At 55.0% G+C, this 67,820-nt stretch overlaps 3 protein-coding genes and 2 long non-coding RNA genes across 10 annotated transcripts in view; 2 read left to right on the top strand and 3 right to left on the bottom strand.

Annotated features, from left to right (window-relative positions):
• Positions 1 to 2,397, top strand: part of LOC119140042 (inhibin beta C chain-like) — a 3,069-nt gene extending 672 nt beyond the window's left edge. The window contains exon 2 of the mRNA XM_037371062.1: positions 546 to 2,397. Coding sequence (XP_037226959.1) covers positions 546 to 1,306 — 761 coding nt within the window. The 3' untranslated portion in view covers positions 1,307 to 2,397. The remainder of the gene's footprint in view (positions 1 to 545) is intronic.
• Positions 2,398 to 8,313: 5,916 nt separating this feature from the next.
• On the top strand, positions 8,314 to 30,190 carry GLI1 (GLI family zinc finger 1). Of its 2 annotated transcripts, none has more exons than XM_037370865.1 (13): positions 8,314 to 8,587; positions 19,746 to 19,841; positions 20,290 to 20,456; positions 20,631 to 20,726; positions 21,960 to 22,155; positions 22,394 to 22,559; positions 22,670 to 22,768; positions 22,895 to 23,035; positions 23,660 to 23,809; positions 24,309 to 24,473; positions 24,925 to 25,173; positions 25,354 to 25,633; positions 25,989 to 30,190. In XM_037370865.1, exons 3-13 carry the CDS (start codon positions 20,360 to 20,362, stop codon positions 28,259 to 28,261), a joined length of 3,912 nt encoding a protein of 1,303 aa, XP_037226762.1. In that variant the 5' UTR covers positions 8,314 to 8,587; positions 19,746 to 19,841; positions 20,290 to 20,359; the 3' UTR covers positions 28,262 to 30,190. The 2 variants fall into 2 exon arrangements, with proteins under 2 accessions (XP_037226762.1, XP_037226761.1); XM_037370864.1 differs by having other exon boundaries at positions 22,667 to 22,768.
• A 1,139-nt stretch (positions 30,191 to 31,329) lies between these two features.
• On the bottom strand, positions 31,330 to 39,957 carry LOC119140096. Of its 4 annotated transcripts, XR_005101555.1 has the most exons (5): positions 39,689 to 39,953; positions 37,605 to 38,069; positions 35,265 to 35,813; positions 34,202 to 34,564; positions 31,330 to 33,051 (listed from the first exon to the last, which is right to left on the bottom strand). It is a non-coding gene; the product is annotated as an uncharacterized LOC119140096 (long non-coding RNA). The 4 variants fall into 4 exon arrangements; XR_005101553.1 differs by having other exon boundaries at positions 35,265 to 38,069; positions 39,689 to 39,957; XR_005101554.1 differs by having other exon boundaries at positions 35,265 to 38,069; positions 39,770 to 39,957.
• Positions 39,958 to 40,387: 430 nt separating this feature from the next.
• On the bottom strand, positions 40,388 to 42,764 carry LOC119140099. Its single transcript, XR_005101559.1, has 2 exons — positions 42,485 to 42,764; positions 40,388 to 40,630 (listed from the first exon to the last, which is right to left on the bottom strand). It is a non-coding gene; the product is annotated as an uncharacterized LOC119140099 (long non-coding RNA).
• A 2,475-nt stretch (positions 42,765 to 45,239) lies between these two features.
• Positions 45,240 to 48,252, bottom strand: LOC119140083 (casein kinase I homolog 3-like). Of its 2 annotated transcripts, XM_037371129.1 has the most exons (5): positions 48,220 to 48,252; positions 46,915 to 46,985; positions 46,181 to 46,276; positions 45,859 to 46,007; positions 45,240 to 45,371 (listed from the first exon to the last, which is right to left on the bottom strand). In XM_037371129.1, the coding sequence occupies exons 1-5, from the start codon at positions 48,249 to 48,251 to the stop codon at positions 45,363 to 45,365; spliced, it is 357 nt and encodes a 118-aa protein (XP_037227026.1). In that variant the 5' UTR covers position 48,252; the 3' UTR covers positions 45,240 to 45,362. The 2 variants fall into 2 exon arrangements, 1 of the variants encoding a protein (XP_037227026.1); XR_005101548.1 differs by lacking the exons at positions 46,915 to 46,985; positions 48,220 to 48,252 and having other exon boundaries at positions 45,539 to 46,007; positions 46,181 to 46,274.
• Positions 48,253 to 67,820: the final 19,568 nt, after the last annotated feature.

Below are 67,820 nucleotides of genomic sequence, written 5' to 3'. Positions count from 1 at the left end.
TGCTGCACACTGGTGACCTCCGGGTGCTGCTGATGCTGGAAGGCTCAGCTCTGGAGGAGAGGTGGCCCCTCTTTCGGCATTGGCCAGTTGAGCCCCCCCACCTGAAGTGCTGCGGTGCCTGCAGGAAGGATGGGGGCAGCCCTGGGTGCCTGGGGCTCGCAGTAGCTGGACCTGGGAGCTGCAAGGGCTAGTTTGCAGGGGAGGGGGAGGCAGGGTGGGTGCAGGCTGGAAATACTCTCCAGCCTCACAGTGTGCAGCAAAGGGAAAGGGCTAGGCAAGCCAGGTGACAGCAGGTGCTCCCTGCCCTGTTCTGTGCCCGTTCCACCAGGCAGGGTGGGACAGTCCCCCGTTCCAGCTCCACCTCGCTTTGGGTAGCATTCCATGGAAGGGAGGGGGACAGACTGAGGGCTCTGTGGAGGGAGGGAAGTTTGTAGGTCTTTCCTGAGAGGAAGCTGAAAGAGATTGGGCTCCATGTGCAGGAAGGTAGTGCAGCCTCACCTTCCCTAGCATCCTGTAGCATTCATCTCATCCTTTTCTCCCCTCAGAACCCACATCTCCCTCTGGCTTGCGGCTGCAGTTCCAGTTCAGCCGTACACAAGACCAGGACGTTCATATCCTGCAGGCTCAGCTTTGGCTCTACCTTCGAGTCCCCCGAGACCTGGTAGCCAGCCTCACCCTGAGAATCTTCCTTGCTGGTGGGGAAGGCGATTTGGTGGGGGGCAATCGCACGCTGCTGAGTGAGAGGCGCCTGAGCGCTAAGGGCAGTGGCTGGCGTGCCTTCACCCTCATGCCTGCCCTGCAGAGTTTCTTTGGGGGAGAGCACAGGACCTTGCGGCTGGAACTGGAAAGCCATGGGGATGAGGGTGATATTACGGCAATAGCCAATGCCAGCTGGTCCCACCAGCCCTTCCTGGTGGCCAAGGCAAGGGTACGGGAGACAGGGCACCATGTGGCCAAGCGCAGCCTCCGCTGCAGCCAGAACTCCAACCTCTGCTGCCGCAAGGACTACTATGTGGATTTCCGTGACATTGGTTGGAACGACTGGATCATTAAGCCTGAGGGCTACCAGATAAACTACTGTGTGGGCCAGTGCCCTCTACATGTGGCAGGCAGCCCCGGGATGGCCTCTTCTTTCCACACAGCTGTCTTCAACCTTGTCAAAGCTAACAACATCCAGGCATCAGGGCACTCTTGCTGTGTGCCCACACGACGCCGGCCACTCTCTGTCCTTTACTTTGATCGCAATAGCAACATTGTCAAGACTGATATCCCTGACATGATTGTTGATGCCTGTGGCTGTAGCTAGGGTTGGGGGAGCTGTGCTGGGTGCCCCCATTCTCCAGGGCTGTTTATCTGGGGGGTCGGTGGGGGGTGGAGGGAAGAGCTGGAGAGCTCCCTTGAGCTGGAGTCAGACTGTGGTGCAACGGATCCTTCGGAAAGGGTGGGAGTGAGGGAGGGAGAGGGTGTCATCAGAGGGAGCAGGGTTTGTCTCCAGAGAAGAGCACTTGGGGCAGGCGTCGCTGAGGACACACGGGGCAGAGCCAAGGCCACATCAGACTGCCTGAATCTGAGCTGTGGGTGGTTGGTGACTCTGGGCATCCCTGCCCTGAGTGGCAGCATCCCTCTGGTCCCAAGCTGATACCACGTTTCTGGTGGTCGTGTTTCCCCTCTGTGTGGGGTGAGGCAGCCCTGCTTTGTTCACATTCAGAGTGTCTGGTGACAATTTGGGACTCGGCCTCCTTGAGAGCAGAGTGGGATGCAGGAATGGGTCCGTTTCCTCCAGCTGTGAAACTGGAGAACAAGAGCCAGTCCTGCTTTTCTCCCCTAGTGCAACAAATCTTCCTGCATCAAATCTGGACCTATTGTTGGGAACAGATGGAATGAGGCACAAATAACAGGCCTGGAAGATGTGGATGAAGGGTATGACTGTCGAGAGCCTGAAAACCGCAATGACTAGGCACAGCCCTCTGTTTCCAGGAGAGCATGGAGCTGTGGAGGATGATTTTGCTTCCTGGCCAGGTCCTGTGTATTTCCCCTTTCATTGCCCTGGGTTTTGTGCTTTTCTTCCCTGCTGCCCATCCCAGCAGTCAGCTCTCTTCCAGCCCGGTGCCTCCTTACAAGGAGGTCTGACTCAGAATTTGCCTTTAAGACCATACTAAAGGTACAGATTTTTTTGTACCTCTAACTTTGCAGCTATTACTACTCTTATGGTAGAGGTTTCTGCAGCTCTTGGGACTCCCTGGTGCTCCGTCCTGTCTACCCACCTCTCTACTGAAGATCTCACTCTGCCTCTGCCTTCCTGATACTCATGTATGCAATGCACACACATGACCTGTGTTTTTAATTTATTTTAATACTTTGGTGTGGCTTTGCCAATAAATGGGTGGAAATGCAAAATCCAGGCTCTGATTGCTTTCTCCTGGCACTGCCTGTGTGGATGGGGTGGGGGAAATGGTCCTGCTTGGGGCCAGAAGGTCCTACTCCTGGCCCAGGCCCCTCGGGCTCTGGCTGGGAGGATGCTGGGCTCTGGGGCTGGAGCAGCAAGCCATTAGCAGCTGCGGGCAGGACTGCTCTGCTGGGGGGTCGGGGAGCTGCGGTGTTTCTGGGGGTCCCTGGGTGCTGTGGGGTGTTGCACGCTGAGACCCTGTGCGAGTAGGGCTATACAGGGGGCTCTTCCCTATGGATGGGCAACCCAGGGATTGGGCTGGGAGCTGGGTACTACCTCACTGGGGGCTGGAGCGGGGTGGCCCATAATATGAGCATCAAAGAAGCTGTTTCCCAGCAGGGCAGGCATGGCTGGGGGGCATAGCTGTTCTGTGAAGATGCTGTTCTCCACCTGGATCAGTTCCCAAATGGAGCTCAAAATAGCACAGCTCTAGGGGCTCTGGCCCCAGGTGGGTGATCTCGAACAGTGAGCCAGAGCCCACCCCCAAAGGCTGTGCCCCTACTGCAAATGCCAGATTATACCCTAATCATGTCTCGCTGATCTCCCTAATCCTCTCTCATATGCTCCCCTAAACACCACCTGATGACCCCAGCCTCAACCCCACAGACTCTGGCAATGAATGAGGTGGTGGGTGATGGGGAATCGCCTGTGTAATTTGGGGTGAGATTCTTCTGGAGTTGGAGGCAATGCCCCCTGCTCATCCCTCTGAGATCCCACATGGCTGGCCTGGGTCCTTGTTGCGCAAGCATCTGCTCAAAGCTCAGTTTGGGGCTGTTTTATCTGGGGACAAACCCACTTGCTTTCCCAGCTTGGCCCTGTGCTGCACCCTGCAAGTGGACAAAGGGCAGCTTTCATCAGGCCGCCACAGAGGGCATCCCCCCACGTGGCAGGGGCAGCGTGGCCATCACCCACGCTCCCCAAAATATCTCCGCCTGTGGGGAACAGCCTGCAGGATGTGTCAGCCTTCTGGGCACTCGCACAGCCCCAGCACGTGCGTTGCTGACACAACAGGACACCTTGTCCGTGTCTGTGCCCCCCAGAGTGTGTGTTGCCATACACATGCCGGGAGTTGCAGCTGTGGATTTCAGGTAAATGCACAGGGATGTGCACAGTGTCTTTATAGTCGCCCTGCTCCTACTCTCCCCCGCATTGGCACTCTTGTCTAGCCAATGCAACTGGGGGAGGTGGGGCAGGCAGGGAGGTATCCCACAAAGACACCAGATACCGTGTTTTCCTTTGCCAACAATGCAGCATCTTCCCTGTTGCAGTGAATGTATGTTTCCATGTGTGTGTGTGGGAGGTTGTCCACATGCGTGTGCGTGATGTGCTGACTCACTGACACACTGACACGCTGACCCACCAGCCCAGAGCCAAGATGCTGAGCTGGCTGTGGTGGTAATGTTAAGTCTTTAATCTGGGTGATCATCTGGCCCTGCTCTGAGCCAATTTAACTTTCCTAAACAGGAGGCCAAGATTAACCGTGGGGCAGGGGATGTGGCAGGGCTGGGGGTCCGGAGGTTGAGAGCTGTTGCAGGGGGAACTGCCCAAGCATTGTTTGCGCCCAGGGGACTCAAAGCTGGTGGCAAAATGGACCTGGGCCTGTCTGGCCATGCAGATGGCCCCTTGGGAAGAGGTGGGTGGTCTTGGGACAAGTCCCCAGACCCTGGGAGGGAGGCCTGGCTGGTCTATGGCGGTGCGGGCAGTGGGGTTGGCCCCACACTGTGCCTGGTACCCAGGCTGGCCTTTCCCAGCAGCTTAGCTGAGGTCACACTCAGGGGTAAATCTGCTGAGCCGCTTATGCCTCTTACAAAACGGGCAGGCAGGCAACCCCTCTCACCTGCGCCCGCTACCTTGGCCCTGCCTTGGGGCTGAAGCTGTGGGACTGGATCCACTGCAGCGGCCCAGGGGGCATCCCAGGACACAGCTCACTGTTCTCCCCTCCTGTGAAGGATGGGGGAACTGTGCCGCCCCCCTACCCTGTGTGCTGGGGCCTCGCCAGGGTACAGACACCTCCCCACCTGTCGCTGGGTTGGGGGTGGCTGGCAGGGAAAGGAATGAGACTCAGGCTGGGGCAGTGGGGACAGGAACGGAGGCAGGGAACAGTCTTTGGCAGGCCACGGCCACGGCCAGGAGCTGAGCTGCCTCCTGAAATCTCTCTCACACATTACAGTATGGGATTACACCCCATGTTGTCCCCCTGCTCTGGGGGTCCCGCACATCTGTGGAGATGGTGTTTCCCAGACCTGTGGCGCCGTAAAGCAGCTCCTGTGGTGCACTGGACACCTGCAGTGCATGATGGCACACAGGGGCACTGGGAGGACAGGCTAATGCCAAGGAAGGCAGAGCGCCCACAGTGGGGGTAATCCTGCTAAGAGGCTCGGAGGTCAGGCTAGATGTGTGGCGCAGCTCCCGTCACCTTTGAAGCTCATACTAGACGTGCAGCAGCATCCTAGAGAGCAGGGTGGCGCCACTGGGAGCTGGGAGCAGCTGAGCACCAGGGCAGGGTGAGAATGTGCATGCCCCCACAAAAAGTGTGTCTGGGGTCACCTGGGGAGGTGGGCATGCACAAGGTGGGGCATGAGCTCCCTCCTAGCAGGCTCTCGTCCCACAGGAGCCCCCAGGAACAGCCCTTTGCTAAGCCCTACTCCTGGTCCAGCCCCACTCCAGCCCTGGTGGTCCTGCTGCCCTGTCTGCTCAGGGCTGCAAGGGTCTGGGAGGCCACAGTCTCGGGCTCAGGGCTCCTTCGTGGGCTGCCCAGGCAGGGGGTTCGTGGCTTCAGATTCCCTTTCCCAGAAGTCAGGGAGCGAGGACTAGGGAAAATGGGGCAGGGACAGAGCTGCAGGAGAGAGCAGGGTCCCCAGGCCTAAGTAGGTCTTGGGGAGGTCATCCTGCCTCCCCACTGTGCCCTGTTGGCATTGACACATGCTGTCACGTTCTGGCTAGGTACAAATGGGCAAAGGCCACTTTCCCTGAAATAGCTGCTTGCACCTGGGGCCACACTGGCTCTTCCCCTACATTTAGTCACTGTAGGGAACTGACCTTCATTGTAAAAACAAACAAGGAAAAGCAGTGCTGCTGGGTGAGAAATTTCCTTTAACCCCCCGCCCCTCCCACCCCTGGAGCTCCCAGGCCTCATCTTCTGTTCTCGCTCGGACACCCTCATTGCCTCCTGCTTCCCTCAGTGCAGGTACTGCCACTGCCCTGCTTTCCCTTCACATGTGACAGGACCTGGCTACCTGCAGACCCTGTGAGCTGGGTGAGGCTAGGCTGTTCCAGGGAAGGGGGACTGGCTGTGCAGACTGGAGTATAGGACCCATTTGGGGAAGGGACCAGAATGCTTTGCAATCTGCTTCCAGAGCTGCTACAGCCCCAGTGCTCTGCTTGCCTTCTGTACAATGATACAAACGCAACACAGGACTTGACTTTACCCTCACAGGGATGTACAGCTGTGGTGGCAGCTGAGGGGCACCAGGCTGTATGCAAATGACAATCACTGTCAGGCCCTTGAGATGGTCTCAGGCCCTGCAGTGCTTGCTATCCTCGCCACCTCCACCACTGGTAGCCCTGGAACAGTTGATGGAGTGGAGAAACATCTAGGTGGCAAGTAGGAGGCTAAAGGTAGGAGGTGGTGAGATGGCTAGGAAAACTGCTGGGACAGCAGTCAGGCTATGGGCCAAGGGGCAAGCAGCCAGGGAAGCTTTCGGGGTGGGAGAAAGCTTTCTGAGCCACAGACATTGTGGCTGAACAAGGAGGCATCAGGGGAACCCATCAGGGCAGCCCCAGGAGGATTGCTGGATGCCTCAGTGGCTTGCAGGATGGGGAGGCAGGATGATTTCCAGGTGGAAATGAGAGGGCTCATCTCCTTAAGCAGCTGAATGGGATCACATGCAAAGGGAGGGCTAGTTTAGAGGGAAGGAAGGGGCTGCAGAGCATGCCCATGGCGGGCAAGATCACCCTAGGGGTGGCTTGTGCCCAGCACCTCTGGCTCCTTGGGCAGACACATGGGTTGCAGCTGCCCTGGGGAGAAAGACCCGGTCCTCACCTCTGTCTGACTGCCCCATTGCGGTGGGACCTGGTGGGCAGGGTGGTGAGGGGGCACAGCAGGCCTGGGAGCACCCCGGCTCTGGCCTTGCAAAGGGGGTGAAGATGGGTGCGTGTCCCTGGCTGGAGGAAGAGCCCCCAGCCCCGCTGCCCCACTCGCAGAACCCTGTGCACTTCCACGCAGGGGCCACAGCAGCCCCCAGGCTGGCGCCCTCCCCGCCGGGGCCAGGGAGCCCCCCTGCTCCAGCTCTCTTGTGAGGAGGCAGCACCCAAACCCCTGCGGTCTCCCCGTGGGTTCAAGGGAGGGCGGTGCGAGGACAGTGATGTCCCCTCCATGCCCGGGCCCGCGGCGCGGGGGAAGGGCCCGACCGGCCCGTGGGGCGAGGGGGAGCGCGGCCCCACCGGACCCCGGGGCCGAGCCGGCGCCCGGCTGGGAGCGCGTGCGGCGGGGAGGCGGCTCCGCCCGTGGCCACCAGGGGGCGCTGCTCCGCGGACCGCCGCGGACCGCCGCGTCCCCGCACCCCCAAGTCCTGCACCCCCGGTCCGGGGGTCCGGCCCCGCACTCCCCTGGTCCCACAGCCCCCGGCCCCACACCCCACTCCCACAGCCCCTGTCCCCGGCGCGCTGGCAGCACGTGTGGGGTCTGGCCGGGGACCTGACGGGATGCTGGGGGGGAGGGGGGTTCTGGGCACCCTGGGGTGTCCCAGGGGGATTCGTGGTTCGCTGCTGGCGTTGACTCCCCCCAGCCGGCTGCGCTCCCACCCGTGTGGCAGCAGTGCCCCGGGGAAAGGTGGGGACCCAGGTGGCAGAATCCCGCCCCACAGTGTCAGGGCCACCAGCTCCTGCAAGACCACTCCACGTGGCCCTTCCAGACCAGGGGCGACGTTCTGAGTTCCCTGTTGGTGGCAATCCCCTCTCCCGGCAGCAGCACACACCCCCCCCCCCCCCAAACCACACACCAGCTCGGGGGTTCCTCAGCAGCGCCCTGGGCAGAAGGACTGGCTGAAGCCACCAACCCCCTGCGTCCCTGCCAGGGGTCTCTCGAGGGAGATGGGGTCCCTCTTGCTGGGTGCTCCCTCCGGTCCCAGTCCTGGGGTGGGTGGGCTCTGCTCAGCAATGCCCGAGGCACAGGCTTGGCCAGACCCCCTGCGGCGTCTGGGCGGTGTGGGGTGCTGGGCCCCTGCTGGGAGGTGTCAGCCCTGCGATGTCTCCTCAGCTGCCCCTGGACACCTGCCCTGGCAGCCTTGGCCTCCCCCTGCCGGGGCGATGGCGGGTGCAGGCCCCTCGGTCCCTGTGCTGGGTGCGAGGCACCTTGGCTGGTGGCTGCACGTCCCTTGTCATCTGGTGCTCGTGCTCCACACACAGGTGCATGTGGGGCGCGTGCGTGTGTGTGCATGCGCGTGGCTGTTTACATGTGCACCGATGATGCCCGTGCGCCTGCTTCCACGCACGATGCACGCCGGGTGTGCAGGGGTCTCCGTGCGCGTGGCCGCTGCCCGCGCCCCGTGTCTGTGCTCACGCACGTGTGCCCCCACCTCTGCCCGCACGCGGCATGTAAGCGCTGCCTGCGTGGACGCGAAGGCGCGCGGGTACCCGCGCAGCCCTGTGCACGGCCGGGGGTGCGCGTGTGCGCCAGCGGCCCGCGTGCGGGACCTATGCGTGCGCCACGCACCGCGCGCGTGGGGTGCGCGCCGGCCCCGCGCGCGGGCAGGGCCGCGGCGGGCGCGCGTGTCCCGCGCGTGCAGGATCCATCCCGGGTTTTCGGAGTGGCTGGAGCCGGCGGCGCTCCCGGCCGGGGTCTCCGTCCCGAACGCGCTCGGCGCCGCCGCCGCCGCCGCCCAAGTTGGCGGAGCGGGACCCGCCGCCCCGCCAGTTCTGCCGGGACGCGCCGCCCCCGCGGGGCTCGGGCAACTTTCTCCGGGCGCCCGGGGCGGGCCGGGGAAGCGCGGGGGGCGCCGCGCCGTCCCGCCCCGCCCGCCAGGGTCCCGCTGGATGTGCCGCTTCTCGCCCGGACCGAGCCGCAGCTGCAGCCGGGGGGAGGGAGAGCGCGGAGCCGCGGGACCCGCCGCCCCGCCCGGGGCCGCGCGGAGCCACCCGGAGGTAGGAGCCGTCGGGCGAGTCGGGGCCGCGGGCAGAGGTTGGGGGCACCCGGGGCCCCCCCGCTCCCCCGGGAAGGGGGGGGGGGGGGCTGGGATGGCGCCAGACCCTCTGCCGGGCCCCGTCCCGCTGCCGCGTCCCGTCGGCGCCGCCGGGACCTCGACCGGGGCTACCGGCGCGGGGCCCTCCGGGGCGCGGGGCCGGCCCACGCGGGGCGGTGGGGGCCGCCTGGGGCGGGCGCGCTCGGGGGGGCCCGGCAGCGCGAGGCGGGCAGCGCGCCCCGGCCCCGCCGCGCTCCGCCGCACGTACGCGCGCGCTCACACCCACTCCCACGCCCTCACGCTCCCGCCGCGCTTCGTGCGCCGGGTGGCGGGGTGGGGGGGGGGCTCGGCCCAGTGAAGCCCCTCGCAGCCCGAGGATGGGAGGGCCGGGCCGGAGCAGGGGGGCTCCGCGCTCCAGGGCCGGCAGCCCCTGCCGCGCTGCTGCCCGGGTGGCGGGTGTGGGACCGGGAGCAGCGACCGGGTGGAAGTTGCTGCCCTGTCCCGAGTGACGCAGCAGCTGCAGGAGCGTCCCCGGGCACACGTGGGCGGTGGGCAGTGCCACCCACCCAGGTGCAAGCTCCTGGCCATCCCATCCTGAGCTCCCTTGTCCTGGACCAGTCGTGGCATACTCCTGGCAGGGCATGGAGCTGGCTGGCCCAGCCCGTGCACCCCGCAGCCAGAGTGGCCGGCTGCATCCCTCCCTCCCCACCGATTCTGGGGCTCTGGGCAAGGCTCCGAGGGGAGGAGGGTTTGGTGCTGGGACAATGGGTCCCCCTGCTCCCCTGACAGCCTGCCAGGGCAAGCGTCTGGCAGCAGTGAGGCACAGGGAGATTCTGTGCACCTCAAGGAGCCTCCCAGAAACCACGGCAAAATGCTCGGGTCCTGGTGCACCTTGGCTTCCCAGCCGTCATCCCGCAGGCCCTGGGGCTGCTTCTTCACTGCCCACGTGGGCTGTAGCAGAGGCTGCCAAGGAAGTGTCCCACCCTGGGAAACCTAGAGTCATAGAGCCATAGAGTGGCCCAGGTTGGAAGGGGTCTTTGAAAGCTCACCTGGTCCAGCTGTTTGTGGGAAAGGGAGCCTAGATGAGTTTATCAGACCTCTCTGGTTTTGAGGGGAAGGCAGAGCTGCTTTTTCACATCACTCGTGGAGCACCTTGAGTCCTTGCCTGTGCTGGTTCTGAGTGTCCATCAGTCCTCCTGCACACTTGGCACGAGGACTGCTACTGGCTTTAGTGCTCAGAGAACTGGGGCTGGGGGCAGGTGGGGTGGGTGAGGCAGCTCAGTCGTGAGTCCTCCTGCAGCTGACACCAGGCTTGACCTTTCTGGCAGATGGTTCTAAGTGTGTCCTGTGCCCCACTGGATGCCGACCCTTTGGCTGCCTTTCTGAAGCTTCCAGGACCATTGGGTTCAGGCGTTGACTCTGCATCATTCCCTGGCTGGCGTGAGGAATCTAGGGCCGGCAGAGCAGGCTGGCCACGGTCAGGCACGGCACAGATGAGCAGCGCCAGCATGAGAAGCGCCTGAGCAATGGCATTGTGAGACTTGGTCAGCCCAGCTTGCAACCGAGCATGAGCTAACTGAGCCTATGCGGGCATAAGGCCACCCTTTTTGGGGTCTGACCAGCACCCACAAGCTGCACCAAGCCCTCAGTGACCCGAGAGTGCAGGAAGGCTAAAGGCAGAGGAGGTGTCTCTCTGGGGAATTACCCTCTCCATGTCATGGTGCCCTGGGCCAGGCCATCCACACACATGCACACGTGAAGTCCAGATGATCCCTAACCAGAATGGGGCACCCAGCACTGCAGTGACTGCACCTCTCCTGTGAGGGTGAGAGGCAGACAGCTGGGTCTGAGTGGGGCTGGATGGCTGCAGCATTTGCAGCACTGTGTTTAGGGTCTGGGAAACTAGTAGATACTCCAGGCACAGCCAGGGTCCTGTGTGCAGCCCTGGAGGGGCTGTGGGGGCCCAGCAGATGCTGTTGGACACCCGGGTACCTGTGTTTTTCCCCACTCTGGTGTGCAGGCTACGTGTGGCCAGCCTGAACTGATGGGTGCAGCATCCTGAGGATGGGCATTGGGTTTTGGTGCAGTGGTGGGCTGGGGGGAAGGGAAGAGGAAGCAGCTGGATGAAGTTTCTCCTTCAGAAATTCAGACCTAGGAAAGCTTCGCAGTGTGGCTAGGTTTGCTGTGTCCTGCTGAGGCAGAAGCTGCCTCTGTGGGAGACGGGATGGCAAAGGTACCTACTGTCTCCTCCTCCATGCTGTTGTGGTTGTTTGAAGCTGGTTTATTGATGCACATGTCTCTGCATAGTGCAAGCTGGGTTTATCCATGTCCTCCCTTGAGCATTTTCCCAGTGCAGTGAAGGCTACTGTTACTCTCAAGGGTCTTGGAGGGCAAGGGGGTCTGCTGGAAATTGAGACCCTGGAGCAGATCCACACCAAAACTACTTGTGCCTGGTAGGATCCCCAAATTCCCCTACTACCAAGGATCACAGCACCTCAGAGGAGACTGACCTGAGACCATTCAGTGTGTACCCTTATGCATCTGCCAGCCCAGCTGCCACTGTGTGCATGCATGAGCTCCCAGTAATGCTTGTGAGTGGACTTGCCCGGGCATCTGCTTGTAGCCAAATCACTGGATACTTGTGGGGGCATCCTTATCTCTGCCATGTTCCAGGGTCTTTTCTATCACAAAAACAAGCACAAAATGAGGAACAGGCTGGGAACCGAAGTTTGCCAGGTCCCCGTGGCTGGTCTAGTGGGAGGTGGTGGAAGAAACTCAGTACTGTGTTCCCCTGGTGGCACTGGAGCTGGCTGAGCTGCGAGAATCTCCCTGGAGTAGGGAAGTTTCCATCCAGGGGAGTGAGTCAGTGCGGACACCTTGTCACATGTGCTGTCATGTCAGGGCAGCCGGAGAAGAGGCGGGTGTTGAGCTCGGGCTTGGAGGGGGATTTGCGGCTCACTGTCCAGGAGGTGTGAAGGGTGGTTGGGCAGATGGGCTGGAAGACATGATGGCCCTTCTTCCAGTGCAACTAGGGGATGCTGTTAGTGATGTGCCGCAGCTCAGGACTCCAGCTGCAGTGCTGGAAGGCTGGCCAGCCCGTAGTCCTTGGGGAATACCATTCTTCCCACCGCTCCACCTGCACATACATGCACTCTCCTGTACACACATTCACATCTGCACAGAAACATGAACACCTATACATGCGTGTACCCATGTGTGACAAAAGGGTATTTGTGGTGTTGTCTTTCCTTCCTTCTACAGGCCACTGGGCCTGTTCTTGTCTGTCTGTGCTGACATGCTGGTAGAGTGTTTGGCAGTTGGTCAGAAGGAAGAGCTATCCTACACCCAGAGTGTCCCCCAGGATCGTGTATGTAAGTGTACACCTGTGGACATGTATACAGAGGGGCCTGTTTGCGTGTGTGTGTACACACCTGTATGCATGTGTGCACAATTATCTGCCTGGTCAGTGTCTCACATCTGTGGTACTAGAGTCTCTCTGTGTGCCTCAGTTTCTCTTGATATCTTCTCCTGGTGTTTAGCAATCGCAGTGATGCTAAACTGGCATCACTAGCAGTGATGCTAACTTGGCGAGACCGGGGGGATTCTTCTACCGAAATTTTCACAGGAACACAGCAAGTGTACCCACCCCAATCCCTGTGGCACATCAAAACCCTTCAGAAGCTGCAGAATAACAAGGTGAACAGCTGATAAAATAGCTGCCTCCGAGTGGGAACAAGCAGCAAAAACAGAGTCAGGTTTCAGCTCTGCTGCATCTGGGTTTAAGGCTGGGGCGGGGAGGGGGGGGATGTTCCAGATGTGGTGCAACCCCACTGTCAGACTCCCACCCCTGATCTAGGGGGAGCAGATCTCTGGTGGCAGAGAACATGGCTCTAAGTGGTGGGGCTGCTGTGTCTACGGATGGAGCAGGTCTCTCTCTAGTCAAGGAACAGGAAAGCAGGCATCTGTGCCACCCACCTCCACCAGTGGCAGATACCTCAGGAGAGACAAATGTGTCCCAGCAGGCAAGGGATCACCGGAGACTTTTGGGAACAGCCCACAGGCACTCCCACCGCCACCTCTTAATAGACAGAGGGGTTTCCTGTCCCAAAGGAGGAGCAATTTATGCTTCCTAAATCCCCGTGTGCTGTGCTTACCTTGCTCCATGCTCCTTGCTCAGCATGTCGAGAGACAGATTAAAAGGGATTGCTATCGTATATCTAATCCTTTAATGACTGCTGACGTCTCTGCCAGGTCCTGCATATCCTCCTGTTCCCATCTTCTGAGGAATCCTGCAGGATGGAGCTGTTGGGGTGGGAACAGGCTCAGTCTGAACTACCCTGACTGCAGTGGGAGCACAGATGACGACACTGCAGCCCACTGCCTGCCATGTCCTACCTTCAGTCCCTCAGGATGGCAGGATTTCCTGCATTGCAGCCCCTGTTCTGGGGGTGTCCCTCCATGTAATACACGCTGATGGGTTGGGGGTGATGCCTTGATGCCATGGGAAGGAGCAGTGCCTGGCAGGGGCTCCCACAGCTGTGACTCAGAGCCGGGCTTTTATGGGTCCCACATGTTCAATTTTGGTGTTTCCCTCCAGCACTGGGAGGGAAAGAGGAAGCATAAAAATTCTGTATAGCAGCTGCTGCCATGTGTGCACCCACCCTTACCTTCACCCCAAAACCTTGCTCCCACCCAGACTCCAGCCCAATGAAGGTAGGGGCTAGGGAAGTGGCTTTATGTGAGCAATTTGCAGGGGTAGTCTGTGCTGGGGGCCAAAGCAAACAACATGCAAGCCCGTGACAATTGCCTGCCTGCCCAGGGACCACCTATCAAGCACGACCACTCCTGCCTGCCCGGCTTGCCATGGCTTCCTGAGTGGCTCAGCTTGTGGTTGAGGGCTGGCGGTCCCTGCTTTAGAGGGGGAACAGGCACAGGGAGCGTGAAGCTGTGAGGTCCCACCCTGCAGCCCTCCTCCATGGGCTGTCTCTGCCCCAGGGTGCACTGGAGACCGGGCAGCCAGGGCTGCACCCCAGGCTGGACTGCCTTCCTCTCCTCCCAGAGCACACGTGTGTTAGCATGTGTTAACGTGTCTAGAGGCATGTCAGTGCATGGTCATGAGTGGGTGTGGATGCATGTGGGAGCGAGGGGCTGGATTGTTTTGCCCCCTTCTGAGATGTGGTGTATGGGTGGTGGTGTACTGTGGCTTGCATAAGGCTGTGCTGCTGGAGGGTTGGGTGGGCTGGGGAGGGACCTCTGGTCCTTACTGGAAGTGGTGTGAAGAGCAGAGTCGAATTTTGGCATGAAGTGGGGAATGAGGATGTGTTACGTTTTCTGAAGGTGGCAGCTGGGGCTGGAGAAGGGAGGGAGGGAGAACCGAGTAGAAGATGTCCTGAATCTGCCCTGGCAGGGATGTCTCTGCCCCTTCCCCTCCACGCATGTGTAAACTTCTCCCGAAGCTGGTTCTTCTCTGCCTCATCTTTTCCAGGCAAGGGACCACCTTGGAACGAGCTTGGCAGCCCACGCCAGTATGGGATCGTGACCCTGAATCATCCCCTTTCAGACCCCCTGAACCTGAAGCAATGTGCTTTGTGGCAGCCGCAGTCCTGGGCAGATTAGCTGCCCCATGCAGAGGAGCTTGGGCTCGCCCTAAAGGCCTGGCCTAACAGTGGGGTCAGATGCATAGCAAGGCAGCGAGGCGGGAGGGCTGCACGTCAGCTCTGCTGCAGGCAGGGATGAGAAAGTGTGTGGGGTTAGAGGAAGCAGCTCCCCAGTGTTGACTGGCCTGGCCCCGACTTGGTCCCAGGGCAGGGAAAAGGGGCTTCTTCCAGGGGGGAGAATGTCTTTGCCCCACTGCCAGCGGCCTTCCCCTCGACCCCGGCGGGTGCTAGCCGTGGCACCTGGGGAGGCTGTACAGCATGCAAGAGACATCATAGCCGGGGAGGAGTGCGCTGATGCTGCAGGACCCTGTCTGCCCTGGGAGGCAGCCAGGATGTGTCCTTTTGGTGCGGGACTGCCACGGGCAAGAGGGAGCACTGGCTCCCTGGCAGCACGCTTCCAGCCTTGCTGCTTGCTGCTGCGGCTCAGCCTGGCCCTCCGCTGGGTTCCTGTTGCGTCGCAGGATTGCCCTGGCCGTGGCGCCGCCTGAACCGCTGCCCCGGTGTGGGAAGGCAGATCTTAAGCCAGATCAGTGTTTTTCCTAAGGCCCTGTAGGGTTAAACCAATTGGGTCTATGGCTGACCTTGGGTCACAAGATGGCTGAGGTGAGGGCTGCAGGGCTGCTGGCAGGCCTCTGTGCCCCTGGCAGGCGAAAGTGTTTGCCTACCCAGGGCTAGAGCCCACCTTTCCTGAGGGGGTGGAAAGATACAAAGTTGAGGCCTTCTGGGGTGTCTCCCCACCTTAACCCCTGCTGGACTGCTGGACCCTGCTCCCTGTCTGCCTCTTCTCTCTGCTCTGGCCCTCCCCTGCTCCCCCAGTGAGTAAGGGTTTGGGGTGATGGGGCCTCCAAACATGTAGTGGCTCCCCCTTAGCTCCCAACATGCACATGTAGACATGCACATGGGCACATTCCACACATATGTAGACATGCAGAAGCACATATGCAAGCATGCATGCAAACACATTGGTGAGTACACAGACAAGCACCCCTCCAAAAACATACTTGCCCATAAACACAAACCCCTCTCCACACATGCAAACATGCGAACTTGTGCCTTCACATGCACACACGCTTACGGAAACACAGATGTCCCCACGCATGCACACACAGAGCCCTCCCCCAGGCCCCCCACGCTGGGGGCTGTGCTGGGCGGGTTGATGGATTGTGCCACACACAGCTCAGTGCTGCTGGTCTATCGGCTGGGATCTCGGCTGCACGGGCTAATCCTGCCCTGACATCACATTCCTCCACAGTGGGACTCCGGGGCGGTTAACCCTGCCGGGGCTGAGCCTGGGGCAGGGAAAGATGATGGGGACAAAGCCGAGGTGCGGACAGGGACCCCCATCACCCCCCAGTGTGCTGGGCTGGATGGTGGCCACCCTGCTGCAGCGCACGGCACCCACTGGTGTGGGCTGGCCAGCCCGGGGGCTGGTGGGGAGCTGGGAGCAGGCAGCGTTCCTGGCGCAGGGCAGGAGCTGGGGTGGGCGTCTGCCCTGGCGCAGGGTGCGGTGGGGTGCAGCCCACCGCCTCCTCCTCTTGCAGCCAGGTCTGCTAACAGCGTGCGGTTCCCCCGTCAGTGCCTACATGTGTCTCTTTCCCGCCCGCCGTCTCTGCTCCATCACCCATCCGTGCAGGCATCCTGACTGCCCCGCGCTACAAGCTCCCTACATCTCCGTTCCCTCTTCGCCTTTTGCACCTTCTCCCTCTCCTTCCCTTCCCCCGCCGCACCGTTCCCCAGTGTCCTTAGGAAACTGGAGCCAGATGACAAGATTTTAGATGTGTTTGCAGGAAATAAAAGGCAGGGAGCTGAGGGGGGAGGGGGATGGCCAGTCCTGACCCCCTCCTGCGCGGCGTTTCGGCGTCTGGAGCCAGCCCTGCTTCAACTGCTCCTGCCGCTGGCTGCGCTCCTTGTTTTCTTGGCAGAGAGGAGGAGGAATGTGTTTCAGTTTGAGTTTCTTGGCAGGAGGAGAGCGAGGGAAGATTCCCCTCAATCCCGGCTGCGCCTGGCTCTCAAATTTATGCCCATAGGCTGCGACTTGGGTGGGCCGAGGCGGTGTGCGGCAGGCGGGGGAGGCAGCGCGGCGGTGGGGGAGCCGCGGGCCGGTTCCCATTGGCTCCCAGCGTCCCCGGCCCCCTCCAGCCTCCCTGCTCGGGGGCCATCAGGGCCTGGGGAGACCCTGCGGACCCCACGGGCTGGGGGGAGCATCCTGCAGCTGGGACCTGTGGGCCCTGGGCACTTTCTGCCTTGCATCGCCACCCTGCCACCGTGCTGGTGCTCAGCAAGGGGGGACGTGGGGGGTGGGGTGGGGGGGGGTGTCAGGAAGAGCCCTGTCACTGCCATCGTGCCCGCCTGGCACCCGCCTGCCCCCAGGCTGCCCCAGGGGGAGAGTCAGCCTTCGCCAGGCTGCATCTGCTCGCCAAAGTCCTCCCTTCTGCCTGGACCCAGGAAGGAGAGGCTGCCTTGGCAGAGCAGGACCCTGACCCTCCTGCTGTGCCTAGGTGGCCGGGGAGTGGGGGTGGTGGGAACCAGAGCCCCACTGAGCTGCCCCCATTCCTGCGTGGTGGGTGCTGGAGGGGACGCAGAAGGAATATCGCCCCAGCTAGGGAGGTGGTGTGCGAGGCTGGGGAGTTGTGAGGCAGGGATAATGTTCCTTGTGCTATGTACTTGTGTGTTCCCTGTGTGTGATGGTACACCATGCATGCGTGTGCGCTCTGTGAGGCCACGCATGCTCCATGCACGTTTATGTAAACCTGTGTATGTGCATGTGTTGTGTGCATGTGTGTATGTGTGTTGTATGCATGTACATGCAGCTTTCCACATGTTCCATTGGACACGTGTGTTCTCTGGTGTGCATAAGTGTGTGTGTGCGCAGCATGTTACAGAGGTACTGTGTGCATGCACATGGAGTTTGTATGGTTGTCACTCTGCAGGAGTGTGTGCATGCGCTCTGTGAATGTGTGTGCACATGTACGTATGTGCAGGGGTATGGGAGGCAGCAGGCATGGCAGGGGCTGGCACAGCTGTGCATAGCAAGTTGAACAGGGCTAACAGTCGGCAAGGTAAAGGGGGACATCACAAAGCCTATGGGTGAATTAACCCTTTTCCTGGAAGCGGTAGATGCCCCACAGATGGTGCCTCATCTGCTTCGAGCTCAGGGCAGCAAGTCCTGGTTGTGGTGGGGAGCTGTAGGCTGGTGGGAACCAGCTGGCCTCAGGGCAGAGCCCCTCATCCCATTGCTGCTGCAGCATCTGGGTGCATCTGTCCAGATGGGCACAGCCCCGCTCTCCGTTGGGCTGGGGTGGCCGTGTATGGTAACTGCCCTGCACGCCAGCAACCTGCCGCTCTTACATAGAGCAAGGAGCTGGTGGGCTAGGACTGTGGCTCTGGGGCAGCCTGGGGGAGCTCAGTTGATGGTTTTTGGGAGGGGGAGGCAGGGGGCTTTGGCTTTGCTGAACTCCAGCAGCTCCCAGCTGCCCTTGTGCCTCTCCAGATATGTGCAAATGTATGTTCATGCATCTGTGTGTGTGCGGGCACACATATGAATAGCTGTGTGCAGAGGGCTAGGGGAGTGCTGTGGTTGACTCCACAACTAGACAAACTTTTGTGAGGGATTTGCAAACCCTCTCTTTGTTAGATGTTGCAGCTGGTCCAGCGGGCAGGTAAGAGCCCCCCACCCCCCCCCTCCACCCCCCCACCCCCCCGTTTCCTACTCATCTCTCTTTCCCTTGCCTGTCCCCAGCGCTGCCACCTTCCCGGGTACCTCCCTCCCCCTTTGCCTGCCCTGCTGCCCCCCCTGCTCCATTCTTCCTGGCTGACACTCTCACAAAGCCCCACGACAAGCTTTCAAAGGGGCAACTCATGCGGAAGAATTGCTGCCCCCCTCATCCCTCCGTGCTCCAAACTCAACCCAGCACTTTCCCAGCAGGGTGAGGGGCTCCCACTCCCCCAGACCCCTTGTTTGGGGCGATTCCCTTGGTCTGTCAGAGAGGGAGGCTGATGGGGCAGGATGCCGTGTGCCTAGCGCCACCCGCATGTCCCTGTCCCTCACCATGTGGTTATTTCTTCTTCCAGAGCCTCAGTGCTTCATATGTAAGCCCTCAGGGGTCTTGGGGCAGGACAGTGACCATGGGTGGGGATGGAGCTGTGGGCCAGGACCTGGGTGTAGAGGTCAAAAGCACAGCCACGGTTGGAGATCTGACCATGGGCAGGACCAAGCAGAGTGGCAGGTGGAAATGAGACCTAGGCACAGGGCAGGAACCTGCAGGCAGGGATGCGATAGAGGGCTGGGCTGAGCCCTGTGGGCAGGGGTGGGATGTGTGGGCGGGACAGGGCAGGGTTTTGGCCTGCAGGCAGGGTGGGGACCCATGGGCAAGGCAGGACTGGGTGGGACCTGCAGATGCTGCAAGGACCCATGAGGAGAGCAGAGCAGGGTGCCAGCTTGGGTCCTTTGACCAAGAATGGTTCTAACTGTCTATGCCTTAGTTTCCCCCTTTTGGCAGTTAGAGCTCATAATTTTTTTCATCTGTGTATGTGGATTGAGTGTGGATATTTGTGTGGGTGTCTGGGCGCACATGTGTGTATTCATTCCCCCTGCAACAGACACTGCAGTGTGCTTGGGACTCTTGCCTTGCTGCGACAGGACCCTCTTAGTACAGCACCAAGCACAAGGGCACCTTGCTAAGTCAGTATCAAGGGATGCTTGTGATGGGTGACCACAGGGTGCCCTGCAGCAGTGTCACCGCTTGTGCCAGGCTATCAGAGGTGGCCTTGAGCTGGGCAATGCTGTTATCTGTACTGCGGTCTGTGTGCTTAGGGTGTGTTAACTCCCCTCTGCTGGTGCCATAAGGCGCCTGGGGGCCTGCCAGGCACTGGGGGCATGGGGACAGATGTACTTGCTTTGGAGGGGGTGCCAGATGGCCTCAGTGTTTGGCTAGGTGGCTGTGGTGACACACAGAGCTGCCATAGCTTGTACCTCCTGCCCCCGCCTAGCCCACTGGAGGCATGCAATTTTCTGCATGGTTTATGTCTCTGTAAGGTTAGTAAGGGAGGAGAGGGATGGGGGGGAGGGGGGGCTGCCCCCTGGCTCTGCAGACATCTCCTCTTGCACCAGCCCCTTCTCCCTTCCAGGTACGCATGGGCCCGTGTCCCAGGTAGGGAATGGCCCCCAGCTCTGGGGAGAAAGTGGGAGCCCTTAGGGCAAGAGGGGCCACTGATGGGAAGGGAGCACCATGATGTATGCGTGTGGGAGAGGGCAAGGAAAAATGCCAGGGGCCACCACCATGGAAGGGCAGGGGTCCCCAGAGTGTTTGGGTATGTGGAGATGTTCATCAGTGGCTGCTGCTGAGTCAGGTGTCCTCTAGCCCAGTTCCTGTGCCTAAGACCCTCGTTGTTTGTGTCTGTGCCCCAAAATGGGGATGACGACAGGGTTTCCCCCTTTGTCACCTGCCCTTCTTGCCTTGGCAGCACCCCCGGGACATCCCTTTGCCGTGGCTCAGGGCCGAGGTCTGCGCTGGGCACCGCAGTGAGGCGGCAGCACAGGGGGCTGTGCACCCTGGGCAGGTGGGTGCGCGGCCACAGTGGGAGCTTGCGGGACGTGGGATGCGGGATGTGGGTGGACGTGGGATGCGGGATGTGGGTGGACGCGGGATGCGGGAAGCGCCAGGCAGGACGTGGGTTGCGGGATGTGGGTGGACGTGGGATGCGGGAAGCGCCAGGCGGAACGTGGGATGCGGGACGTGGGTGGACATGGGATGAGGGAAGCACCAGGTGGGGCGGGAGCTTGCGGGACGTGGGTGGACGTGGGATGCGGGAAGCGCCAGGCGGAACGTGGGATGCGGGACGTGGGTGGAGGGAAGCGCCGGGCGGGGCCCGGGGTAACCTCCGCGCCCACGGGGGCGGCCCGGGCGGCCCCGCGGCTGCGTTTTGCTGCGGCGCCCCCTGGCGGCCCCGGGACAGCACTGGGCGCGGGGGTCCAGGGGCCGTCCCAGCCCACTCTTGTCCTCCTCAGACCCCGGCCGGCTCCAGCCCCTCGGCGAGGACCAGATGTGTTCCTGAGCCTGGCCAGGCCCCGCCGCGACATGTTCAACCCCGTCAGCCCCCCGGCCACCGGCTATGCTGAGCACTGCTGCCTGCGCCCCCCCCACGGACCAGCCCCGGGTGCCCCAGGGCCACAAGGTCTGTCGTAGCCTCCTCGTCCTGGCCAGTGCTGGGGGCTGAGCAGTGCCCGCGGTGGGTGTGAGGGGCACCCAATTCGAATTCAGTCCTTGGGTTTGGGGACGCTCTGGGGATTTCCTCTCCCGCTTGTGCCACCCACCCTAAAACATCTTCCTGTCTTCTCCCCTCTGCCAGGACTTGACTTTCCCTTATGCCATCAGTCAAACCTCATGAGCGGTCACCGTGGTTATGGGTTGGTGCCAGGAACTGAGCACCCAGGCAGTGGTGACGGTAAGTCCCCAGTCTTGGGAGGGCATGGGGCAGGCAGGGGTTCTACAAGGGCTTTAGGCATCTCCTGGGGATGGTGCTGTGTTAGGGGTGCAGGTGTGTGAGCTGAGGGGGTCAGGCAGTGACACCTATGATGAGAGCGAGACTAGTGGGGCTTCAGGTGTCTTTCCTGGAACAGTGATGCCTCTGTGAACGGGAGGATTTGTGTTGACTGTGACCAAGGGGTTCAGATGCTTTTCTTGGAATGATATCAGCTGTAGCAGGGAGTACACATGTGTCAAGGGGTTCAGGTACCCCCTAGGAACACTGATGGCTGTGGTAGGGAGGGAGGACATTTTTAAGCCTTGCCATGGTCCAAAGCCAGCAACAAGTATGAATTGGGAGAGGAATGGCTGGAGAGCAGCCCTGCAGAAAGGGATCCAGGGGGTGCAGGTGGGCAGCAGGCTCAACAGGAGCCAGCAATTAGCCTTGGCACCAAGAGGGCAAACCACATACTGGGGCACATCAAAGGCAGCATAGCCAGCTGGTCAAAGAGGTGATCATCCTGCTGTGTTCAGCACTGGTGCAGCCTCACCTTGAGTACTATGTGCAGTTCTGGGCCCCGTCTTTTAAGAAGGATGTGAAGGGACTCGAATGCATCCAGAGGAGGGCAACAAAGCTGGTGAAGGGCTGGAAGGTATGTTCTATAAGGAGCAGCTAAGGGCTGTGGGTTTGTTTAGTTTGGAGAAAAGGGGGCTGAGGGGCTACCTCATTGCTCTCTGCAGCTTCCTGAGGAGAGCAAGTGGAGAGGGAGGTGCTGATCACGTCTCCCTGGGATCCAGTGATAGGGCGTGTGGGAATGGTTCAGAGCTGTGCCAGAGGAGGTTCAGGCTGGACATTAGAAAGTATTTCTTTACTGAGAAGGTGGTCAAACATTGGAACAGTCTTTCTAGATGGGTGGTTGGTGCTCCAAGCCTGTCAGCATTTAATAGGCAGTTGGACAATGCCCTTAATAACATGCTTTAACTTCTGGTCAGCCCTGAACTGGTCAGACAGTTGGACTAGATGATCATTGTAGGTCCCTTCCAACTGAAATGACTCTATTCTATTCTATTCCTATCTATAGCAGAAGCTAACAGGCACACTCAGGGTACTTCTCCAGGCTCCAAAGCATCAGGCTTGTGTCCCTGGGGGTTTTTTCAGCCTCCTAAGACCCATGCTGAGAGGAGTGCCCTCTGCTCTCTGCTGCCATCCCAGGCTCACGGTTCTCAACGCCCCGTGGTGCAGGCAAACTGGGCAAAAAGCGGGCACTGTCCATCTCACCCCTGTCAGACTCCAGCATTGACCTGCAGACGGTAATCCGCACCTCACCCAACTCCCTCGTTGCCTTCATCAACTCCCGCTGTGCCTCTGCCAGTGGCTCCTATGGCCACCTCTCCATCAGCACCATCAGGTGGGCACCAGACTTCAGCCTCGCTGGCAGGCATGCAGCCTGTCAGTCTGGGAGCCTGAATGCCGATTCCTAAATTCGGGAGTGCCTGGGGTGAGGGCTAGGGAAGGCAGGAGCAGAGTGGGATGGTGGGTTAGGGAAGGAGTGTCTGGGAGTTCAGATACCTGGGATCCCTGGCTTAGAAGACCTGAATTTCTGTCCTTTGATGGTGTCATCTGCTCATCCCTCTTGCTGTCTGCAGTCCATCACTGGGATTCCAGAGTCCATCAGGTCAGCAGAAGGGCCAAGGCCACCTGTACAGCCACACACCCCCCCCACCACCACCATGTAGCTCCCATGAGCACCTGTCCACCCGCCCAGGGCTCCGCCACCATGCCCCAGCTTGTGGGACCCTCAAACACTGCCAGGTAAGGGGGCCTTGCATCCATGTAAGCGGTGCATCCCATAAAAGTGGTGGTCCAGCGGGCATCTCAGTGCTGACTGCTTTCCACTTTCCCCGTGCCTGGCTCGGTAGCAGCTGAAGTTGGAGTGGAGCCTGAGCAGCCCTCTGACTGTCAAATACCCAGAGAAGAGGTCCGAGGGCGATATCTCCAGCCCAGCTTCCACAGGCACCCAGGTATTCCCCAGGCCTTGAGACCCCTCTGCTTCCCCGGGGCTCTGCGCTCCTCCCTGGCACCGCTCCCACTAACAGGGAGCACGAAGGGTTGTACCTGGGAGTGCTTATCTGGCTGTGATCCTCCAGGACCCCTTGCTGGGGATGCTCGATGTTCGGGAAGATCTGGAGAAGGAGGACGGGAAACCTGAGTCTGAGACCGTGTATGAAACGAATTGCTACTGGGACGGCTGTGCTAAGGAGTTTGATACGCAGGAGCAGCTGGTGCATGTGAGTTAGGTCCTGCCTGGGTGCACCCAGTCTCAGAACCTGCCCTCAGGCTGCTGGCTGATATCCCCTTGTGTCAACCCACGACTCTTACTTGAAGACTGTCCTATACGGGACTGCTCCCTGCCCCTGGACCTAAGAACTCGCCATACAGGTGCACAGTGTTGGAAGTTGCCCCTAGGAAGGGAGGGACGTGCAACCTCAACTTCTTGTGAGCAAGTTCTTTGTGACCCTCCTATACCATGTCCCTAGGCGAACACCCAGTCTGGCCTTCCTCACCCCTGGGGCAGCTCTCCTGAACCACTGGTGCATCCAGACTTCCTCCTTATCTCTTTTTCTCCCTCCAGACACTCCAGCTCTTCTATGTCCCCTTGACCACCCCTCAGACCACTTTGACTCCTGTGTCTTCTCTTGGTCTTCACAAAGTAGCCGCCAGCCATCTCCTGTATCCCCTGCCTCCTCTAGACTCTGTCTGACCGCTCTGTTTTCCCCTGACCTCTGGTGTCTCTACCCACCATCCTAATCCCTCTATGTCCATTTTTCCCATGATATTCTTTTAAAACACCTGTATCTCCCTGACACTTAGCACCCTCCCCAATGCTACCAGTGATGCCCCTCTCTCCTCAGCACATCAACAATGAGCATATCCATGGGGAGAAGAAGGAGTTTGTGTGCCACTGGGCAGCATGTTCCCGAGAGCAGAGGCCCTTCAAGGCTCAGTACATGTTGGTGGTGCACATGCGACGTCACACAGGCGAGAAACCCCACAAATGCACGGTGAGCTGGCATGAGCCTCTGAGAAGCCTCGGCTAAGCTGTGGTGCCTCGCACCGGGCAGAGCTCAGGACAGGGTGTGAGCTGGCCCGGCTTGAATGTGGCATTGAGGGACATGTGGTGGGGAAAAAGAGGTGGGACAGACAGGGTGATCGGGAGCACAGTAGTGCGTGATAGAGTGGGGTTCGTGGGTGGCAAGCTTGAGACCATGTGATCGGTGGCATGGCAGAGATGCACGTGGGGTAAAGAGGTGTGTAGCAGGCTGGGTACAGCACAGCCATGTGGCCAGTGCATAGTGAGGTGCCGAGATGCTGGCCAGAAGGGCGAAGGGCTGTGTAGTGGTGTGAGGACATGCACCTGAAGGAGGGCAGTCGTGTTGTGCGTTGGTTGGGAGGTGTGATGCATGTCCATGGCAGATGTGCAGTGGATGTGTAGTGTGGGGATGATGTGGTACAGGGTCTGTTGAAGGTGTGTGGCATGTTTCACCCTGCTTGCTTGCACAGTTCGAAGGCTGTAACAAAGCCTACTCACGCCTGGAGAACCTCAAGACGCATCTGCGCTCACACACGGGTGAAAAACCCTACGTGTGTGAACACGAGGGTTGCAACAAGGCCTTCTCCAATGCTTCTGACCGGGCCAAGCATCAAAACCGCACTCACTCCAATGAGGTACAGACCTATTTGGGGCAATTTGCGCCCCTTTGGGCTCCCTGTTTGCCTTCTGAGTAGGCCCATACTCTGAAAACTCCCTGCATCCCTGGGTTTTTTTCTGTGTGCTCCGACTCCCTCCTTGCCTGCTCTAATAAAGTATGGCACCCTGCTCCCTTCCTCAGTCACCTGCATTCCCACCAGGGTCCCTTTACACCCTGCCCCACTCCTTGCGTTCCCCTCTGGCTCCCTAGAACCTCCACCAGGGCCCTGCTGTAGCACCTAACATGCCCCCTCCAAGAGGACTCAGCCTCTTTGATCCCTTCCCACCCTCAGTTCCCTCAGTTCTCAGGCCCACTTGAGAGGGAGGGGAGGGGGATTTATTTCACGCCCAGCTGGTGCTTTGTTGGGAGGGGTCTCTAGTCAGAGCTAACACCCTCCCTCCACCATGCCTACCTTTTCTCCCTGACAGAAGCCCTATGTGTGCAAGATTCCAGGCTGCACCAAGCGCTACACAGACCCCAGTTCCCTGCGCAAACATGTGAAGACGGTGCACGGCCCTGATGCCCATGTCACCAAGAAGCACCGGGGGGATGTGGTGCCAGGCCGTGCACTGCCCACCCCCAGTGGCCCCCTAGACATGAAGCAGGAGAAAGACACAAATGGCCCCATGGATGCCCGGAAGGATGACGGCAAGCTCTTGGTGCCCGACTTGGCCTTGGTAAGGAATGGAGGGGTGATGGCAGAGGGCAGCCTGGCAGGCCTGTTGGAGGAGTCAGTTTGCATGGTAGGGGAGTCATCTCCAGGTACCTTTGGCAGGGTGTGGGCTCACAGGTTGCATTAAGTGTATAGTGGATATCTGACCCCCTTTTCCTTGGTTAATGTTTTGGGTACCCCCTAGAAGCCGCAGCCCAGCCCAGGTGGGCAGTCGTCCTGCAGCAGTGACCACTCCCCACTTGGCAGCACCACCAACAATGACAGTGGAGTGGAGATGGCGGGTAACGCAGGTGGGAGCTACGAGGATCTGTCCACACTGGAGGATGTGGTGCCCGGTGAGCCTATGGGCACCTCAGGTCTCATGGCCCTCCACAAGCTAGAAAATCTTCGCATTGATAAACTGAAGCAGATGAGGAAGCCATCGGCTACCAAGGGCCTGAATTTGCCAGCCATCCCTGGAGCCGGTGAGACTGTGGTTCCCTCCCACCTGGATGCGGGGTCAGTCCCATGGGCAAGAGAGATCTGGTCTCTTGCTGTAGAGGTTTCCACACCTTCTTTTCACTAGTGGTGGACCCCCACATCTGGGCTGTGCCCCATCTTTGGACTCGATGATCTTAAAAGGTCTTTTCCAACCTAAATGATTCTAAATGATCTTCTGCCCCCTCTTTGTTGCCACTGCTTGAATCTGCTTCCTGTCCTAACAGGCACTAACCATGGAAGAGGCTGCATCCTGGTACTGGAGGTGGCTGCCTGTTCCTCTGACTACTGGTGCCATGCTGTGTCCTGAGTGCCCCGGTGTAACTCCTTTTCTTTCTTCAGGCCTGCCTGGGGAGGTGCCTGGGATCCCCCTGCCACCGCCAGCTGCCTCGCACCGGCGCATTGCGGAGCTGTCAGCAGCAGAGATGGGCATGCCACTGAACGAGCGCCGAAGCAGTGCCACCAGTACTATAAGCTCAGCCTACACTGTGAGCCGGCGCTCATCCCTGGTGTCCCCGTACCTGGCTGGGCCATGCCTGGGTGGTGAGGCAGGGGCACTGCCTGGCGCGGCAAGCCTGGCAGACGGCTATGACCCCATCTCTCCGGACGAGTCGCGACGCTCCAGTGATGCCAGCCACTCCGGAGGGCTGCCAGGTGTGGGCAGCCTTACCCCAGCCCAGCGCTACTGTCTCAAGGCCAAATACGCTGCAGCCACAGGTGGCCCACCCCCAACCCCACTGCCCAGCGTGGAGCGGGTGGGCATGGGTGGCCACGGCAGCTTACCTGGGGACTACCTTGGGCCAGTCAAACCCCGCTTCCTTGCAAATGGTTTGCTGCGAAGGCACAGTTCCAATGACTACATGGGCTATGCAGGCAGCATTCCCCCTCACCTCGTGCCCCGGAATGGTGTGCGGCGGGCCAGCGATCCTGCCCGGACTGCAGCCAACCCTCATGCTGTGCCCAAGGTGCATCGTTTTAAGAGCATGGGTAACGTGAATGTGCCAGGAGCAGGCAGAACTGCTCTGCAGCCCTTGGGTGGTTCTGATGCTAACCTTCAGCACCATGTCTTCTCCTCGCGCCCACCCAGCATCAGTGAAAATGTCTTCCTGGAGAGCGTGAGCATAGAAGGCCCTGGTGCAGGCGTGGAGTCTGGCTTGCTAGAGATGGAACAGTACTTGAACTACCCTGAGGAAAGCTTCCCTTGCCAGGGGACCGGTGTGGAGCTGCAATGTGAAGGCCTCTATAGCAGTGCTCACCAGACCACAGCGGGTATGCAGCTGAACACAGGAGGGCATGGGGACATGGAGGAGGGGTTGCTTCAGTCCGAGTTCTCCCTCCCTCAGTGCCAGATGAACCAGCACTTCACAAGTATGCATGCTGGCAACGGGACTATGCCAGCTCCTTGGGATGAACCTCCCCAAAGCAATCTGGAGATGAGTTCTGGGCAGCCAAGTGTCAGTGCTTCTGCTGCTGCCATGTCGGGGCCACACTGTCACCATCAAAGTACTGACTACCCACTACCCAGTTCTTGTGGGCACCAACCCAAACTTGTGAGCTCGTGCCAGGACGGTGGGTTTTCTGGGGGGCACTGGCTTAACCGACTACAGATCAAATCTGAGCAGCATTACCCAGTACCTGCCCCAGCACTTGCTCCCTGCCAGAATGCCAAGCTTGCTGGGCCCGTGCAGTGTCCTGCATCATTCGGCCAAGCCATGAATGTAGGGTCTGGTGGCTACCAGTCTGAGGAACAGGCACCTGTTAGTTACATGGGCATGTTGAGCCCGGGCACTAGAAGAGCCCAGACCCCCACCATGCAGACCAAAGAAGTGATGGTCCGTAGCTATGTGCAGGCCCAGCAGGCTTTGATGTGGGGAGACCAACTAACCTCCAAGGGAGGGGAGGCTGGCATGGGGCTGGGCAGTGAACCTGGGCAGTGCCAAGCTGTGCAGGCACCACTGTATCTCAGCCCCAAATACTCTGGTTACCAAACCAAACCAGATCACCCGCAGGGTCTGGCAGAGACCCAGCACCTCCTAAACGCCCCATGCTTCAACCCAGAGATGGTGCCTCACCCACCTGGTGGCCCTAAACCACCTGGTCACCAAAACAGTCTGAACTATGTGGGCAACCTGGCTCAGCCAAGTCATTCCTACGAGGGAGTGGAAGCCAGCTCCCGGCGCGTGCTTCGCTTGCCCCCTGCCCGTCCCACACCTGAGGGGCCCAGTAATGCCCTGCTGTGTTACCCAGGCCAGAGCATGCATTTGCAGGTGGGCAAAGGTGGGCATAAGCTGCTGGGCCAAATGGCGGCAAGCTGTGGGGGTCCCGGGCATTATGGTGGGAGCTTGGAAGGACTCAAAGGCAGCTCATATTGCTACCTGGATTCAGGGGAGCAGGTGGCCAACAGCCTGGACTCCTTGGACTTGGAGAATACGCACCTTGACTTTGCTGCCATTGTGGAAGATCCAGAGACACCTGCGCTGCTGCCTGGGCCCGCAAGCCCTGCTGGTGGCCTCCTGCTTCCTGCATCTGGTGGTGCCAACATGGCTGTGGGTGACATGAGCTCCATGTTGAGCACTCTGGCAGGGGAGAGCCATTTCCTCAACTCCCTGTCATAACTAGGAGGTACCAGCCTAAGGTGGGCATGTCAGCAACTGGGGGGGGCAAACCACATCTGGGCAGAGGTGTGAAATCCCTTCACATGCAGAGTTATGCCTGGTGCAGGGGAGGAAGTTGGGGAGAAACACCCTGGAGTCTCCCCTTCTCCAGTCTGTGTCAGGTTCCTTCAGGGGAGAGACCTTGCTAGGTCCCAGACAGCCACAACCCTGATCAGGCACTTCAGGTCACCTCTTGTGGGGGGAACTGGTTTTACTGAGCCCTTCCACTCCAGTGCCTGGAACCTCTCCCTGCCTCCTGTGGCCCTCGGCCCTCTGGACAGGGCGGCGCTGCACAGTCTTAAATGGCGAAACCAAAGAGTTCCACCCTCCCCAATCCCGTGGGCAGGCCCCATCCCTTGGTTGCCACTCTCCCCCTAGTCCCAGTCTCTGTCAGGACTGCAATCACTCCTTGCTTGGCAAGCTCCCCCCCTCCCCCATCTTGCTCAAGGAGGATGAAGGGGGAGGCAATTCTCCACCACAGGGATGCTGGCAGGGGGCTTGGGGTGCCTGGCACTGCTCGTGTCACTCTGTACATAGTGTGCATATGTGTATGTCTTCCCTGTGGGTGTTGCCCCAGCTTTTCTTTTGTTGGAAAGAAACAGCAGTGCCTCCCCTCCCCATTAAACCCTTTCTCAGGGGAGTGTGAGCTGTGCGGTTTTTTATCCCTGCAGATGGGCTCCAAGCTGCACCCTTGTGCCAGGAGCTGTACAGCCCCCTCCCCTGCCCCCTCTCTCGTTCCCTCATCTGGTACCAAGATCCACTTATGCCTGGCCCTGCAGAAGCACCCCGTCGTTGGGTTGGCAACCCATCCATAGCACATACTGCATAGGCAGCCACGTTGCTCCCATGGCAGGGGTTGGTGGAGGTCAGGGCAGTGCAGTCACTGTATGGCAGACCTGGCAGCACTGAACAAAAGTGCTGGCAGAAGCACAGCGAGACCCAGGTGCACGCGGAGGCATAGTCTCAAGGTATGGCATAATCTTAAGGTATGGCTCACTGGCTCTGGGGCTATGCTTGGAACTGGTGCTTTTCTCTCAGACCATCTTGGCATCTCTGGGAGCTACTCCAGGCTTTTCCTTGGGCATTGAGGCACCCCCTTGGTACCTCTAGGGCTGCCCTGAGTGCTGAGGGTTCTTGGTAGGGTCTCTGGGGCTGTTGACTGTTTCTGAGCGCTTGTCTTCCTGCTTCTACAGTGTCCTCAGTTCAGCACTGGGCATTTCAAACCTATACATCTATACATTGGATGGTGTAGGGCATCGTGGTGTCTCTGGGGATGCTCCAGGGCTCTTTCTAGGCTTAGTACATTGCTGGGGCTGTTCTCCAGGCCTCTGAGTGGATGGCTGGGCTGCTCCAGACATGCTGGGGTGTTCCCAGTTACTCCAGGGCTCCTGCAGTTTGTCTGGGCTTTCCCAAAACCTCCGAGTCATGCTCAAGAGCATCTTTCCTGGTTCCTGGGCCAGTTCTCAGACTGACTGGGTTTCCTGCAGGGTCTGAAGATGTCCTGTCGGTGTCTCAGGGGCTTTCCGGGACTTTGCTGCCAGGGTGGGTCCTCGGGGGCTGCGGGCTCTGGGCCCTTCCCGACCGCGGGGGGCTTCCTCGGGGTGGCCAGGGGCGCCCAGCCTGCAGGGTCACACTTCAGACCCGCGGGGAGTGCTCGGGGGCTCCAGGGTTTCCCCCCAACCCTGTGGCCTGCGGGTCCGTTTCCCGGGGGGTTACGAGCATCCCTGCGCACCCTCCCGGGCCCACACCGGGAACCGGAGTTTCCATGGCGACGGCTCGGCGTCAGCCCGCAGCAAGCAGACGGCCAGAGCCCCGCCGGGGGGGCTGCCTGGGTCTACAGCCCGCAGCCCCGTGCCCAGCCCACAGTCCCCTGCTCAGCCCGCAACACCGTGCCCGGTCCGCAGCCCTGCCGTGCTGCCCGCAGCCCCGTACTCGGTCCGCAGCCCCCTGCCCGGTCCGCAGCCCTGCCGTGCTGCCCGCAGCCCCGTACTCGGTCCGCAGCCCCCTGCCCGGTCCGCAGCCCTGCCGTGCTGCCCGCAGCCCCGTACTCGGTCCGCAGCCCCCTGCCCGGTCCGCAGCGTGCCCATCCCGCAGCCCCCTGCCCGGCCCGCAGCCCCCTGCCCGGCCGCAGCCCCGTGCCCATCCCGCAGCCCCGTGCCCATCCCGCAGCCCCTGCCCGGCCCGCAGCCCCCTGCCCGGCCCGCAGCCCCTGCCCGGCCGCAGCCCCGTGCCCATCCCGCAGCCCCTGCCCGGCCGCAGCCCCCTGCCCGGCCGCAGCCCCGTGCCCATCCCGCAGCCCCTGCCCGGCCGCAGCCCCGTGCCCATCCCGCAGCCCCCTGCCCGGCCGCAGCCCCTGCCCGGCCGCAGCCCCGTGCCCATCCCGCAGCCCCGTGCCCATCCCGCAGCCCCCTGCCCGGCCGCAGCCCCGTGCCCATCCCGCAGCCCCGTGCCCATCCCGCAGCCCCTGCCCGGCCGCAGCCCCGTGCCCATCCCGCAGCCCCGTGCCCATCCCGCAGCCCCTGCCCGGCCGCAGCCCCGTGCCTATCCCGCAGCCCCCTGCCCGGCCGCAGCCCCCTGCCCGGCCGCAGCCCCGTGCCCATCCCGCAGCCCCCTGCCCGGCCGCAGCCCCTGCCCGGCCGCAGCCCCGTGCCCATCCCGCAGCCCCGTGCCCATCCCGCAGCCCCTGCCCGGCCGCAGCCCACCGCAGCATCTCAGCCGCCGGCCGGCTGGAGAAGGGCTGGCGCCTGCCGCTCCGCCGCCGTTTTGCGCTGCTCTCCGGGCTGGGCAGCGCCTGAGGTCTCTGCCGGCATCGCTGGGGCGCGGCTCTGCGGTGATGGGCGGGTTAGCACTGAAGAAGCGGAGAAAAGCCTCCTCCGACACCCGGTGCGGGGCTGGACGTGCCACGGTGCGGGGGAGGCGAAGTGGCTCAGCTGGGGCGGGGGCGCAGCACCAGCGAAGGGGGGTGCCGCTGTGCCTGGACCTGGGGGTCTGCAGCGGCAAGCAGAGGTCTGTAACCCTGAGAAGGGAGGTGGGAGGCAGGTCTCGTTTATTAGCAGTGATAAGTGACCCTTTTCCTTTCCTTCTTGGGGAACGGGTAACAGCATTTTCACTGGTCACTCCAGGATTATTGTTCCTGGGAAGGGACAAAATACAACACTCCCAGAGCTGGAACTGTAATCATACAAAGGATGTAACAAAAGAGAAGCACAATTCATAAGAAAAGCTGAGTTTGTGACTGTGGTCTGATTTGTGTCAAGTCTTGTGTGTGTCCAGGCAGACAGGAACAGGCAGGTAGGATGGAGGGAGCAGGGGCATGTGCTATGTTCCTGGCCAGATCGCCAAGCTGTGCCTGATTTTTTCCCTCCTGCTGTTACAGCACTTATGGTAGAGCTGATGCAGCCTTGTCACAGAGTCTCTTCTCAGTAAAGAAGCACACGTGGTGCTGAGGACAGAGTGAGGCTCAGCAGGGGAGAGTGAGTGCTGCGGCAGGCTCAGTGGGGCTAAACAAGTCCAACACTTGGTGACATGGGCACTGGGACTGTGGATGTGCAGTGGGGGAACACTGCAGGGAACGCAGACAGGAAGGCTGCAGTTGATGGGAAGGCTTTGGAGAAGCTGCCATGGAGGCAGAGCTGAGGGTGGGTGGGCAAGACAGCTCTTGGGAGCGCCTTCTGGGGATGGAGTCTGTAGAGCTATAATGGGGGTAAGCAAGGCAGGAGCCTGACAGGAGAGAGGCGTGTGGAGGTAGGTGGGAAGGGTAAGCCTGACAGGATGGCTCTGGCCTTCCTTTGCTCCTCTTTGCCATCCATGGCACCCATTTGGCTTCATCTGTCTTGCCTATGGGCGTTCTGACTTCCAAGCTCTTACTCACCTTACTCCTACTGCTTGAAATGCACGATACATCCATCATTGTGCCATTACAACAGTCACCTCATGAGCACCAGCTGAAATCAGCAATCCCTTCTGCATGTATCAGATGTCTTGCCATGCTCTCCATGCATGCAATTACTGTGGTGTGCTTTTGTGCCATAGTTTTCTTGCCAGCTGTCTTGGCTCTGGTTGCCTCAGGTTGCTAGGCTGTCTTTGCATGGGGGCCCATGCTTTCTGTGGCCTTCAGTGTGCCCCGAAGCCCTCTGTGTTCCTTTCAAAGCAACCCACACCTTGCACAGATCAAGTGTGCTCTGTTGTGTAGAGTGGTGCACTGTGGCATTCCAGGTTTGTAGACTCTTCTGTCCATCATTCTTCCCACCGGTCACCTTTGTTTTGCTGGCTGGTCTCTAAGGCAGCACACTATAACGCTTTCCTACCTGCCTGTACTGATGTCTCTACTGTGGTCATCTAGGCTGAAGTTTTTCTGTCTCTTGATGACTGCCCTCTCAGCTCTGCTGGCCTTTCTCTGGTGGGAAGTACTTGCTGACCTGTCTTGCCTGGCTGTCTGGGCTCATGTTTTGCCACCTGCATCGTGATCTTCATGGCCTAGGTCTTTTGGGTTAGCCATCTTGCTAACGATTTTCTTATGAGCAGCACTCTCTGCCCCTCCTTCCTTCTTTTATCTGCTGCAGGACACCTGTGCTACACTGTTGTGTTTTTTCTGGCTGCTGTTCTTTTCTGTGCTTATTGTGGTTCTTCTCATGGCCTATCCTTCAATCTAGCACAGAGTTTCTTCAGGAGTGTTCTTATACTGCTCTGTGATTTTTGTTGCTGCTTTGTCTTCTTCCTGGCCTGGGGTTGTCTTGCCTATAGATTTCCAGCTGTGGAAGCAAATAATGCTCATCAACAGTGTATGGAGGAAAGAGGAAATAATGGGAGGGTACAAAGCGGATGTAAGGAGCAGGGGCAGAGGCATAAGAAGTTGCAGGGTAGGGTCGCTGTCAGGGAAGGCATCAACATGTTATTTTCGTTCAGACAGCATGTTGCATGGTACTGGTGGCTGTCATTCATGGACAAGGAGATAAATGCCTGGCCCTGTCTTCACAGGCACCACAACTGATAGTGGCAGAGCAGCTTGGCTGGCAGCCTGGGCTAGTTTCTTCTGGCTGGTGGTGGACAAGTGCCAGGGCAAGAGAGCTCCTCTAAGTTGCCTGGGGCACTTGTGATCCTCATGTCTGCTGATAATAATACCACCACAGAGTACCAGGGAAAGAAGAGGTGGCACTGCACAGCACCATTACCAGGCAGGGCAAGGTCTGTCTGGAGGACCTATTTGATTTTCCCTGGCTTTTCTGCTCACCTTCTAGTCTGAGGTTTCTCCCCAAAGTGTATGGTTGCCTGCTGCAGCTGCAGAGGCAGGTGTAAGCAGACCTACAGGCCCAGACTCAGAGCCTGGGCTACAGCTTCATCAACTGTACTGGGGTGGGTGACGTCAAAAAGGCCATCAGCATCCTCAGCTGCAGACCAAGATCACCAAAGTGCCAGACACCAGTGGGTCCCCTGCAGGGGACAGATGCCAGTGTCTCTTGGGTGGTGATCATAGAAGTGGACCCCAGGGGGGTCCTTCAGTGTGTGTGTGTGTGGATGCTGGGGTCCCTGGTGGGGCGTGTGTACCTGTGTGTGCACGTGTGGGAGGTGGTGATGCCTGGGTCCTCAGTGCTGATAGTCCCCCCTCAGTGTCCTATGCCCAGCCTAGCTTGGTCTCCATCCATGATGCCAACCTCTACATGAGTGGCTTCCCCAAGACATGGGGCAGGAAATCGAGCAGCTGTTCTCCCAGTACTGCTATATCACCGCCTCCTGCATCCTCATCAACCAGGACACAGATGCGTCCAGATGGCTGGGTCTCCCCCCAGGGATGAGGGGCTGCCCAGATGCCTGGGTCCTCAGTAGGGTCTATAGAGGGGGGAACTGTTCCTGGATCCCATGGGTGGGCAGTGGGGTGTCTAGGAGAGGGAGTTCCTCAGATACCTGGGTCCTGCAGGAGGGTCTGTGGAGGGGATTTCCTGGATGCCTGGCTCCTGCGTGTGTGCAGCAGTCTCAGGGTTCTGCTGCCTGGATTCCCTGCACAGAGGTGTCTCAAGGAGGGTAGGCTTCATCTGCATTGACAAGCACATGGAGGCAGAGGAGGCTGTCCAGGAGCTGTGCAGTCAGAAACTGCTGAGTGCCACTGAACCCATCCCTGTCAAGTTTGCCAACAGCCACGGCCAGATTTGGCTCATTTTGTCCCCAGGCTGGTGCCAAGTGGGGACTGTGCCCATCTCTCCTCAGGCCCAGAAGTCCAGGGGAGTGTCTGCTTGCTCTTCTCTTTTTTCCTGTTTTTGGAAGGGGAAGCTTTTTTGGGAGAAAGAACAAACAATAATGAATAATAATAATAATAATAATAATGGTAGCACTAATGGTAGCAATGTGAGAGGCCAACACAGTATGTGGTGACTCCCCCAGAGTGACAAGAGACAAACCCATCTAGTTTTACAAGAGAAGGGGGGAAAAAAAAGAAAGAAAAAAATCCTCTGAAGTCTCCCATAACCACCCCTTGGACCGAAGCTGTGGGAGGTGGGAATCTGTCATGTGCCCCTCTAGTTGTCTGGAAGCAGGGCCAGAGGTTGTGACCTCAAGTGAGGTCAAAGCCTGTTTTGGCTGGGGGGTTGATGCAGTGAAGTGGCCTGAATCAGAGGCTGCCAGGAAGTCCTGCTGCCTCTGAGCCCCCAGCACCCCCAAACCAGGGGGGTCTTGTCCACACTGCCCTGTCCTCATTCTTCTCCAAATACCCTAAAATGGGTATTTTTTTTCCCCAACCTCCTCAGCTTGCTGGTATGATTTTACTTGGCTGAGTGCCCCATAGCAGCCCCACTGACATCATCATTGTCGTTATTACTCTTATTACTATTATTATTTGTCTTCTCAGTCAGAGTATTTTCTTGCTTTTCAGTGATTTTTGGTTCCTATTTATTTCAATTCTTTGTTCATTTTCTCCAGCCCTGGGACCTTCCCCTATCTGCACTCACATCCCACTTTTTGCATTGTGTCATACCTGTTTGCAGCTTTTTGTAGTTTTAACATACTGATAACGTAAATATTCCTCTTCCTCACATGTGCATGTGTCCCAAGATGGGTGAGGGACCCAGGCATCCAGGGCCACCTTGACCCCTCAGGACTTTGGAAGGACCCCCTTCTCCCTGACTTCTCTGCCTGACCTGGTGGTTGGGTCCTCCCAGATGAGCACTAGGTCAGGATGCCTGGACTCCTGGGTTGGGGCAGAGAGGAGGAGCTGGGGGCAGGACATGAAGGACCATGCAGGTGAGAACCAACTGCCCTGGATGCTTGAGGTGGGCAGTGACTGGAGAGGAGTGGCAGGCGCAGGGCAAGATGCTGAGGAGGGATGCGTCTTTCTCCCTGTCCTCTGTAGAGGCAAAAAACATTAAAGCTGTCCTGGAGCAATACTTGCCATTTTCCACATTTGCCATTTAGGTTATGAAACCACACAACTTGCCGAGAACAGTTGTGCTCACGTGGTGTTGCAGGTTAGGACTGCTTGGGCAGGGATTCCCAAAGTTGCATGCCATGCCCACAGGACAGCTGTCTGCAGAACAAAATTCAAGGACACTGTACTTCTCAGAGGTAAGACTTGCAATTTGTTCCCCTCAAGACCCATCCATTTGCTTCTGGGCTTCTCACAATCTTTTTATTTGCTGTCTTGTTCCCTCAGAAGCCCATTTCCTTCTAACTGCCATGATTATTCTGCTTGCCTTTTCGTTACTGCAGGCTCTTTGGTAGTATCAAGATACTCATTTGTCCTTTTGCACCATTAAATCCTCTCAAAACTTCTCCACTTGCTTTTGGCACATCCCAGTGGTCTTGTTTTTGACCCCCTCAAGACCCCTTTGTTTGCCCTCAATCTCTTCAGAACTCTGACTTTCATCTACTCTTCTTCAGGACAGCTGGGCTTGTCTTTTGGAGCACCTGAGAGCCCCATGTTTACATTCATTGCACCCTCAGATCCATGCCGCCCAGCATTCTTGTTGCTTGGGGACCTGCCTATTTGTGAATCTTGCACCCCAGAGACCTCTGTTTGCCTTCTCATGATCCAGAGCCCTGCATATGCCCTCTAGTCCCTGCAGAACCTCTGTTGGTCAGCGTGCCCCACAGCCATCCTTTTGTCTCTGCACTGCAGGCACTGCTATAAGCTGCCTGAACCCCTTCATACCCTTCACGTGCCCTCCATACCCTCAATTTTCCTTCCAGGCACCAGAATCAACCTGTGTGACAAGTAGCCTTGTCAAAACCACTGGCCTTCAAAGGGGCTTCTCTGACCTGCATAGTCCTCTTAGGAGAAGGACTTCAGCATTGCTCTGCACGGGTTCATTTGTCTCTCTTAACACTCCTCCTGAGGTGTTCTGCCATTTATTTTTGTTTGAGCTTAAGTGTTACTTAAAGTGCTTGGTATGGTTTCTGTTGCTGCTACCTTCCCCCCAGCCTCCATCCTGGCATTTTTAGGGACTTATTTCTGTTAAGGGAGTCAGATGGAAAAAACTAGGAGTCTGGGTGACATAGAACTATTGCTGCTGATCTACGGTATTCACTTTGCAACTAGAGATATTTTAGAGAAAGGTTCTTACCGGATTTAATTCTGCTTTGTCATTCAGTCCTATCCAGAATGTAGTACTGCACAAGTTCAGCAACCTATGTGAATGTGTCTAGCATCACGTGTGGCAGCAAGCACTTGTCAGGTTGGGCAGACAGCTGAATGGATGCGGTGTCAGCTGTGGTTTTTGAGTGTGCCTAGCCTTGTATGTGTGGTTTTGTTTTTCCTTGCAGGTAAGAGTTGAAATAGCATTTTCCTTATTTAACGCCCCCCACCCCTCAACAATAAAACCCAGCCAGTGTTTGTTTGGTTTTTTAAATTTTTTCTTTCAGCTGTTGTTTTTTCCCTGCCCTGCCATATATAGTGTAGTGAATGATCATGGGGAGATGATTGTGGGTCTGACTGTTGAAGGGTGTGTGGAATTGAAGCAGATGGTCAGAGCAGAGGAGGATTGGGCCATGAAGCAGGTGAGTGTAACTGGTTTGTGTGAGTGTGGAATTCTAAATTCTTTTGAGAGGCTTTATAGTTTTTGGTGTCACTTGATGGGTGGAGTGTTATTCCTGTGTGCAGGTTTGGAAGGTGAGGGCCCACCACAATGTGCAGAGCTCCCTCGTTTTCCACGAGGAATCCAAATCATGGATATGATGTTGCTGTGAAGAGATAGTTGTGGAGATGCTCAGGACAGCTGTGTGTCTCAGAATAAAATCCTTTGTGCTGTGTGCGTGCATGTGCGTTCCTCCTTTGAAATAAAGGTGAGCTGACACGGTGTTTCAGTGTTATGTATCATACCTGGTGTGATATGTCTGTCCTTGCCACAGATAGTGTTCATTTCCGCCGTGTCGCCACAGCATCAGCAGCATTGTGGGTTTTGTTGGACACGCTGTTGGCAAAGCCAGTGGTTGACAGGGCTGTAGGTGTTCGGGCAGCACTGTGTCAGCTGAAGGCTCCTGAGGCATAGCAGCAATGGCCGGGTGCAGCAGGTGGTGGTGGCACAGCCACACAGCCAGCGGGTTGCTGTTGTGCAGCTGTTGCATGTGTATTCATCCCCCTAGGAATTTGCAGTTCCCAGAAAAAAGGGGTGGCAGAGCTGGAGGCAAGCAGGTGATGGTTAAAGGCTGCGGTGCTTGCTCAGAGGGGTTGTTCTCTGTGGAGCTTCAAACTTTGGAGCTGAAGTGCCAAACTGTCAAGTTGCCCGAGCTGGACTATAGCATTTGTCCACTCTCTGGATGTGTCGAGGCGTTCCAGTTGTCCTTCCTGGAAATGTCAATGTCCTTGGTTTCTATTATTTTGACTACTTATTTACTTTAAAACATTTAGAATAAAAAATTAAATAACAGTAAACAGAATAGTCTTTGGGAGTAAATAACGCCTATGATCTACTCTAGCTATTAAAACTTTGCAGACAGCAATTATTCCTAATTTGTATAATAAAATTACAAAAATACAGAATATAAATGATAGAGCATGATCAGAAGTAATACCTTTAGAGAAAAAACTCTGGTTAACATTTAGAAAAAAAATGTGTGCCAGTTAATCCACTTAGTAAAGCAACAATTATAATGTTAAGAGTGTAAATAAATAAAAGTAGTATTATTTAGGAGTCAGTAATGGCTAAATTTAATTGCAGCTATTAATGAACCAGGCAGTAATTAGTCCCAATCTGTATTAATTAAAACAATTAATAATTTAGAAATCCTTTTAAAGTGACAAAGATAGAAAACTAATTGCAAGTCATTAATAGCTGAATTTAAACATCGTAGTGATTAAAGAAATTGCAGACATTAATGACTCCAATTGGAACCAAAATAATAAAGTTTTAGATTTTAAAAAAATCGAATTGGAAACTAATTGGGAGTCTTGAATGCTCAAATTATAACACAGCCATACGTAAGTTTGGAGGTAATGACAACTCCTACTTAGAACCAAACACAGTAATCAAAGCTTTAGATTTTTAAATAAGGAGAAATATAAATGAATCATTAATAATGCTTAAATGTAGATATAAAAAAAATTCCCAAGTGGTAATGATTCCCCACCAGAACTAACATAAAATTAAAAGATTTAATGTAAAAGTAAAATTAGAAAACTAACAGTAAGTCATGACTGCGTAAATTTAAACAGACTTTTTTTTGGGGGGACACTAGTCATTTGTACTAATTACTTCCAAGTAGAGCTAAAATAAAAATAATGCAAATTGAATATGATTAATGAAAAGTTTAAATTTAATTTTAAAAACATTTAGAGCACTAACTGGGCATCGTTAATGCCTATTATTTAATTAATAACAGCAATGTTAAATTTATGCATTAACGATACCCAAGCAGTATTATCATAATAAAATTTTCCAGGTATGAAGTAGAAATAGAATACTAACTGGGAGTTTATTGTAATAATCTCTTATTGTAATTATGGTAATTAAAAATGCACTTCTAATTAGGTTTCCAATTCATAACCTGAAATAATGATTTAGAGTGGTAATTAACATTTCCTTTGGTGTCAGTTTGGTTTTAGCGCTCCTTTTCCGTTTTTCCTGCTGCAGGAGTAAATGGAGCAGTCTTTGCATTCACTGGGTTTTCTAATGGTAAACTAATCAATTAAGCCATTTGAATAATATCTAATTCAAGAATAAGATAAAATACACGGAATGAATTAATTGCACCCAAGGAGCATTCCATTTAAGTGCTGCACCAGCGATAAGACTTGGGACCCCTTTTGTATTTTTTTTTCTAACTAGTCATGCATTTGTGCACCCGTACCTGCCGTTCTAATTTGGGGTAACTACTGATCAGAATAATCATGAGAACAGACTGTCGTAACCTATAATAAGCAATAAATTAAATAGCAATTATTAAAGATGCAAATAACGCAACTACCCAAACGACGGCGTCGTCGTGTAGTGTCGCGTACCGTCCCGTCCCCGGTCACGCCTCACATTAACACCCCCTCGCACCCACCGAGCAGCAGCGGCAGGCAGTGACATGCCGCACGGAGGAGGAGGCCCGGGAGGCCGAGGAGGCCCGGGAGGCCCGCGTCCGCCGCACCAACAGGTACCGCCGCGCTCCTCGTCCAAGAGCTCCCGTTTCTGGACGCCCCCGGAAGTGCCAGGTACTCCTCCGGAAGTCACTCTCTATGGGCCGGCAGTCCTCCAGGATACCGGAAGGGCCCATCACTCCTCCGGAAGTCACTCTCTATGGGCCGGCAGTCCTCCAGGATACCGGAAGGGCCCATCACTCCTCCGGAAGTCGCGCTCTATGGGCCGGCAGGCCGCCCGGGGCCCTGGCGTTGCCTAAGTCGTACCCGAGCTACCCACGCTCCTCCAAAACTCGAGGGTGTCTCCCGCGGGGCTTCCCTCGCATCACTCCCCCCCCCCCCCTCCCCGCGGCGTCCGTGGGCCGCTCACTCGCTCCACACTGCTGCTTTCTCCAGCTGTTGGGCTCCCTGTGAAAGGGTTAAGGCCTGAAGAACAAGGAAGATGTTTTAAATACTTTAGATAACTTAGCTGAGCAAAAGGGGCTCCAGATGGCTGTGAGAGTGTTACCAAAAATTGGGAATCAAACCTCTTAACACCACTGTAGCATTAAGAAGCAGGCGCTCCTTTATTGTAGCACTGGGTGCTCAGTGGCATCTCCACAAACCAAGCACACCTGTGTAGATTTTACCATTACATTTATACACAAAATTGCAAGGTCATACACTCCCAATTACAATGATTGGTTAGTAATTTGCATAGAATTGTAATATTCGCTGTGTCATCCTTTTCTGTTACTACGCTTGTGCAGGGGAAAGGTCTTCACCTGGGCAAGGGTCTTCTTGACCTGTGGGTGTGATTTTTTTAGTATTATAATGAAGGCAGCTCACTTCAAGGCACCTTAAAATTTAGTTTTGTTGCCAAGTTGGAAGGCTGGATATCGGCCTTGCCAATCTGTTCGATAACACATCCTATGCACAATAGAACCTGGGTGTTCTGGTTATGGTCTAGAGAGTAAAGACTAAGGGTATTATGGTCTATATCACAGGGACTTCAAGCAACAGTCTTGGATAACTAGCAGCACAGCGATTCATATGTCCTTAGTTAATAAGTGCTAACATATTTCTATCATGAAGGTTAACTCCTTGGAATCAAAATGTACTTATAACTAACTGTTACGTAAACATAAAATATAAAAAGATTCAGTAAGATCTTAAGATAATCTGCAACAAGAGGAGGAGGTGCCTGGATAACAGGTGTGCAGGTCCATAAAGATAAGAAAGTTACGAGAGAATGGCAACAGCCTGGGAGGACATGGTCTGCAGAACTGAGATTGCGCAGAAGTCAGTCAGTCAGGGGATGCGGTGAATACGACTACAAACCTTCATCTGAAGACCCCGATGACCACCCAAAGACCACCAGGGAAGATGACTGCATGCGGATCAGGCATTTAAATCTCATGTTTATGTAACTGAGTTATTGGAAATCTTATGGATATGTATAACTTTACGGTATATAGTCTCTGAAAGCTTGCCAGATTGTTGGAGCACTTATGGTGGAGCTATCCCCAGCGCTGCAATAAAGGATGCCTTGCTTAATAACAGCCTGCTGTTACTGAGCTTTATTATGTGGGACTGCTAACCCCGCTGCACCTAGCTTCTCACTTTGGTGAGGGAAGTTAGAAAGCAAGGGAGTTTGGATTCTGCTGATCTTTGTATCACCTGTCACAATCCTTCTCTGCGGTCCCGTTCCCTACCTCATGCCCTCTTGCTACACCTCCCTGCCCAGCCGACTGCCATTTCCCTTCTCTCTTCCAGTGCCCTGCACTCTGCTTCTCAGTTTTGGCAGCCTCCACCTCTGCCCAGCAGCCCATCACTCCAGGAGCTGACTGGCCAACTGTCTGTTCCCCACCGGACTGGTGAGTGTGGCTCCAGGAGCAACTGCCAAGATATCCTGGGGCAAGGGGAGTGTTGGAGCCCCCGAGCCCCCAAGCACGCTTGCTCCCAGGACTCGGAGCATAACTGAATAACCACTTGCTGTTTCCTTTGCCCTTCTGACTGTGTTTGCACTCATATACACCAGGCAAGGGGCTGTGAAGGAGCCCAAAGGAGGAGATGAAGTGCTGTGGGGGTTGGGCAATAGCCTCCTGTTGTTGCTGGTCTGCAGCTGTGGGCCAGGGCTGGGGGAGCCCCAGGTGCAGGCAGTGAGGCAACAGACACCCCCTGTAAGGGGTGGCTGCTGTTGGAGGGTCTGGTGCTGTCCTGCCCTGGATGGCCATGGAGGGGCCCGTGTGAGGAGTGGAGCAGTCACTGAGCACTGCTGGGCTGCGGCTGCACTGAGGAAGGTGAGCGGGGAACCAAATGATCAACTGGCAGGTCCTGGGGAACGCCCCGAGGAGGGTGGCAGTGCTGGTGGGGTCTGAGAGGCACAGAGCGGTGGGGGTGCCACGCCATGCTGTGTCGGAGCCAGCAGTGAGGGCTGCCAGGAGCTTGGCAGTGGGGACAAAGGGGAGCTGTGCTGTGTTGGAACCGGTGGTGAGGGCTGCCAGGAGACAGGCGATGGGGAAGCAGGAGGGGAGCTGCTCAGAGCCGCAGTGGTGGATGCCGTTGACTGCACCTGCCTTGGGCTCGTGTGGATTGTCTTTGCCTGGCCTTGCTCTCCTTGTAGTGTGGGCGCAAGAAGGGGCAGGTGGAGCACTTACTGGCTGTGGACAGGAGCTGCTTTGGCTGAAGCTGGACAGGCCAGAGAAAGCTGGAGAAGGATCACATCTTCAAGAAAGGCAGGAAGGAAGATCCAGGAACTACAGGCCTGTCAGCCTCACCTCAGCCCAGGGAAGGTTATAGAACAGATCATCCTGAGTGCCATCACGCGGCATGTGCAGAACAACTGGGGGATTAGACCCAGACAGTGTGGGAAAGGCAGGTCCTGCTTGATGAATCTGATCTTCTATGACAAGATGACCTGTCTAGTGGATGAAGGAAAGGCTGTGGGTGTTGCCTGCCTGGACCTTAGTAAAGCCTTTGACACAGTCTCCCACAGTATTCTCCTGGAGAAACTGGGTGCTCATGGCTTGGATGAGTGTGCTCTGCACTGGGTTAAAAGCTGGCTGGGCAGCTGAGCCCAAAGGGTGGTATTAGAAGAAAGAAACTTGTAACTAATCCTGTGTATGATGAATGAATATGCAATGTACTATGAAGTATAAAAAGTGGACAGATGAAGGGAGAAATTAGGGAAGACTCCATCAGAACTTCTGGGATCCGTTGATGGGCTGAACCTGTCTTCTTCCCCATAGGGACACCTATCGGGTAAGAACTTTGTTTTATGCATGCTAAATAACTAACTCACGCTAGCTGTTATTAGCAATTATAGTTTAGTTGTATGTATTTTAGTTGTATATAATTCAAAGCTTGTTTTTGCAGACAGGTCCTATCACTGGTAATCATGAACCTTAATTTGTCACGATTTCCTATTAATAAAGAGTGTTATTCCGTGAACTGTTGATGCAAGTCCTCTGTGGGCGCTGGCAGTTGCCAGCAGCGGGTAACACAAACAAAGCAGGAAGACCTGCTGAGGGGTCCCCTTAATGCTGCTACAGTCGAATTACCCTTCGATCCAGTGGGACTTTTCAGTGAAGGGTCCCTGTATTGGGATGCTGACAGACTGGTCAGGAACAAGGGTCTCTGCTTTCCTGGGGCGCTAACAGACAAACACCTGAGAGGATTGCATACCGCTCCCCCACCCCCCCCTTCATGTGACAACATGGCACACACCTTGGGAGAAGCAGGGAACGAGGTCTGAAAGAAGCCCACACTTTCCTTGGTAGAGTAGTGGAGCATCAAAGGATGGAACACATGAGGGCACTTCAGCAAAGGAGTTATGAGTCTAGTTAACAGAAGACAGTTCCTCCACCCTGGGATGCCTGACCAAAAATGTGTATGTGGGTGAGAGTGGAGGGAGAGGCTGCGTTAGGACGGATGCCTAGGAAGAGGTATTTCAGCACTGGTGGGCAGACACGGAAGATCAGGTGCTCACGCAGGTACAACATGCAGTACTGACAACTGGGAACACTACTCAAGCCAGTACCGTAGGAGCTAGAAGACAACACTTGATGAAAAAGATCTGAAGTGTTTCCAACTCACCATCTTGACACTCCAAACAAGCCACAGCTCAGGAAATCAGAATTAAGACGCAAGGCTGAATGTACCTGCTAGCCCCTCTGGCAAATTCAGTTGTCTGAGAGGTCCCAGACATCTTGTTGTTGAGACAGGTGTTGGAAAATCCAGATCTGATGGTACTGACTTCACATCCCTACACACGCCCTGTTCCCAGAACTCTCCTCTCACATCAGGACTGGTAGTGTTATCTCACGCACCAGCTTCAAGCAAGCAAGAGGCATTTGCTCATACTCTACAGTGACCAAAGGTTCTGAAGACACACAGACTGAAAAGTCAGGACAGCATTACTGTTAGATTGCAACACTACCAGAATCGTTCCCGGTTTGTACTGAAGTACAACAGTAAGTCATAACACATAAAAAAATGCAGAGAAGAGGTTTATGTAGCCAAGGACCACTTACTCCAACTTGTAACTGATCAATCACCTGAAATCTATGAATCGGGTATGCATTAACATGCACAAAGCAAACGTAGTAAAACGCAAGTTTAGGCTTAAGGGTCAAGTCAGTGGAGCCTTCCCTGGAGAGAGGCTCTTTCCTCTAACCAGCTCGTCGCATTGTCAGCCTCCTAGGATTTAAAGATGCAACCAAAGTAAAGTTCTGCCAGAGCAGCTGCTTGATTTCTAGTAGGAAAAGCCTGTTCGCTCAGCTGCTTTGCTCCTGAAATGCATCAATGAGTCCTTGTCCCAATTTCAGAGGGACTTGCCTCGCAAAAGTACCGAGTATAATATATATACACACACACACACAGAGGAGCTTGTCTGATCTGCCAGTGTAATAGATTTGTGTCCTATAAACTCTTCAAGAGTTTGTGGTGTTTAAAACGCTGTGAATTCAGCTGTCCCTTGTCCCCATGAATATCATAGCAGGCATACGGTGATGGAAAGGCTGTGAAAGCATCCATCCAAGAATGGCAGAATAGCATCTTACAGTGTCTCTCGGCTTCTGGAGTCACACGATTGGCAACTTGGAAGCCCCGCCCCTAGGCGTCAAGTCTATTCTGCACATGCGCTGCCCTTGGTTTGCCAGAAAGGCTTCTGCGCAGGCGTCAAAGCGGATTGCGTCCTATGCATGCGCCGCCGGGAACCCCGCCCCTTTGGCGTCAAGCCGAGTCTGCCATGCGCTGCCCGTAGTTTGCCAGAAAAGCGTCTGCGCATGCGCTTATATTACCGGAAGCCCCGCCCCTAGGCTTCAAGCCGGGTCTGCGCATGCGCTGCCCTTAGTTTGCATGGGGCGGTGCTGCCGCCTGGTGAAAAAAAATTGGGTACTGCAGCCAGTCTATCTAACAGACTGCACAGTTTATTATAGGAATGGAATCAATAAGGGAACTCTTCCCACGGCCCGTTAGGAAGTTGCCTGGCTTCACATCTCGGTGGATGAATTTCTTAGAGTGAACATATTCAATTCAACTAGTCTAGATAGAGAAGAAAAAAAAAAAATCACTCGAGAACTAGGCATACACTTTTTTTCCTTATAAAAACACTAGCAACATTGTCTTAACAATAAAAGAGGTAATGAAACTTTTTATTGTAAAATGTAAGGGCATTAAAGAGAACATAATTCGATAGACAATACATAAACCTCTCCAGCTCTTTCCCCGTGTCTATTTGACATTTGTTTCCAGAAACTTTCTCGGGCGAACGTCTTTTGTCTTTGAGCAGTGCAACAGATGGTTTGCAAACAGCGCAATCTGCTTTTTAAAAATCAATTCAGACTTTGTAATCACTTTAGATGGGGCACTTTGTATTTAAGAGAAACAAAAGCAATTTTGAGTCTTTCCTTTAATGATACGGGCCTATTCACCTCTAAATTACAGAAACAACATATTTGGTTCTGATCTCTCGAGGTATCTTAATATTCCAACATACTGCGCCGTCAAGATCAACAAAGCAGTTTCCTACCATTTGGCCAGCGAGCAACAGGACTGTCTCGAGACTAAGTTTCCTCGAACAAAAACTGAAGCCATCTTCAAGACTCGGTCCAAATGGCTCCATCACCGTTAAATCGTAGTCCCCTTCAGCTCCACACCACTTCATTGTGGGAATGCCCACTAGAAAAAAAGAAACAGTTTATTCAGTGTAACAATTTGATTGATATACAAATCTTCAAGGCTCCCAAGATGAATTCTAAGAGGGTCAGGACTCTGAATGTTTGTACTTGCAGTGATCTTATGTACTCAAGATCTTATGCAACCCTCAGCCAAGGAAAAGGTGAAAAACTCACCATTGCCGAACATTTCCCCATCTGTAAGCTGCCCATCCTTAGCATGAAGGACTCCAAATTTAAAATTCACAGGTCCCGGAGAAATAAAACCAAATATTATAGGATAAACAGACAATCAAACAAAAGACCTAAAGTAATGTTTCCTCTAAGGACTTTTATATACATCTTTTGTATACGTCCTACACACGGGAATATACACTTCATACCAGCTCCATTACGTGCTCAAGTAGCAGATACCTAATACTTTACTTTTGATCACAGATTACGATTTTTTATGATATTACGAAGTTGGTCATCTATTAATATGATATATTATTATGCCGGTGCTTAAAATGATTTTTGATCTCAGATGTTGCACAGAAACACCACGTTTTTTTACTGCAATAAGCAATTGATGTCTAAGTCCTTATACATCACCAAGTGAGTGCTAGGAGTGAAAAGTTTACATTTACCTCTTGGTCTTCAAGAGCCAATAAATCCTGTAAACAAAACAGTATCTTTAGCACACCGGTACTGAAGACAGCACAAACTCCCCTGTAATGTACTCGCGTATTTGTTTAATTTCAAAGTAGCCAGTTCAACTGATAAAGACAGCTGATTTTGTAACTGTAACCCTACTCCTCATTATTATCCTGCCACCGAAAGAAACAAACCACTAGCATTTATACGTAACGACTTATTTTTTCCAGAAAAGAATAAAAAGCCACAACCAAACAAAAAAAAAAAGTCGTCACCTCCTACCTTCTGTATCCCAGGATGAAAGGTTTCCTTTGGGCTCTTCCCAAATTTTTCATGGCTAACAGCACTGAAATGCAAATGAAATACTGCTTTATAGGAGAGCAAGTATACATTTCAACATTAAACCGCTCACTGGCTGTAGTTAGAATCGATTTCAAAAAGAATTGTTCAAAGAGCCTTGCTTATGTGGAATTTTTCGTGGAAGAGCCATTTATTTCCCACACTACTAACCGCTGAGACTTCCTAAACTTCCTTTGGATTTTAAAAACAAATAACTAGGACCCTGCACGGAGATCAGTTTTAAGTGTGCTGTATTTACTTATAAAGCACAGAACTTTATTCCGTCATCCTTCACTTCGGCTTTATACATAATTGTTGTGAGCCTTTTAGGAAGACTCAATAACCTATTCTATTTCATAAGCTTCTCTTCTATCTCTTTGAAAATAATTCAAGGCGTGTCAAATGAAAAACGAGCTGTTCAGCATCAAGTTCACACCCCAAAGATCCACAAGCAAGATCAACTGCCTCAATCAACAGAAAGACCTAATTTATAGCATTTCTTCCCAACTCGTGTTTCTACATGACTATTATTTTTGCCCATTTTTTTCCCTAGCATTAATTTCTGGAGCTGCGCAGCATGCCACGGAGTGCCAAATGCAGTCTGTCTGAGGCACACTGAGCTGACAGGGAGGTCACATCTGATGCAGCTTTCCATCATTGCTTATGCTAGGCCACCATGTGGACAGGATTTCCTGTAGTTCCCTTTGAAAGCAATTAAAATGCTAAAATTAATTTACAAAAAAGCAGGTTTATCGTGTAACTGAAATTCTTTGATATAGTTGGTACCTAGACTCACGCTGGCTGTGAACAGGGTGAAATGGCGAAGGACTATCAGCCAGGCCCAAGGGAAGGCTCAAAGGCTGTAAAAGCTAAAGAATAGTCAGGGAAGGGATTTTAGTCCAAGCCCAAGCAGTCAAAAGGAGATGACATTAGTCCTGCTGCCTGCAGGTGTGTGGGAAAATCACCTTGAGGTTGGGGGAATTTGAGAAAATTGCGTCCTAACAGAAGCATAGCATTACGGAAAGCTTTTTTAGGGTAGAATGCAGCTATGGCCTTCAGGATGGTTGACATGCACACAGTCTGTATCACCACAGTTCCCTAAGCAGCAGCTCAGCGCACGCGGATAGCGCTGACGGAGGACGTGCTTAAGGCAAAAAGCCAAAAGCAAACCCCTCAAAGCCCAGAACCATTCTCAGGAACACAGGAGTTAAGCCTAAAATTGGTTGAAAGCTGCCTCCTACCTCTTCCCCCGCCACCTTTCCCCCTTCAACATCAGCATACTGGTGAAGAGGAACTTGCACTTGTCATGAGATCCAAGTGCTCGGTGGGCAAGGGGCACACACTCGCACCAGAAGGTTACAAGGGAACACGAGAGCCCAAACCCTGCAGTCTCCCAAACATCACATCCTACTCACTCACCATACAGGAATTGAGTTCCAGCAGCTCTTTCTTGGCCTGTGGGTCTCCTTCAATTCTGATCAGGTTGCTCTTCTCATTGTTTGGGGGAACATGCACAGACACCTGGTTGGTTCTGTAGGGGTCCTTAATCCTGTTAACTTCAAGGCAAGGACTGTGGTGACGCAGTCTGCTAGGCAAAGACTTGCAAGCAAGGCACCTTGATTATCACTGCTCAGAGGCTGTTGAAGAAGTAAACCCGCCTCTGAGAAGGGCTCAGTGGGGTAGGGTTGAGACAGGGGAAATTGCCTCTTCACCACGGAGTTCAGTGAGAGCAGACCTGTGCCACACGAGAACCTGTACAAGTAAATACTGTGGCATCTACAGAGCCAATTGTTCCCTTGTCAAAGCGAGGCGTGTTTCTTCCCCAAACAGTATCACATTTAGAGCAGAAGGCAATCATTCATTTCTACCCCAAACTCTTGGCTGGGGAGATGTTGCAGCACAATCAAACTAGTAGACCACAACAAGACCTTACCATTGGTCATATTCTACTATCAGTGCTGTATCACCTTCCTCCAGAGGTCAGACCACACTGCTCCTCCTACATCTGACACCCTCTCCCACAAGCCACAGGGCTATTTAACCACTTAGCGGGAACCAGCTACAGCTGCACATTGTCCATGTCAATCAACCCACTGCCTCTGAGGCAAGGCCACAGCTGCATGTTATCAATGCTAATCAACCCACCGCCTTCATTCCTCTACAGGGAGAAGCTCACCAAGCAGATTTCCACCACCCACAACTGGCTGCTAAAATGTCATTCACACAAAGCAACGCTTAAAAAAACAAACCAACCAACAAGTTTCCTTCAGGACATGTCAAAGTAATTCCACTACTGTTCAGGCTCCCAAGGTACTTTCACACGTTAAAGCCATTGCAAGGCCTCACAGCCTATTTCTCTCCTTGTACCACCACCACTCCAGAAAAGCAGAGAAAATGTGATGGAGACAGCACACTGGGAGAGCTGCCGATTTGGGAACGGGGCAGGGGGTGGGTGGGTCCCTTTGATAGGCCAGCAGGCCTATCAGGGGGCCAGTGGGGGCCCTGCCAGCTCGGGTATGGGGTCGGGGGGGGGGGGGGTCTGGTCCCCTTGCTAGGCCAGGAGGCCAGCGTCGAGTCGGGGGGCCTTTGGGGGCTCTGCCGGCTCGGGTACGGGTGGGGGGTCCATTCCCATTGCTGGGCCAGCAGGCTGGTGTCGAGTCAGGGGGCTGGGGGGTCCCTGCCAACTCGGGTACGGGGCGGGGGGCCCAGGAGAGGGGTCGGCCCGCGGCGCCCTGCCTCCCACCCGCCGCCTCCGGGTGCCCGGGCAGCCACTGCAGCCGCCGCTGCTCTGCGCGGGGCTTTGTCTTTCCCCCAGCCGCTGGCCGGGGCCGTGGCAGCGGGCTGGGGCTGCCGGCCCCCGCGGGCCGTAGAGGCTGCCTTGGGGCCTGCGGTAACGCTGTCGCAGGGGGGTGGCTCAGGAGCCTTTTCAGCCCCTGCGAGCGGGCAAGAGAAAGAAAAGAAAGCCGGTGGTGGAATCCCCACCCCTCGCCCCCAACTGCTGATTTCTCTAAAAAGTATTGCAAAGGGCAAGCATTTAACTACCGGGCAGGGTTGGGAGGTGGCAGCTCAGGTGTCTCACTGATCCTGTGTCGTGACAGTCAGCTCCTGGGCCAGAGCAGCCGAGGGGAAGAGGCCTTTTGATTTGCTTCCCAGTGAAATGGGGGTCTTTTGTTTTTCCTTTGTACCTAGGTTCCTCCGGAATTGTACGTTGACACATCAAGGGGAGCTAAACTTAAGGTCAGTCTAGATGTTACTTTTCCACGTGTGCCTTGTGCTTGTGAGTCAGACTGCTGACTACGGAGGGATCACTTTTGTACTCACCGAGGGCCCACAAGGCTCCGTGTACCCGCTGCTTCTGAGTGCTGCGCTGCTGCTTGGGCAACAGCCGGGGAGGAATTGTTGGTCCCTCGTGGTTACGCAGCCAGGCCTGCTGGGCGCTTAAACCAGCACGTCCAATCGGGCAGTATTATTTTTCTAGATTGTAAATGAGCCTGAGGTATAAACCCACTTACGTTTCTGTATGGCGGTGTACTTTGTCAGAGAGTTCAGTCGTACTGACGGAGCTGGCACAGAGTTCCCTTGGGACTCCAGATTTGACTGTCTTGTTGAAAGGCTCGAGGGCCTGCTTTGGAAGTCACTTGACAAGGCACAGTTCAGAACAGCGGGAGCAAGAAGGATAAACGGAGAGCCAAACCTCGAGCTACGTACCAATGCACCACGTGAGATAAGGCAGTTCCTCTGGGGAACACTTGTGCACTCAAACCATTGGTGGGACATCAGTGGAGATAAATTGGGTGAGAGAAGCTTCCCTTCATCTGCTGGGTGCTGGGCCACGGGGAGGGTGACGGCTGAGGATGGTGTCTCGTGGTCAGTTGTGTCTCAGGGACTCACATTCCAGCAGGAAGCCAATGGCTGTGACGGGGGCAGTGAGGCCAGTTCTGCCTGCGGAGGGGACAGGCCACCAGCAGCAATGTGCCTGGGAAAGGGGCTGTGAGGTCACCTCTGTCTGACACAGCGCGTAGGGCAGCCCCTGACTCATGGCTGGCACACGTGCCGTTAAGCTCCGTCTGCCTGTGTCTCGGGCAGGCCAGCAGAAGGCCCCTGGGTGGCACATGGGCTGTGAGATCCCCTCTGCCTAAGGACCTGGGCTCACTCCACCAAGGGGCTTATTTCTTGCTTGTCACATCGCTGCTGCCTGAGAACATGACAGCACCGCAGCAGGCACACCGCTTGCTCGTGTCTATGCGAGAAGCTGAAAGGCTCGCAGCCTTGGAAGAGCGCGGTGAGGCCGTGGCATGGTCAGGGGAAAGGCCACAAGGAGGGTGATGGGTCGGGATGCCTGCCTGAAGGGTGGTTTCCCAGGTGGTGGAGCTTTCCTTGGAGGTAGGGAAGAGCAGGAGGGAGAAGCACTGCCACCCAGTGCAGCTGGGAAAGTGGAGACTGGAGGTCAGGAGGAGGAAATGTCACTCAAGGGCTTGTGCTGTGGTGGGAGACGTCATCCAGAAGGAATATGAGATCAGTCCATGTCTGTGTGTTTGAAGAACAGCATGTGAGGGTGGACAGACATCAGTGCATGTGTGGCAAGGGCAGGGTGAGAGCACAGTGGGGAAGCCAGATGGGTGCCTGCAGCCGGCCGGGAAAAAGCAGCAGCTGTGGGACAGTGTAGGACAACGTGAGATGGAAGGCAAAGGGCACAGGCAAGGCTGGAAGTCATCAAGAAAACCCAAGGCTTTGTCCCCTTGCGTACAGCCATTGTCTCTGCCACCAAGGCCTATGAGAAGACGAGTTGTCCTCTGGCCCTGGGGCCTCATGGCCTCCTTGCGACCACTTGCACTGAATTCTTCTCCCCTTGAGTGATACTGCCCAGTGAAAGTTCCCAGCATTGGCCACAGCCTGCCACTCTGAGGCCTGGCACCTGCACTCTGCTGCTCTCCTGCCTCACTGCCCCTGCGAGATGAGACTCCACCATTTCTTTGCTCCTAGAGCCAAGCTGGACAGGGGTGACGCAGGGTTTCAGATCCAGGTGAGCATCACAGCTGTTGGCCCATCTGGCAGTGGTGCTAAAATGCTGATGTAAAGAACCTACAGACACCTAAAGGAACATTGTCACTGTGCTGACTTGTGAAGGTCGGGGTCAGTGGGCTGACCATTGGCCTCCATGAGCCCACCAAGCCTCTCCCTCACTGCCCCTCCTCCTTCTTCACTCACTTGGTGTTTGTAGGGCTGTTCCTGTACCGTTTCTCATGCCTCTCTCTTACAAATGCTGCACACTGTAGCCCGGATCAGCCCATGGCTTTGTGTTTCAAGGAACAGCCAGTGAGAGTGGAGGTACCTCAGCGAAGGTATGGCAGTGTTGGGGTGAGAGCAAGGCAGGGCAGCGAGATGGTGCCTACAGCCTGCAGGGCAACAGGGGCAGGGCTCCAACCATGTAGGACAGCTTGAAATAGAGATGGCAGGCGGCGCTGGCAAGGCTGGAACGCACCACCAGAACCCAGGTCTGTGTCCCCTTGGCTACGGCAGCTGTCTCTACCAGTGAAGGTTATGAGAAGACATGTTGGCCCCAAGGCACGGGGGCATCGTTGCCTCCTTGCAGCCCCATGGGCAAGCTGGAAGTTGCTGTGCCATTGCTGTCCTTCACTGGGCATTGGATGCTCACCTTCCATGGTCCCCAGGAAGAGCCCTGAGCCCTGTGTGAGGGACAGCACCGACCTTCCCACAGGCTGCAGGTCATGGCTTGGCCTTTCTGCTTCATCAAAAGCAAGCCAAGGCTTTGCTCAGCAGCAGAGCTGCCTGCACAGCGCCTTTGCCTTCCTGCACTCACAGCCTCCAAGGATGGGCTCTAACAAGGCCACGGGGAGGCTTTCTCAGCCATGGCCCTTAGCGGGGCCCAGTAATGCTTCCAGGGACTGTGGGCTTTGCTCCTGACTTGGTGATCTGTAGAGGTTTCTTCAGTCTCCTCTGAACACCTGAAGTCCACAGCACCACAAACACCCTGGGCTCGTGACGAGGCAGAACACCCTGACCAGCCATGTCTTTTCCATCAGGGACATCTGGTCTTCAGGGTTCCTATGCTTCATGAGATAAGTTTCAGAAGTGTAGTTAAAGAGGAAGGCAGGGAATTTATGTTTGAAATACAAACAGGAGGCTTTCCCAATTGCTCTTGATGCAGAGTGTCCCCTGAGGAGGTGCCGGCAGGTAGGAAAATCAGTCCCTGGAGCTAAACACTGCGTGGACAGCCTTGCTCCTCACCCCTCCAGCCCCACTATTTCTCTCCTTGTCTCCATGGCACTTACATCACTTGACATCAGACTTCTCTAACCTGCTCTGCAGATGAAGATTGCAGCAATTACTACCCACTTTCCTTAGAGAACCATGTGTAAATAGGAATAGAAAAGGGTTTTTTTAAAAGGGATGGCTGATGGGGGACAACAAGAACACAAATACAATTTACTAAATATAAAAATACTCTTCTCTGCTGTGTTATGGTTAGTTCAAGCAGATCCCCATGAGGTCCATTATCAGTAACTGAAGAGTTGCCTACAGGGATTACTAGAGAGAGTACTGAAAGACAGTCAAATTTTACCTCTGAAGGACAAAGCAGAAACTAGGTAGGTGAGAGGGACAGGTACGTTCAAAGAGGAAGAGGAGGAAGGCATCTGAAGATTAACTTCTTTATCCATAGATGTATGTCAGAAAACCAGGATGTCATCTTATTTGAAACTTCTTGAAATCCATAGAAGGTGTCGACCTTCTGGATCTCATGTGAAATACTTCTATATTTCTAAGTCTCTTGTGAGTCAGTAGAAATCCTTCTACTTTGATCTACATATATGTGACAACTGGTATTAGCAATAGTACAGACTCTGCCTTAAGATGCCAACTTCATATCAGGTGCCATTCTGTTTTGCAGAGCTATAGGGTCTGTTTCTGGAAGCTCTCAGAAGTTTCTCTATCTCAGCACTGGCATGTTTGCCAGCCTGAAGTTCACCTCTTGTCTCCTGCCCATCCCTCAGTCTCGTTGTGGCAGTGCTATACAGAGTTTCCAGTAGTGAACCCCTTTCATATGCAGCATGAAGATCCAGGAACTTAAGGATGCCGCTTGGAAATTGTATGACTCTCTTTTCCAGAAGCTGCAGAGTGCCCATGTTCTTCAGCATATGACTCATAATCTAATTCATTAATGGCTCAGACTTCACAAGTTTTCATTGTGGTCAATGGTTTTCAGTGATTTTTTTTCTTTTTTTGCTTTTTTTCCTTGTGATAACGCTGTCCCAAAGAAATGTGGACACCCCACTTCTACTTCATTATCTCCCTCACCAGTGTGACCCAGCAACTATGTGAACAAGGAGCTAGAGTCCTTCTTTAACTAAACAAAATAAAGGTACTTGCAGTGACTTCCCTGCCTGACACACAAGCAACTACAAGCAAACCACAACTTCTTCCTCATAAGTTCCCTACCAAGTTAGAGGGGAAAAAGAGGAGCTAAGACCATCTGTGGAGAAAAGGCAATGAGGTCATCATGGAGTTCACCCCTCCCGTTATGAAGAATATTGCTAGATCCATCTCAAAACTCTTCCTCCAGTGTCTCACGACCCACATGGTGTTTGTCCTTGGGAAAACCCTCATCATCTCATGGGTGGTGACCAACCAGTATCTGCACAAATTCTTAGCTAAAAGTGAGGGAGGTAGAGGAATCTCAGAACTTTCCAGTTCCTATGGAAGATTAAATGCATCCGAGAAAAGAGCTGAAAGTTAGAGTTTTGCTCCCAAATTTCTGTCACTATTACCCAGAAGCCTCACCTGTTTTCCTTCCTCTCCTCCCAACAATTGAACAAGGAATGTGAAGTAAGGAAGCAGAAATGTCCTAGAACATGGAGGGCCACGCTGTAATTTCATTGGCCACACCATCAGGAATCAAGCTGGGAAGTGAGCCTGATATTCCAAACCACAAGTTCCATGGACAGGCCAGGCTGTGCCTATGGTTGTGCCTGGAGACCTGCACACCTACAGGACAGGTTGTGCTGGGACTGAATCTCCTGCCTGGCTTCAGTGGCCTCCTGGAGCCATGGACAAAGCTTTGGGTGGAGGCCCCAGGTGAGGCTGGTCAGGGCCAGGAAGGCCTAGGGATGCTCTCAGGGCCCTGCCCCCATGGGATCCCACCTGCCAGTGCCCTCAGCAGGCCAGGTTCTCCTTCCCTCCTGTCCTGGGCTGTGCTCTGCTGCTCTCCATCCACACAAGCCTGGGCATCAGAGACTCCACAACTTCATAATCACTACAACCAAGGCTGGCACTGGTCTTCACCTCCCTGAGCATCTTGTCCTCTTTGGGGAGTCCCAGGTGCAGGTGAGCATCAGAGTGGGTGGCCTGTTTGGTCTGCGGAACTTGCCCACAAGCTCCTGGACTCTTGGCATCCTTGCTTACCTGTGCAGTGATCATCAAGGAGACTGATTCCCCCAGAATAAACCAGACTATCTCACCCATTGTTTCTCCTGCATAGTATCTCACAATTCAAAACATTTTTAATTGGAAATGAATTAATTATTGGCAAGACAACAAATCTTTTGCAATGACAAGGATCGGTTACTGATCTCTCTGCTTTACCTTGACCCATGAGCATTGCTGCTTTATTTTCTCCCCTTGTCCTGTTGAGTCAGGGGAGTGGATGAGCAGCTGGGGGGCTGGCTGCTGGTGGTCAAGGTTAACCCACCACAGGACCACATCAGGACAGCTGCACCTAGAATGGGCTCCACTACACAAGAAAGACCCTGATACATCAAAACAAGTCGTGCAGAGGCTAGAAGGATGTTTGGAACCTGGAGTACATTATGGACGAGGAGAGGCTGACAGAGTTGGGGTTTTATTTTAGAAAACATTTAGAGTGACAGACTGGAGCGCTCGGCACAGGCCAGCTGGTGGGATCTCAGTCCATGGCCTGTTTCAATATTTGTCAAAACAAGGCCAGAGCACCTGATCTGGCTGGAGGTGTCTGACCACGGCCTTGGCTGAGTTACCAACTGTGGCAAGAGCTATGAGACTTGTGTGTAACAAGTGTCAGTAGGAAAGTGGCTCCATTTATATTAAAAAAAGGCTGATGAAGTTGGGTATCTGTGAGTCATGGAGAAGAACAGAGGTGACCATGCAGCAAAGGTCCCTCATTGTGGCTGGGGTACATGACTAGTTATGGAAATGAGCGGTGTTTGGGACTTCATGGGAAAAATTTCCCTGTGGCAGCTTCCCCATGGTGTGCAGGGAACATGACACAGATCTGGCCCCTCAGTCCTGCTCCGTTGGTAACTTGCTTGCTTCACCATGACCCCTGGGTCTGCACCAGGACCACCCTGCTGTGTGCCCCCACTCTGCACACCCACACAGATGAGCTCTCACTGGTGTTTCCCTCTCCCAGCCCAGCCCCCGCCCAGCTCTGCCCACCTCCCCTGTCCACTCCCCAGCCCAGGCAGACACAGCAGCCCATGCAGGGCTGGCCCCATGCAATTGCCCACCCAAAGGGGGCTGCAGAGCTCTGGCCACTCACCCCACAGCCACAGCCTCTCTGAAAGGCACAGGAGATGCTGGTGGGCAGAGAGGGGTCTCATCCTGCCAGTCAGCCCCAGGGCTGGTGCCAGCCATGGCATGAGGACATAGAGGCCATTGCCTCCCTCTGTCTGCTGCTCTTCTCTCACAGGGACCCTGATTGCCCACTCCTGGCAGCCCCTCGGGGCCAATCCCTGTCCCCAGCACCAGGCTGCTGGCCTGGGGGCTCCCCAGGCACCTCCTGCTGCACCAGGGACACAGCAGCCTGCCCCAGCTGGGGCATACACAGAGACATCTGCTCTTGCCCAGGGAGATGGTCCCAGTCACATCCCTCCTGGTCACCCACCATTCCCATTGGCACTGGGCACCCACATGTGAAGGCTCAACACAGGCCCATGCCCTAACGCGTTGCCCCATGTCCTCCTCCCCTGAGCCATGGAGAACCCAAGCCCAGCAGCATGGTCTTCTGGGAGCAATTCCTGCAGCCTGTTCCTGAGCTCAGCTTTGGAAGGAGAGCCCAACCACCAGGCATGGGCACTGAGAAAACCCCCTTTTATTACAGAGATGTGACAAAGGACAAGAGCTGCACTGTCCTACAAGACTCACGTACAAAGGCCTCTGGGTCAGACAGGCTGGTTCCTATTTTTAAGGATGTGGAGTGGATGCAGATATTGCAAGACAACCTAGATTGTCACAGAGAAAAAAAGACCTCTGCACACACAGAAAGTTTCAGAGGTGACTTGGAAATGCATCTTGAATAAACACGGGCAGTTCATTGCTGCTGAGAGAGACGTGAATGCATCAGCTTCTTCAATGTGTCCTTGAGGTCCTGGTTCCTCATGCTGTAGATGAGGGGGTTCACTGCTGGAGGCACCACCGAGTACAGAACTGACACCACCAGGTCCAGGGATGGGGAGGAGATGGAGGGGGGCTTCAGGTAGGCAAAATACGAGGTGCTGACAAAGAGGGAGACCACGGCCAGGTGAGGGAGGCACGTGGAAAAGGCTTTGTGCCATCCCTGCTCAGAGGGGATCCTCAGCACGGCCCTGAAGATCTGCACGTAGGACAGAACAATAAAAACAAAACACGGCTGAAAGGAATGGCAGAGGCAGTAAAATTCCCAGACTGTTAAAACTGATCAAAACCTGAGTATCCTGGATATTGGTAGAGTTTCTTTCCCGTTACTAATGAGCTTCCTACAATGTATAGGTAGGGATCTTTTTTGAGTATTTCTTAGAACAAGTATATTCTCCCAGCTACAAGAATAGGTCCTATTATTGGAAATTTACTCCAGCATCGTGAGCAGACAATAAAAGCCTTACACAAGCAACCCGCCATAGCATGAAAGGATCTTCCTGACTTGCCATTCAGTTCTCAAATGTTACGTTACTGCCTGTGGAACAGGGTTTAATAGGCTGTATTCCCGAGACCTCTGACTCCCCTTTACTGATCTGGGTCCCCGAGTTCTGCATATGTCTTACATCTCCTCGTATGAAGGATATGGACTTTGCCGTATCAGGACCCTTTGACCATTTTAGCACATAAAAAGTAAAACCCGTCAAAAGCAAGGCACTGAAGTTGCAAAGCTAATAATTGTAAATTAAAGTGCCATCTTAAGCCAGCTCCCCCCCAAGGCTGTTTATGCCATGAACATAAAAAAGAACTCACCGTGGATATAGACTCCCCTTTCCCACTGGAGCTGTGGCCACATTCCCCAAGACTCTGCCTGCTGCGCGGTCATTTTGCTGTACCACCTCTGCTCACCATGTGGCTTCGTGAACCCCCAGCTTCCCCCATTCTGGGTCCTGCAGGGTTTGTTCCCAATTGCCCCAGAGCTTTACCAGTACAGGCGAGCCAGTCTGTGTGAGCAGGGAGTATCACTACCCTTTTGGGGGGGACCAGGTGTGGAATTATTAGAAAAATTAAAGTTTGCATCTGAAAATTAAGGGTTATATGAAAAACATAGCACTGTTCACCTATAAAGAAAGAGTATAAAACCAAAGAGCTCTAAGGATGGGACACGGCTGCAACAGTCATGTGAGGAATCCACTGACACAGCAACTCCCTGAAACATACCATGGAAGGTGGAGGGAGTGTAGACTCCATGGCCATGCTCCATGATGATAAATGGGAAGAAATGGTCCTCTAAGAACTGATAAGCAGCCCATCTGGTCCCCTGAGCCAATGATTTTTTGAGACCTTGCCAAAGTGCTAAGCTTTTGTGAACTTTGCTTGTTTTAATGTCATGTTAATAAACCTAGCTCCAGATGCATTTGTGTCGGGTAATATAAACCAGTAGCGATTTATTAAAGGAATACTTCGGTCTTTGAAGGAAATGTCCTGAATTATTTCAGTCTCATCCTTCATTTACAACTTAATTCCCTAAATAGGGAATTCATTAATTCCTGGTGCTTGTGAGGTACAGAAATGGACAAATAATTCTCTCTGTGTTGCTGTCCTTCCAAATTGCCATAGGTCCCACAGCCTGGACTGTCTTCTCAGGCAACCTTGGTTTTCAGGAAAAATATTAAAGCGGTATCTGTAACAGAATTCTGTCAGGATTCCGTGACGTAAGGATTCCGTCAGGTAAAGAGAAGGATCTGAAAATCCTTGGAAGGAATAAGAGAAGGGGAGAATTTTGTGGAGCCCCCTTTGCCCATGTTTTGGGGGGCTCCCTGCAAGTCTGGGATGGCGTAGAGGGGCAGGGCTGTCTTATGTGCCCTTTGCAGTGTTGAGAGCTCTCTCCCTGTGGTGGGAGACCACAGGAATGTGCATTGTGTGGTAGTGCTCTCATCCAAGGATCCGAAAATACTTGGAAGGAATAAGAGAAGAATGATTGAATTTCATCTAGAACTCCAGATGCTCTTGTGTGTACTTCTTGCTGTCTGTCGGATGATGACAGGGTACAGCTACAGTGGCTGTTGCAGAGGTCCCCTTGTCCGTGGTATTGTGTTCCTTCCAGCTGCTTGTGGGACCATGACATGGTAGAGAGGTGGTGGTTGCTGCAAAGCTCGGTTGCCCAATCCTGCAGGCACCTTTGAGCTGCCTGTGGGAACTGGATGGGGTGTAGATCGGGTAGGTGGTGCGGCGCCCTCTTTGCCCATGGCTGTGGCCACCTTCCTGTTGGCTGTTGGATGACAACGGGGTACAAATACCATGTGTGTTCTGGTGGTCCCGTTGTCCGTGTCTGCAGTCACATTCGAGCTGCCTGTGGGAGCTGGATGGAGTAGAGGAACACTGGGTTTTGCAGCTCTCCCTTTGTCCACGGCTGCAGGCACCTTTGAGCTGCCTGTGGGAGCTGTACGTGGTGAGGATAGAGTGGGTGCTGGAGCTCTGCCTTTGCCCATGGCCGCGGGCACCTTCTTGCTGTCTGTAGCATGACGGGGTACAGATACAGCAGGTTTTGTGGTGCTCCCATTGTCCGTGTGTGCGGGCACCTTTGAGCTGCCCGTGGGAGCTGGGTGGCATAAGGGCAGGGTGGGTGCTGTAGCCCTCCTTTTGCCCATGGCTGTGGGCACCTTCCTGTTGTCTGTGGGTTGAAGACAGGGAACAGGTACAGTGCGTGTTGTCGAGGTCGCCTTGTCCACGACTTCGTGTTGCTTACCATTTCCTGTGGGGCCCCGGCATGGTAGAGAGGTGGTCGTTGCTGCAGAGGCCCCTTTGTCCCTGGCTGCGGGCACCTTTGAGCTGCCCGTGGGAGCAGGGTGGGTTGTGGATCGTGCAGGCGGTGCGGCTCTCTCTTTGCCCTTGGCCGCGGGCACCTTCTGGCTGTCTGTAGCATGACGGGGTACAGATACAGCAGGTTTTGTGGTGCTCCCGTTGTCCGTGTGTGTGGGCACCTTTGAGCTGCCCGTGGGAGCTGGGTGGCATAAGGGCAGGGTGGGTGCTGTAGCTCTCCTTTTGCCCATGGCTGTGGGCACCTTCTTGTTGACAGTGGGATGAAGACAGAATAGAGATAACGTGTGTGTTGCAGGGATCCATTTGTCCACAGCTGCGTGTTGCTTCTGTTTTCCTGTGGGACCCCGGCATGGTAGAGAGGTGGCGGTTGTTGCAGAGGCCCCTTTGCCCCTGGCTGCGGGCACCTTTGAGCTGCCCGTGGGAGCAGGGTGGGTTGTGGATCGTGCAGGCGGTGCGGCTCTCTCTTTGCCCTTGGCCGCGGGCACCTTCTGGCTGTCTGTAGCATGACGGGGTACAGATACAGCAGGTTTTGTGGTGCTCCCGTTGTCCGTGTGTGTGGGCACCTTTGAGCTGCCCGTGGGAGCTGGGTGGCATAAGGGCAGGGTGGGTGCTGTAGCTCTCCTTTTGCCCATGGCTGTGGGCACCTTCTTGTCGCCTGCTGGATGATGACGGGGTGCGGGTAAGGTGGGTCTTCTGATGCTCCCGTTATCCATGGCTGTGGGCACCTTTGATCTTCCCGTGGTACCTGGATGGAGTAGAGATAAGGGGGGTGGCACAACAGTCGCATTGCCCACCTCTGTGGGCATCTTGTGACTGTCTCTGTAGTCAAGACTGGCTATTGATACTGTTGGTGTTGTGGAGCCTCTCAGCGTTTTCTTGCCCATCTGCTCCTCTGCCATTTCTGGTCTTGTGCGGCCCTGTTTGTAGCCGTCTGGGGCCAACCGTATCACGATCCCCTTTGCAAGGTTGACCAGCATAAGCAGTTGGCCCCCTGTGACATCGCCCTGACATGACCAGTGCTGGGCCAGGGCCTTGTTTGTGTCCCAGCCCTCAGCTTCCTAGGGGAGAATTTTGTGGAGCCCCCTTTGCCCATGTTTTGGGGGGGCTCCCTGCAGGTCCGGGATGGCGTAGGGGGGCAGGGCTGTCTTATCTGTCCTTTGCAGTGTTGAGAGCTCTCTCCCTGTGGTGGGAGACCACAGGAATGTGCCATTGTGTGGTAGTGCTCTCATCCAAGGTGTGGCTGTCAAGGACAGGAGAAGCAAGGACCTCAGCAGCCACTCTCTATCACCATGAGCAGCCCTAGCTTCCCTGCCTGGAACAGGGCCAGCCTTGTGCCAAGGCTGTCTATCATATGAATCCCAGACAGCCAGGCAACACCTGCCCTGGACCAAGGCTGTCCCTTAGCCACCATGACATGGACCACTGCTGCTGTTCTGCCTGCTGTGGCATGGACGGGACGGGACATCCCCGGGGCTGGTGGCCAGCCCTGGGCTACGCAGGGGAGAGGATTGTGAAGCTACCTTTGCCTATGGTGTTGGGAGGCTCCCACAAAAACCAGGATGGGGTAGAAGCCAGGATCGTCTTATGTGTCCTGTAGAACGCTGAGAACTCTCACGCCGAGTGATGAGCTGAGAAAGGACAGGAGCCGTGCTCTTGCTGCGTCCTTTTCCAAGAGTCTGGCTGTAATTCCCAGGAGAAACAACAAAAGAGAAGTCATACTCCATTCCTGTGGGCAGCCTCAGCCCCCTTGCCCTCCCCTCGGTGCCTGCTCCTCGCAGCTGTCGCTCACCTGCCTTGTCTGGCAGTCTGAGCCAGCAGAGCCCTTTTTATGCCTGGGGCTGGGCAACCGTGTCACCGACCCCTTTGTGAGGTGGCCGACCACGAGCAGTCCCCACTGTGATGTGTCCATGACATCACCAAGGCTGGTGCCTGGAATTAGTGCTGCATCCATGTGATCCCTCTTTTCCAGTGGTCAAATGAGAAGACACAACTGAATAAAGAATGAAAACTAAACAGAAAACAAGAGTCCGTAGTGCTGGGGAAGCAAATAAAGTAGCTGTAGGATGTGAAGAACAGCAGCTCAGCAGAGGTTAAAGGGGAGTTAGAAGCAGCAGGTCCTACTCACTGCTCTCTGTTGAAGAGTTTGGGTGGTACTTGCTGAGATTTGTGGGTTTGAAGGCTATTCTGGAAGAAAGAAGTTTGTGGAGTTTCCGGGAAGGTGATCTTTCAGAACTTTGGCATTGAAGACCTGTCACGCTGCCCAGCCGTCCACCCAGGAGTGGCTGGCAGTGTTGCGTGAAGTGCAAGACAGTTGTCTGTCCCTGAAATGAACCAACGTGTTTGCCTGGCACTGCCCTGTGCCTTGCCCTTCAGTTGGGCACTGGAAGAAAACACACGGACCTGTGTGGTTCGCTACACACTGTTGCATCCTCTTTAATTCACAGGGTATGAGGCAACAGGTGCCAGCTGAACCACAGGAGTTTCCCTCTGAACCTCAGGAAACACTTTTCCACTGTGAGGGTGTCCTGTTTTCAGCTGGGATAAAGTTAATTTTCCTCTCAGTAACTAATGCAGTGCTGTGTTGTGGCTCTGGCGTGAGAACAATGTTGATAGCGCACTGATGTTTTTAGTTGTTGCTAGGTAATATTTATACTAAGTCAAGGACTTTTCAGTTTCTCAAGCCCTGCCAGCAAGAGGGCAGAAAACATTGGGAGGGGACACAGCCAGGACAGCTGGCCCAAACTAGCCAAAGGGAGGTTCCATATCATGGGACGTCCTGCTTGGTACATGAACTTGGGGGTGTGTCGTGGTTTAACCCCGGCTGGCAACCAAGCACCAAAGCACCACGCAGCCGCTTGCTCACTCCCCCTCAGCCAGAGGGATGGGGAGGAGAATTGGAAAGGAATGTAAAACTCAAAGGTTGAGGCAAGAACAGTTTGATAGGTAAAGCAAAAGCCGTGCACACACGCAAGCAAAGCAAAGCAAAATAGGAACTCATTCTCTGCTTCCCATGGGCAGGCAGGTGTTTGGCCATCCCCAGGAAAGCAGGGCTCCATCACGCCTAACGGTTACTCGGGAAGACAAACGCCATAATGCCAAATGTCCCCCCCTTCCTTCTTCTTCCCCCAGTGTTTATATACTCAGCATGACGTCATACGGAATGGAATACCTCTTTGGCTAGTCTGGGCCAGCTGTCCTGGCCGTGTCCCCTCCCAGATTCCCGTGCCCCTCCAGCCCTCTCGCTGGCTGGCAAGTTGGAAGCTTTACTGAGATCAGCCAGCAGTAGGTCGTTCCACTATGGTGTCTCTCCAGTGTGTTCCCTTAGGGAGTGACTCTTTGGGACAAAGATAACCTCAGCTGTCTGATTCCCTTTCAAAAACTAGTCCTGAGACCTCTCTTAGGACAAACGACACGTGCCTGTGACAGGACTGGAGGAAAATGAACCTAGCTCCAGATGCATTTGTGTCGGGTAATATAAACCAGTAGCGATTTATTAAAGGAATACTTCGGTCTTTGAAGGAAATGTCCTGAATTATTTCAGTCTAACCCTTCATTTACAACTTAATTCCCTAAATAGGGAATTCATTAATTCCTGGTGCTTGTGAGGTACAGAAATGGACAAATAATTCTCTCTGTGTTGCTGTCCTTCCAAATTGCCATAGGTCCCACAGCCTGGACTGTCTTCTCAGGCAACCTTGGTTTTCAGGAAAAATATTAAAGCGGTATCTGTAACAGAATTCCGTCAGGATTCCGTGACGTAAGGATTCCGTCAGGTAAAGAGAAGGATCCGAAAATCCTTGGAAGGAATAAGAGAAGGGGAGAATTTTGTGGAGCCCCCTTTGCCCATGTTTTGGGGGGCTCCCTGCAAGTCTGGGATGGCGTAGAGGGGCAGGGCTGTCTTATGTGCCCTTTGCAGTGTTGAGAGCTCTCTCCCTGTGGTGGGAGACCACAGGAATGTGCATTGTGTGGTAGTGCTCTCATCCAAGGATCCGAAAATACTTGGAAGGAATAAGAGAAGAATGATTGAATTTCATCTAGAACTCCAGATGCTCTTGTGTGTACTTCTTGCTGTCTGTCGGATGATGACAGGGTACAGCTACAGTGGCTGTTGCAGAGGTCCCCTTGTCCGTGGTATTGTGTTCCTTCCAGCTGCTTGTGGGACCATGACATGGTAGAGAGGTGGTGGTTGCTGCAAAGCTCGGTTGCCCAATCCTGCAGGCACCTTTGAGCTGCCTGTGGGAACTGGATGGGGTGTAGATCGGGTAGGTGGTGCGGCGCCCTCTTTGCCCATGGCTGTGGCCACCTTCCTGTTGGCTGTTGGATGACAACGGGGTACAAATACCATGTGTGTTCTGGTGGTCCCGTTGTCCGTGTCTGCAGTCACATTCGAGCTGCCTGTGGGAGCTGGATGGAGTAGAGGAACACTGGGGTTTGCAGCTCTCCCTTTGTCCACGGCTGCAGGCACCTTTGAGCTGCCTGTGGGAGCTGTACGTGGTGAGGATAGAGTGGGTGCTGGAGCTCTGCCTTTGCCCATGGCCGCGGGCACCTTCTTGCTGTCTGTAGCATGACGGGGTACAGATACAGCAGGTTTTGTGGTGCTCCCATTGTCCGTGTGTGCGGGCACCTTTGAGCTGCCCGTGGGAGCAGGGTGGGTTGTGGATCGTGCAGGCGGTGCGGCTCTCTCTTTGCCCTTGGCCGCGGGCACATTCTGGCTGTCTGTAGCATGACGGGGTACAGATACAGCAGGTTTTGTGGTTCTCCCGTTGTCCGTGTGTGTGGGCACCTTTGAGCTGCCCATGGGAGCTGGGTGGCATAAGGGCAGGGTGGGTGCTGTAGCTCTCCTTTTGCCCATGGCTGTGGGCACCTTCTTGTTGACAGTGGGATGAAGACAGAATAGAGATAACGTGTGTGTTGCAGGGATCCATTTGTCCACAGCTGCGTGTTGCTTCTGTTTTCCTGTGGGACCCCGGCATGGTAGAGAGGTGGCGGTTGTTGCAGAGGCCCCTTTGCCCCTGGCTGCGGGCACCTTTGAGCTGCCCGTGGGAGCAGGGTGGGTTGTGGATCGTGCAGGCGGTGCGGCTCTCTCTTTGCCCTTGGCCGCGGGCACCTTCTGGCTGTCTGTAGCATGACGGGGTACAGATACAGCAGGTTTTGTGGTGCTCCCGTTGTCCGTGTGTGTGGGCACCTTTGAGCTGCCCGTGGGAGCTGGGTGGCATAAGGGCAGGGTGGGTGCTGTAGCTCTCCTTTTGCCCATGGCTGTGGGCACCTTCTTGTCGCCTGCTGGATGATGACGGGGTGCGGGTAAGGTGGGTCTTCTGATGCTCCCGTTATCCATGGCTGTGGGCACCTTTGATCTTCCCGTGGTACCTGGATGGAGTAGAGATAAGGGGGGTGGCACAACAGTCGCATTGCCCACCTCTGTGGGCATCTTGTGACTGTCTCTGTAGTCAAGACTGGCTATTGATACTGTTGGTGTTGTGGAGCCTCTCAGCGTTTTCTTGCCCATCTGCTCCTCTGCCATTTCTGGTCTTGTGCGGCCCTGTTTATAGCCGTCTGGGGCCAACCGTATCACGATCCCCTTTGCAAGGTTGACCAGCATAAGCAGTTGGCCCCCTGTGACATCGCCCTGACATGACCAGTGCTGGGCCAGGGCCTTGTTTGTGTCCCAGCCCTCAGCTTCCTAGGGGAGAATTTTGTGGAGCCCCCTTTGCCCATGTTTTGGGGGGGCTCCCTGCAGGTCCGGGATGGCGTAGGGGGGCAGGGCTGTCTTATCTGTCCTTTGCAGTGTTGAGAGCTCTCTCCCTGTGGTGGGAGACCACAGGAATGTGCCATTGTGTGGTAGTGCTCTCATCCAAGGTGTGGCTGTCAAGGACAGGAGAAGCAAGGACCTCAGCAGCCACTCTCTATCACCATGAGCAGCCCTAGCTTCCCTGCCTGGAACAGGGCCAGCCTTGTGCCAAGGCTGTCTATCATATGAATCCCAGACAGCCAGGCAACACCTGCCCTGGACCAAGGCTGTCCCTTAGCCACCATGACATGGACCACTGCTGCTGTTCTGCCTGCTGTGGCATGGACGGGACGGGACATCCCCGGGGCTGGTGGCCAGCCCTGGGCTACGCAGGGGAGAGGATTGTGAAGCTACCTTTGCCTATGGTGTTGGGAGGCTCCCACAAAAACCAGGATGGGGTAGAAGCCAGGATCGTCTTATGTGTCCTGTAGAACGCTGAGAACTCTCACGCCGAGTGATGAGCTGAGAAAGGACAGGAGCCGTGCTCTTGCTGCGTCCTTTTCCAAGAGTCTGGCTGTAATTCCCAGGAGAAACAACAAAAGAGAAGTCATACTCCATTCCTGTGGGCAGCCTCAGCCCCCTTGCCCTCCCCCCGGTGCCTGCTCCTCGCAGCTGTCGCTCACCTGCCTTGTCTGGCAGTCTGAGCCAGCAGAGCCCTTTTTATGCCTGGGGCTGGGCAACCGTGTCACCGACCCCTTTGTGAGGTGGCCGACCACGAGCAGTCCCCACTGTGATGTGTCCATGACATCACCAAGGCTGGTGCCTGGAATTAGTGCTGCATCCATGTGATCCCTCTTTTCCAGTGGTCAAATGAGAAGACACAACTGAATAAAGAATGAAAACTAAACAGAAAACAAGAGTCCGTAGTGCTGGGGAAGCAAATAAAGGAGCTGTAGGATGTGAAGAACAGCAGCTCAGCAGAGGTTAAAGGGGAGTTAGAAGCAGCAGGTCCTACTCACTGCTCTCTGTTGAAGAGTTTGGGTGGGACTTGCCGAGATTTGTGGGTTTGAAGGCTATTCTGGAAGAAAGAAGTTTGTGGAGTTTCCGGGAAGGTGATCTTTCAGAACTTTGGCATTGAAGACCTGTCACGCTGCCCAGCCGTCCACCCAGGAGTGGCTGGCAGTGTTGCGTGAAGTGCAAGACAGTTGTCTGTCCCTGAAATGAACCAACGTGTTTGCCTGGCACTGCCCTGTGCCTTGCCCTTCAGTTGGGCACTGGAAGAAAACACACGGACCTGTGTGGTTCGCTACACACTGTTGCATCCTCTTTAATTCACAGGGTATGAGGCAACAGGTGCCAGCTGAACCACAGGAGTTTCCCTCTGAACCTCAGGAAACACTTTTCCACTGTGAGGGTGTCCTGTTTTCAGCTGGGATAAAGTTAATTTTCCTCTCAGTAACTAATGCAGTGCTGTGTTGTGGCTCTGGCGTGAGAACAATGTTGATAGCGCACTGATGTTTTTAGTTGTTGCTAGGTAATATTTATACTAAGTCAAGGACTTTTCAGTTTCTCAAGCCCTGCCAGCAAGAGGGCAGAAAACATTGGGAGGGGACACAGCCAGGACAGCTGGCCCAAACTAGCCAAAGGGAGGTTCCATATCATGGGACGTCCTGCTTGGTACATGAACTTGGGGGTGTGTCGTGGTTTAACCCCGGCTGGCAACCAAGCACCAAAGCACCACGCAGCCGCTTGCTCACTCCCCCTCAGCCAGAGGGATGGGGAGGAGAATTGGAAAGGAATGTAAAACTCAAAGGTTGAGGCAAGAACAGTTTGATAGGTAAAGCAAAAGCCGTGCACACACGCAAGCAAAGCAAAGCAAAATAGGAACTCATTCTCTGCTTCCCA

The sequence above is a fragment of the Falco rusticolus genome, chromosome 19 (assembly GCF_015220075.1).
Source record: "Falco rusticolus isolate bFalRus1 chromosome 19, bFalRus1.pri, whole genome shotgun sequence".
In the NCBI taxonomy this organism is placed as follows: domain Eukaryota; kingdom Metazoa; phylum Chordata; class Aves; order Falconiformes; family Falconidae; genus Falco; species Falco rusticolus.
Note: the sequence above shows the minus strand (reverse complement) of the source record. Positions and strands in the feature narration are given on the sequence as shown.

Excerpts from the sequence above, each read along its gene's own strand:
- LOC119140083 (XM_037371129.1), bottom strand. The coding sequence starts at position 48,251 with ATGTTGAAGGGGGAAAGGTGGCGGGGGAAGAG. Across the intron at positions 46,986-48,219 it reads GAAAGGTGGCGGGGGAAGAG|TGCTGTTAGCCATGAAAAAT; the intron begins GTAGGAGGCAGC and ends TTTGCATTTCAG. Across the intron at positions 46,008-46,180 it reads TGGGGAAATGTTCGGCAATG|TGGGCATTCCCACAATGAAG; the intron begins GTGAGTTTTTCA and ends CTTTTTTTCTAG.
- GLI1 (XM_037370864.1), top strand. The coding sequence starts at position 20,360 with ATGTTCAACCCCGTCAGCCCCCCGGCCACCGGCTATGCTGAGCACTGC. Across the intron at positions 22,156-22,393 it reads CTCTCCATCAGCACCATCAG|TCCATCACTGGGATTCCAGA; the intron begins GTGGGCACCAGA and ends TGCTGTCTGCAG. Across the intron at positions 23,036-23,659 it reads CGCAGGAGCAGCTGGTGCAT|CACATCAACAATGAGCATAT; the intron begins GTGAGTTAGGTC and ends CTCTCTCCTCAG.